Source organism: Zootoca vivipara, chromosome 14 (genome assembly GCF_963506605.1).
Source record: "Zootoca vivipara chromosome 14, rZooViv1.1, whole genome shotgun sequence".
NCBI classification, from domain to species: Eukaryota; Metazoa; Chordata; class Lepidosauria; order Squamata; family Lacertidae; genus Zootoca; species Zootoca vivipara.
Window position 1 is genome coordinate 18,475,127 of NC_083289.1, and position 70,328 is coordinate 18,545,454.

The window sequence follows — 70,328 nt, forward strand, 5'->3', positions numbered from 1 at the left end:
AAAGTTCGCTTCAGTTTATGAACGCTTCAGTTTATGAACAGACTTCCGGAACCAATTGCGTTCATAAACCGAGGTACCACTGTAAATAGGTACCGCTACAGCGGGAAGGTAAATGGAATTTCCGTGCGCTACTCTGGTTCGCCAGAAGCGGCTTAGTCATGCTGGCCACATGACCTGGAAGCTGTCTACGGACAAACGCCGTCTCCCTCGGCCTATAGAGCAAGATGAGCGCGCAACCCCAGAGTCGTCCGCGACTGGACCTAACGGTCAGGGGTACCTTTACCTTTTATTTTTCCCTAGTAGAGGCATATCTCTGGATACACCAGTGTAGGAGCTTCTTCGAGATCCTAAAGTTCCTCAGCTGCCATATCTGGAGCATAGGATTGTACCCTAAACACCATATCCCAATTCTTTCATTCAGCATGCCTATTTGAATAACAGACTTCTTTCCTGCAATTTGTCTAACTAGACAAATCATGAAAGGAATGTTTTCCTAGGTGGATGGTGCTTTTTTCTGGGGAATATTTGCCCGTTTAAAAGCACAAAGTCAGAGATACTTCTTTTCTCACCCTCTGCAAGTGTTTATTGACCACTTACATAGAAAGCTATCCAAAATGATATCATGCGCGTGTAGTAGCTCTTATATTCCATCACCTGCGTGTGCACGGGTAGAACAGTTTGTAAGAACTGTTTGTAAAAGCTTTTGTAGCCTATGGAATGCAGTGCTTGGGGAACCTTTTCTTTTATGCTGAGGGCCCCATTCCCTTGGGGATACATTTTTTTTGCAGGGAGGGCAAATGCAGTAGGTAGGGCCAGAGCCAAAAGTGGGCAGAGTTTACAACATTGCATAGAACTCCCTCCCTCCCTCCCTCCCTCTCTCTCTCTCTCTGTGTGCCACCCCATTCTCCCTGAGTGATTTTGATTTGTGTCCTTGAAATAGGACTCATTATAGCCTTTATTTTCCTAACATGCTGGATTAAGAAGAAAATCAGACAGATAAAAGACTAGCAGATGAACTTGAAGCTCCGTTAATCAAGAGCATGTGGCCATCTTTGATTGAGGAGTGCTGGGTCATGTTGGTTGCAAAAAGCCACCAAGAAAGCCCTTAGCAGCTTTTGAGAGGGTAACTGATCCATTGTGATGCTTCATATGCATGATATTAGGGAGAACTTCAAAAGAAAGACTTCAGAAATAGGCTTTTGAGAGGAAACCTTTAAAAATTGTATTGGAAAGATACCAGCTATGGGAAAGGCTTCCAACAAAAGTACTGGTGGGTAAGTTAAGGATATAGATGATGAAATAGTTGGGATGGGTCAGGTCAACTGAAGCATGGCCATTTGTGAGCAGATGACAGCAGGAAACAGGAAAGATGTTAGGGCTGCTAGTGGAAAGATATGTAGAAGGGTGATAGAAAAACAAATTAAATAGTAAAAAAACAAGTTTAGTCATACATTTAGTCAAAACAAGATAGTATGAAGACTTGACACATTGTGGAAAACACAAGTTGGGCACGAGTCTCTTGTATGCCATATGGTAGCAAAAGGGTGGGAGATTCCTAGAGCAAGAATGGTTGGAGCAAACCTCTAAAATGGCAAGTACAGTATTGGGGCTTTTGGGAGCATTCAGTCACAATTGACCATTTAAGAGGAGTCTTTATTGCATCTGATCACACACCACCTTCTGGTTTGGTAAGACTCCTCCTACCTATTAGTTGACTTCATCAACCAAATAGTCTAGATTTCTGCTGTGCTGGGATGCTATACTGTTTGCTTAATGTGTTGGATTATTTTTTTTAGCATAGGTTGTGTATATTGAAGTAATGTATTCCATATGAGAACTGTATTAATCAAAGTGTGAATAAATAATTGAAAAGGCATTCCATGTCCTTGTCTCTTGTTACCGATACTGCTGGTAACTGACAACTGGATAAACATCCCATTTAAGTTCAGGCAGGCATTTCAACCACAAAAAAATCTAAAAATATATTTTAAAAAACCAGTACCGTAATTGGTAATCAGTAACTTGTTTGGCTAACACTCACTGTGCCATCATATTCTATCCCTGCTCCTCTCTGTATCACCATCTGGCAGACCACAGGCTCTCTATCACGGATATAATGTATTGCTTACATTGCCAATTACTGTACGCCTTTGGCATGGGTGCTGTTTGTTAAGGCCTAAAATTTGGCCATGGCCAAGGCTATTTCATTCTTTTAAGAACTGCAAGATGTTCAGCTGATAGAACTGAAGCTATGTTTCCCATCAAAAAGCTGCAGCGACGATAAAAGGGGCAACTGCTCAACAACTCAAATAGTTAGTAAAACCTGAGATCTATGCAGAAGCAAGGGTCAACATGGTTTTCAAACTGTGTTCCACTTCCAGGAACCCTGAAGTTCCCAGAAAACTAAACAAGGACTTCTCAAGATAATGTTGGTCCTGACAGGGAAGTGAAAAGGCAGCTTACCATCCTCAGCTTACAATTTCCCTGTGATGCACAGTGTTGGGTATGTCCCAGGGTACAAACAGGTGGAACAATAATGGGGCCCAAGAGGTCAGGTCAATGCCCCATGTGAAGGCAGTGTAGACACCTTAGAAGAGGGATGGGAAACCTGTTACAGTTTGAGGGGTACATTTCCTGCAGTGCAGCCTTCTGGGTGGGGGGGGGCACATACCAGTGGCAGGTGTGGCCAGAGGCAAAAGCAGCCAAAGCAATGTGTGGACATTTTACAGTAAGCCAGTTTCTACACTCCCCTTTCTCCTTCCATCTAGGCAAGTAAGAGGCATTAGCTGAGTTCAAGGACATAGTCCAACCAGGAGAAAAACACCCGAGGAGCATGCAAAGCAGGACGGGTGAAAGGTGTGGCTAAGGAGAGGGCCAGATAGACAGACCCCGAGGACCGCATTTGGTCCTGGGCCTGAAGTTGCCCACTCTTGCCTTAGAAACCCCCCCAAAAAATTTTGCAGTGCAAAGAGCTTGCAGCATTTGTTTAGGAGTTTCCTCAGTGGAAAATGGAATAGTCTGTGTATTCTCTCAAGCTTCAAAGCCAGGGGCCTCTCAGATATGCAAGTATGTATTTTTTTCATCCTGAGGGAGAAAATCAGTTTTGTACTGTTCCCACAGGGATGTCTGGAGTCTGGACACCAGGAATTATTTCTGACACGCATGCTGAAGCTTTTATGGGGAAACGGGTGTCACAGTACCGGGAGGCTCCCACTGGGTTAGTAGCAGTTCCACTGTGCGTCTGGGGTGGCCTAGTGCCTTTTTGGGGTGTGGTAGAGTCATTGTTACCCTCATGACCCGTTTGTAGAGATGTGTGTGCTTTGTGGTTGGTTGTGGGGAGAGACGTTGCCATGGTACCTAAGGTTGCCATGGCACCCTACTAGGCTGTGGCAAGGCACCCAACTGGTGAGAGCAGTTGGCATGGCAACCTCGGGGGGGGGATTGGCATCATGCTTCCTCCTCCCCATGCTGCACCGGGAGGTGGGGCAGAAATAGCCCCACAGAGGCTCCTTTATGGGGCGGGTACCGTACACAGCCCCAGCACTGATGGTGGCCACGTCAGTGGAGAACATGGTGGTGCTCATGCCCCCTGCCAGGGTATGGCGGAACAGGCGTTACTAAGTCGCCATGGGGAGAAGAGAGGGGTGCTCCACGTTTGCCGCGAGGAGCCCTCCCTCCTAGGAAGCTGGTTGTCATGGCGCCGTCTTAGGCGAGGATGCGGTTGCCATGGCAGCCAAGCGGGAGGGGCGGAGGCAGCGGGGTACCGAGGCGCCACCCTCCCGACCTCCGTCCGCCAGAGGCCGCTGCGGAACACAGCGAACAGCATCCACCGAAAACAAAACCAGGGCGGTCGACACTCTGTCCTCTGACGCTTGTCGCTCGGTGGTTCCTTGGTAAGTCTCCGCTTTACCGCGGCTACGCTCCTTCCGCTCGCGGTGCGGTAGGCTATGGGGACTCGTTGGTAGTGCTTGACGTCACTCACCCCCTCTCCTCCTCCTCTTTCTTCGGCGGAAACATGGCGGCGGCCTCCGCGGAGTGAGTTGTGGAGGCGGGCTGCTGTTCTTCCCCCGTCAGGGGAGGCCGGGGTGGGAAGCGGCGAGGCGGGACCTCTCCCTGCTCTACCCTTCCGTCGCACCCGCGGAAGCCCGAGTTTGGGGGCGGGAAGGGTTGGCTGGGAAGGGAGAGTTCGCGCTGCTCCCCTCGTCTTTCGCCGTGGCCTCGGGTCCGCACCTGCCCAAAATAGCAAGGAAGTTAAAACGTTCACGGCAAAACGGTCAACTTTAGACCAAGGACTAGTACTCCAACATCTTGTGGAAAAATATACCTCAAGAAAAGGAGGATCCCTCTGTGCAGCTTTCATAAATAAATCTGATGGTTGAAAGTTCCCAGAAGTCACACAGCTACCCGTGAAGGAGGAGGAGGAGGATGCCCACTGTCTCTCTGCAGGCTTGGCTGTCTTCAGCCCGTGTTTCCTTCGAACCAGCATCTGCTGCTTGCCCATGTCTGCTTCACAATATAGAGATGTGCAGAACCGCCCATCCTTAGAGGAGGCTGCGTGTTGCATCTCTGCAGGAGTTGCTGTGCTAGGCTTTGCCTTCCTTTCCTCCTTCCAATCCTTTGGCGGGCCCAGAACAGTGACTTTTTGTAGAAACCAAGGTGGGTTGAGCGTCATTGAGGGTGGCTAATTACCTAGGAAGGTGCCTTAGTCAAACCATTATTTTGCCAAGGCTGCAGACAGATCTTTCCAAAACTATCTTCAGATGTGAGTGTTTGAGTCCTGGACTCTTTGAATTAAAAGTATGTGCACTGCCACGGTGCTATGGGTATTTTCATGAATACTATACACACACACACACACAAACAAACACAAAGTTTAGCTCTACCAAGGCACATTTTTCTGTCAGATCTTTGGGGAACACTAGATAAGAGTATTTTGACTTGGACCCAGGTAACCCGGATTTAAATCCCCATTGAGCCCTGAATCTGGCTGGGTGACCTTGGGTCACTCACTAGCCTCAGCCTAATCCTTTCTCTAGTGGTCAATGCGAAGATAAAGGTGTAAAAGAGGGAGCCCTGAACTCTGAAAAGCATTGGAAATCTATGCTTCTGCAGTTGCTTTGCTGTAATCCCTAACCTCAGCATCTCTTGTATGGCAGCATGAAGATATTTTTTGTTAAGGCTTGCTTCTAGTATAATATGTTACAATGATCGTAATTTGGTTCTGTGCTGCTGTTGTTTCTAGAGTACTTTTTGTTGTATAATACCGGTAGCAGGCATTCATTTTCATGATACATGTCACTCCGGAGAATCTTCATGTTTCATTTCAGCTCATATTTCCTGAGGCACTGTATTAATAGATATAGCTGCCTAGCTGTTCTGTTGGGCCAGATCATCTGTTACTTTACTGCAAGAGTGCATAGAAATATTGAAGTGGGAAGGAGTTTTCTTACCTGCCAATTCCTTCTTGCAAAATTTTAAATGCTTGTAACAAATGTGTTATTACAATTCTGGCTTTCCCACAAAGAATAAGGCAACGCTCAGTTCTCATACATGTTTTGTTAAAACCCAGGTATCCTCTTCAGGCTTTGTATATTGAATACATGTAAACAGCTGCTGGCCAGTGGGTAGGCAGATATTTATTTGGCACTCAATACAAAGAACTGGGCAAAACACTGATGGGGAACTTTGAGATGTACCGTAGCTACAAATCCCATTATCCCAGACCATTGGCTGTGCTTGCTGGAACTGATGGGAGTTGGAGTCCAGCAACATCTCAAGAGCCATATGTTTTCCATCCATGGGACAGAGTGTTGTGCCACCTTTAAGCTAACAGATGTATTGTTGCCTAAGCTTTCATGGGCCAGAGTCCCACCTCACCCCATTTGACATACTAGATTTAGCTATAGTATTTGTTGTTGTTATATGAACCGTGATACATTTATTCTTAAAGAGATGCTGCGTGTGAATCTAACACTGACTTCTATTTCCTTTGATCTCTCTACAATTTCATTCTCACAGCAACCACACCTTTTTTTTCTTGGACAGCATGATATGCCTTTTGACTCTGTCAGATTCTAGCCACCCTGGGACTTTTTCCACTTGAAGATATTATGGATCATGAGGCCCCAACTATCAGGCCTCGACGGATCCAGAACCAGAACGTCATCTACCGTCTAGAACGTCGAAGGATCACCTCTGGCAAGACTGGCACCCACTGGCACCAGGTCCGCATCTTCCACCAAAATGTCTTCCCCAATTTTACTGTTGTCAATGTCGAAAAACCACCCTGCTTCTTACGGAAGTTCTCCCCTGATGGAAGGTACTTCATTGCTTTCTCCTCAGATCAGACTTCACTGGAGATCTATGAGTATCAAGGGTGTCAGGCAGCAGAGGACCTCCTCCAGGGCTACGATGGGGAGATCTTGGCTAATGGCAATGACCAGCGGTCCATCAACATCCGTGGGCGACTCTTTGAACGTTTCTTTGTCCTCCTTCACATTACCAACGTGGCCTCTAATGGCGAGCACTTGAACCGTGAATGTAGCTTGTTCACAGATGATTGTCGCTATGTCATTGTTGGCTCTGCTGCCTATTTGCCTGAGGAGCCCCACCCTCCCTTTTTTGAGGTTTACCGCAACAGTGAATCAGTGACACCCAACCCCAGGTCGCCTTTGGAAGATTACTCTTTGCACATCATAGACCTTCACACAGGCAGGCTTTGCGATACCAGGACGTTCAAATGCGATAAAGTCATCTTGTCCCACAACCAAGGGCTCTATCTATATAAAAATATCCTGGCCATTCTGTCTGTACAGCAGCAAACTATCCATGTATTTCAGGTAACACCTGAGGGCACCTTTATTGATGTACGAACCATAGGCCGCTTTTGCTATGAAGATGACCTCCTCACACTCTCTGCTGTCTATCCAGAGGTTCAGCGGGATTCTCAGACAGGCATGGCGAACCCATACAAAGAGCCGTTCATAAATTCTCTGAAGCACAGGCTGCTGGTCTACTTGTGGCGAAGGGCAGAGCAGGATGGGAGTGCTATAGCTAAAAGGAGGTTCTTCCAGTATTTTGACCAGCTGAGGCAGCTGCGCATGTGGAAGATGCAGCTCTTGGATGAGAACCATCTCTTCATCAAATACACAAGTGAAGACGTGGTCACGTTACGGGTGACAGACCCTTCACAGGTATGGATCTCGCCTTTGTGGGAGCTATTCTGGCAGGATATTGAAACTCTGCTATTGTTCTTAGAAATCCTGTAGACCAGGCTTTCCATCAGAATGCTGTTTTGAGTTTTTGTGTGTGAATAACAAAGAGAGAACTCCTGGATCAGGTTGAGGGTCATTCTATTCCACCATCCTCTTTCCAATAATAGCTGGGCGATGCTTCTGGGAAGCATGCAGGGATGAAGGCGATAGCACTCCCATGTTGCTTATCCCTCCAGCCGCTGTATTTTATACGTATAGTCAAGTTCCTAGTCAGGTTCCTAACCCTTAGAACCAGTCCAGGATATTTGAAATAAAAATGACGTTTCTCCTTCCTTTAGTTACAAGAATTTATATTAAAGTTGTCATTTAACCTGCACTCAATATAATTTGTATTCCTGAAGCCCTGTTCCTATTGCATCTCTTCCCTTTGCTTCAATGGGAGTTTTGTGTGTTTGTGTATATATATTTACCGTTGTGTCCCTCAATGCTCATTGAACAAAGGTTCTAGAAACATATAAACTTGAATCCTATATGGACCAAGTGATACTGTTTGGCCTCTGGAACTAAAGGAAATTGTGTCCTCAAATGTAAATTTCACTAGTCTGTGAAAAGGGGGGAAACCTGCAATCATATATATTATTATTTAGTTAAAATATTTGTACCCTGCTCTTTAGCCAAAAAGGCTGCCTATAAAAATGTGGCTTCTCATTGCAACCACTCAGCTGGGGAGCCTATGTTGTAGCATTCTGATGGTGACTCTTTCACAACTGTCTTATGAAATCTGCAGCAGCTTCCTTTCCAAAATGGAGAAAGAGCCCTATACTATTAAACAGAGTGGGAAACAGCTGAAGAAAGGAGGCATGCATGTTTGTGCTGCTGGGTTAGGCTGTTTTTAGTTCCTTTCCTTTCCTTCATCTTTGTGGTGTTGATTGGTGTAGAAGGGTTAAATTTTTGATGTCTCCTCCCCCTGCTCCATTATTATTATTATTATTATTATTATTATTATTATTATTATTATTATTATTTTAAATCACCCCAGCCAATTGTGAGTCATGCCTCTCCTTTCATTAAGCAAGATTGATGGCCTGTTACTTAGATTCACCTGGAGTTCTTTTTTCCCTTCCTAGGCAAGCCAAGAATGGGTTGAAACAGTGCTTCATAGAAACATACAAAGCTACTACTGTACTTCAGCCAAATTTGACCATTGGCCCATCTAACTCAGTATTATCTACACCAGGCATAGGCAACCTTGGCTCTCCAGATGTTTTGGAACTACAACGCCCATGATCCCTAGCTAACAGGGCCAGTGGTCAGGGATCATGGGAGTTGTGGTTCCAAAACATCTGGAGAGCCAAGGTTGCCTATGCCTGATCTACACTGACTGGCAGAGGCTGGTTTCTAGCAGGAGTCTCTACCAGTTCTACCTGGTGAAGCTAGGGAATGAACCTTGGACCTTCTGTATGCAAAGCACATATGTACTCTGCCACTGAATTACAGTCCTTCCTGGCTACTCCAGTCTTTGCTGCCTGTTGGAATAGTTGCACGAGGGTCCTTTTTTCATTTCCAAGAGCAAATCAAAATGCTGGAGCTTGTGTTTCAAGCCCTACACGACCTGGGATCCAGGTGTCCAGGGATGGGGTCTTTTCCCCCACACCAACCTGCTTGGCACTGATACTGTCTTCAAAACCCTTTCTTTATACCCTCACCCATGCAGAATGAGTGATGAGGGGTACAACATGAAACAGAACTGCAGTAAGTTGCAAAGTGGAAAGATGCCAGTGGAACTAAGAAACTCTTATTAGCTGCAAGTCAAATGGCAGCATTAATGTTCTAATATAGGGCATGATCTGAAGGCACATGGGGCCACCACCTTGTGGAAGCTATGCCGGTCTGGGTTTGTGCAGTGGTGGGTGCATAACCACCTGGGAGCCACATGTATGCCGCCTTGGGTCCCATGATGGAAGGAAGGTGGGGTATAAATGTAAGAAAATAAACACAGAACAGAATTGTGCTATGTGGTTGTTTGCCACTGACACTTAAGACTTTTTATTTAAAAAAAATATATTGGGGTCCCCACCATCCCTGACCATTGGTTAAGCTGGCTAGGCATGATTTGATTGGGAAGCTAGCAACATCTGGGGACCCAAGGTTGAGGAACACTGTCCTGTCAACCTAACATCTGGTAGGCTGGGCCGTGACTGGGCTTTCTCAGGGCCTTGTGGCACCCCACTTGTGCAATTCATTTTCCAGGGAGGCTGGCTTAGCTCCAACGCTGTTCTCTCTTTAATCTCTGGTGGGTTTAAACTCCTGCTAAAATGGTTTTAAAGTGCTGCCTTTAACAGTTGCTCCATTGATTACCATGGTTCTATTATTTTATGATCTGTTGTAAGGGCTTAGAAGTTTAGGTTCATTATTCATCAGTTGGGTTGTGTGACCCACTCAGTTGTGCAATGGGTCACAGCAGATGGACCACAATCCCCCCTTTTTTTTACTGAACTGTTTTTAAGAAACAGGGAGAGGAGAAAGGCAGAGACTGAGAGAGGAAGAAGAAAAGTGGGCATATGGCAGACATTGAAAGTAGGCCTGTATTGCAGGTTAGACTTAAAAATGGGTCATGGGATTGAAACGGTTGAAGAATACTACATTGGTTGATCTTTGTGCTTGGTTGATCAATTTGGGTTGTTATCTTGCAGTCAATCACCTTGCTCTTTAGTCGCTGAATTAGGCTGATGAGTCCATTGATTGACCTTTTCAGATAAATGACTCAGTAGCCCTTTGGTTCAGATGTTTGGTTAGGGTGTCAAGAATGAATGTAAAACAGGGATAGGGAATCTGTGGCTCCCCATGTGTTGCAGGACTCCCATTTACATCAGGCCCAACCAATATGGTCTGTCGTTGCAGATAATAGGAGTTGTAACTTTCGTAGGGAGCTGGGTAGAGTAGACACAAGTTTTCCCATCCCTGGTGTAAGAGTTTCCATGAATGACAACCATACAGTCTGATTTTGTCCACCTTTACTTGGAAGTATGGTAAGTGCTATGTAGCTTGCTTCCTGGTATAGTGTACATAGGCCTTCAAGATGAATGCAAGTTAGTAGTGTGGCACTGGGTCACAAAAGACCCACAGTTATTTGTATACAAATGTTTCTCTTAGAGAGAGGGCCAGTACGGTACAGTGGTCAGGGTTCGGCTGAGACATGGGTTCAAATGCCTCTTTAGCCACAACGCTTCGCGTGGACTTGCCACTTTCTTTTTTCAACCTACAACTCTACTAAGATCAATTAATATCTACTGCTGTGTATAGTACTGGTTGACAGGACTGGCTTTGTGTAGGGATTTTGCAAGATGAGACAAAGTCTAGTATGCAAGCTGTGGGGGGTGGGTGGGTGGAAAGGACTTTAAAAAGTCTGGATATATGTAACCTGGATACCAGATTAAAATTGCTAATGGAAGAGCATGCCGATTAAAGTTAAGATATATGTTGGAAAGGCTATTGGAGAGTGTGAGCTCTGTTATACACAGGACAAGAAGCAACTTATGGGTAGACTCAATGTTGGGATGTAAAGTTCTTTAGAATCAATGGAGTAAGCTGTCTGAAAAAGTTGTGGTGTTCCAGGAAAGAAGGGAGAGGTATTTAATGGGGCTTCTTCTGCACTCTCCAGAATCCTGCCTTGAGGTCACTAAGCTGCATCTGTAAGACACCAGGTAGGACCTAGCACTTCCCTGTAAGATTAGAGTTTTCCCAAGGGGAAATCAATAGGGTTCTTGGGCACATCCAGATACATTTTGTTGAGTAATCAATGTGAAGTGTTGTTCTTAGTTGTTGTGTGGGATCCATTAGAGGTCTTTCACATTTATTGTGATAAAGAATGCTAAGTGAAATTTGGTTGTCCAAATGTTGCAAGGAACCTTTGAGTACAACTCCCATCAGCCATATTAAGCATGGCCAGAGACTTATCAGTGTTTCAGTTCAGCAAAATCTGGAGGGTCAAAGGTTCCCCAAACCTGATCTGTAGGATTGTATCTGAAATGTCACTGGTTCCACTAAAGGTTGAATATGCAGGTCCAGGAAAGCTAGATGCTGCTTTCAGGATTTCACTCCCCACCCCTCACCCCCAAAATCCTCATCTTTGACAGTGATTCGAGTAGCAGAGAAACAGCAAGAGAGAATGTGGAGGGTAGGGCTTAGATTGCCAGTAGCAGACAATTGACCCTGGCGTGGTGGCTATAACAACAAGCTACATTCCTTCTCCCCTCCATGACTTTTCATGGACATGAAACTTTTCCTTTATAAAAAGAAAAAAGGATGCAAGGATTCTGGAGATGCCAAACTCTGTGCAGACTTGAGTAATCGGTCTGCAGACATGCAGAAATAAACATAGACCTGATCTTTTGTCCGTAGCATGTTACCTAGGGAAAGATTTCTTCACAAGTACGGTACCTAGGTGACTGATTGCAAAACCAAAATGCAGCTTTTGGACATTCTTGGATAAGAACGCAAGTAATTCAAAAGAAATAGTTAATGGCGCTCAGTCTTTCATTTCCCCAGCAGCGGGGGACCCTGAAGGGTACACCATTTACAGGCAACAGTGGAGCACAATGCACTTTAAAAGGCTCCTCTCGGCATGTTGGAAATATTAAGACAGGAAAAGAAAATAAGTGTCCCCCCCCAGCCCCTCCCCAAATAAAGCCTACCAACTCTCACCTTTCTGCATATACAGGGGGAAATAATTCATTGCCAGCCACCACCTGGCTTAAAAATCACTTCGCAGCAGGAACTAAAATTAAATCTGCCACTCTGAAAAAACATTTCATGTTTGGCAGAGAAAGGAAACAGAAACATTGATGTGTCCAGTTTGAAATAAACAAAACAAGAATTGGAGGAATTTCACATTGCTTTGTTAATAATTTGACGGTAGTTAATAGCATAGTTAATCTGTCGCCCATTGCGATAGCTGGAAGTTACAGTGAACTTGGCAGGTGAAATGCAGAATCCTCCCATCCAGCCACAAAACAGCGTCTATCTTGGTTGGTTTAATGGCTTGGTGGTACAAGTTGCTCACTTAACATGGCCTTTGTGTCTTCCACCTGGGCTCAGCTGGCTGACGTCAATTCTGCTTCCTCCTGCTCAGCCTTCGTTTTTTGTTGTGTACAACATGGTGACCACCGAGGTGATTGCTGTATTTGAGAACACGTCGGATGAGCTGCTGGAACTCTTCGAGAACTTCTGCGACCTGTTCCGGAATGCCACACTGCACAGCGAGGCGGTCCAGTTCCCCTGCTCGGCCTCGAGCAACAATTTCGCCAGGCAGATCCAACGCCGGTGAGCCCTTTGGACCGCGCATGGTTGCCCAGTCAGTTTGCTCAGCCAGTGAAGTAGAGAGGCTAAAAACTGGCTTCAATTTGAGCTCTCTAGCTCAACTAAATGTATTGCTATAGTGCCATTGGTATACATGGGTATAATAGGAATGATGATGATGACAGCAAGCATTTATGTAGTGCTGGGATAACCAACATGGTGCTCCTCAGATGTTGCTGGACTTCAGCTCTCATTACCCCAACTAATGTGGCCAGTGGTCAGGGATAATTGGAGTTGTAGTCTGTCAGCACATTAGATACCCTCAATGTAGTGCTTTAACATTTTCCAAGTGCTTTACATACATTATCAGTCACCCTTAAACAGCCTTATAGGGTAAGCCAGTAGTTTTGTCCTCATATTGCGGAATGTGAGGCTGGGGATGCTGGGCTACCTAAGGCCAGCTTGTAAGTTCATGGCAGAGGCAAGGGTTTGTTCGTTGTCACTTTTTACTAGACTGAGGTCCCTCAACCAGAACCATAGTGTGTACAACGGGAGTGGAGCCATAGGCAAATGGTGGCTTAGGGTGGAGCTGATTACCTCCTGTACTCCAAGAGGCAAATATTGGGATAACATGCATATGTAACTGAAAACTACTTACTAATTACTTATTAATTGCAGCACAAAAATGCTGTTTCATGTTGCAGTAGCCACCTGACTGGATAACTGTAACATACACTACTTGGGGCTACTCTTGAAGACTGTCTGGAAACTGCAGCTCGTCCAGAATGTGGCTGACTGAGTGGCACAGCCCATTGGGACCACATAGCACTAGTTCCAAAGAGCCTGAACAGGTTGCCTGTGTGTTTCTGAGCTCAGTTCACAGTGTTAACATTGACACAGGACCCCCTGAATGACTTGGGCCACAAATACCTTTTTCTGTACCAACCTTTTCCAGGTTTAAAGGTCAGCGTGACAGGCCCTCTTGTGGTTGCACTGCCACGTGAAGTGGAAGGTGTGGTGGTGTGGGAAATGGCCTTCTCTGTGGTGCATCCCTGCCTCTGGAATGCCCTCCCCACAAAGATGCATCCGATGCCAACTCTACCTGGCTTTGGTACCAGTTTAAGATGAATCTTTTTATTCACGCTTTTGGATGAGTTGTGGCCTGTTGCTGATTATATGTTTCACCTGCTGCCTTGTACATTGTATATGAATTACTTTCAAAAGGTTCGTTTTATGCTTAGAATTGCTTTATGATAATTGCTTAACATGACTGGTGTTGACCTGTTTTGTTATTTTATAGCAACTCTGTAGATTTGAGGGGGGATTAGAATAAAATCACACAGCAGAACTACACAAAGACGAGATCAAAGGGAACCAATTAAGACTCCTGTTTTACAAGTGAGGAACACTGAGGCTGAGACAGAAGCAATTAGCAAAATGCCAGCCATGCCGTACACCAGGCATCCCCAAACTTCGGCCCTCCAGATGTTTTGGACTACAATTCCCATCTTCCCCAACCACTGGTCCTGTTAGCTAGGGATCATGGGAGTTGTAGGCCAAAACATCTGGAGGGCCGCAGTTTGGGGATGCCTGCCGTACACAAAACACACACTATTGTTCAACTATTGGGAGTGAGAAACTCCTGCTGTCCTGCAGATCGCCAGAGGACTAGCAGATCTACTTTCTGCTAGCCTCTGCTCTAACCACTGTATTATTATGGCCCTTTGTCTGGCTTGAGGAAGAACAGGGTATACCAAAGGGATCCTGGAAGAGAGATGTTCTAGCTGGGAGTCTAAATAAGAGGGGTGGGTGGCATGAGAGCCAGCAAGGTCCATGCATAAGGCACAACAAGGCAAATATTGATTATTTGTGAATTGCACACTTGAGTCCAGTGATGAGAGCATAACACTCTCTTCAATCTCCAAGGTAAGAAAACTACTTTAGACTGTGTGCTGGAAAGCATTTTCCAGGCAGCTCAACAAGAACAAGGTCTTCCTTGCCCTCCACCTGCCTGTCCCTCACCTTTATCTAAACAACAGCAGCTGAGGATGGATTTCCCCATCATCCTTCGACCTTGGAGGAGCCATCTGTAGCTTTAAACCTTTCCGCTTTCATGTAGCTCTTAGAGAAAACCTGTATTTATTTGATGGGTTCCTAATCCATCTCTTTCCTCCCACATTTCTAGTTTCTGCCGTATTATGTAGCTTAGGGGCTCTTGAACCTGGGAAGGAGCCAATCTGTATCAGTTAAATTCAAGGCTACCTCCAGAAAGCAAACTATGAGTGCTGTTTAAGGGGAATAAGGCAGGCAGTTCATTATAAAGACTTTTAATTATTGCAAGGCCAAAAGCTTTGACTGTTAGATTAATCAACTAAAGCTTTAGTTGATTAATTGTTGGGAGTCAGTGTTAATTAGTAAAGCTGTGGGTTGAGGACAGGTCTTTGACCTCATGCTCATCAGAGGAGCCTACTAGCAAGGGTTAACTCTTCTTCTAGAGGCAGGATCAAACTTTTAGGCAGGTGCAATAATGATGGCCAGTCAGAAGGGGAGTGAACCTTCCTCAAGTGTCCAACCTTGACTGCCTTCAGCAAGACTACAGACTCCTCTGACTCTTGAATGCTACCATCATAGGTGCAGGGGCCCATTTTTGCTAGCTCTTAGGATTTCTTTAAAAACTGCTTTGGTTTGCATGTGTTACTTTAATGGAATCTGCAAAAGAATATTTTAAAAGAAATCCTTGAAATTGCAGTAGAAGTGCTGGGAATTGTGGCTCAGCAAGGGGTCTTCTCAGCAACTTAAGGCCCATGGGCCGGAAGCGGCCCACGGAGGTCGTTTGACTGGGCCATGAGCAACTTAAGGCCCTGAACCAAGCCGCCCACTCATGTGCTGCGCTAAACCAGCACGGCGCAGGGACTCGCTTCTGCGGTGCTGAAAATCGCGTCTGCACGGACGCAGATGCTGAAAATCGTGGGCGCGTACGCGATCCGGCCCACAGAGGGATCTCTGTGGGACCGATCCGGCCCAGGCAAGATAAACCTTGCCGACCCCTGCTCTAAGCACTCTGAAGAAACTGCAGTCCCCCGGATTCTTTGGGGGAAGCCAGGGCTGTCAAATGGGCATCGTATTTCTTTAAATGTATGGTTTGGATGCGACAGTGCTCAGTACAGCAACTGGCAGCGACTTTCTAACGCCTTGGGCAGAGGTTATTCCCATTGCTGCTTCCTCAGATACTTTTAGCTTGACGTGGCAGGGATGTGCTCCATCAAAACATGGATCCCCTCCCTTCCCTTTGTATCTTTCTATCTCTGCTTCTTCCAAGGCTAAGACTTAGCGTTGTGGGTGGTGGTGATTTTTGTTTTGTGCCTTTCATCTCTATACCGCCAACCTGCCTGTTGCCTTCAGATTCAAGGACACCATTGTGAATGCAAAGTACGGTGGGCACACGGAAGCCGTGCGGCGGCTGCTGGGGCAGCTTCCCATCAGCGCTCAGTCCTACAGTGGCAGCCCCTACCTCGACCTCTCCCTCTTCAGTTACGACGACAAGTGGGTGTCTGTCATGGAGCGCCCCAAGACGTGTGGGGACCACCCTATCAGGTATGTGGCGTGCCCCCGTGATGCTCCATGTTTAGGTCTAGTACACAAGACCTTCGTATATCTGAAGGGGAAGGCTGGCTGCTGGCTTACATGAGGCTTTCACTGTTCTTACATTCGGATGTTGCTTGTTGTGATGCTGCTATGTGTCTTATAGAGAGACCTCTAAGAACCATTGTTACTCACCCATGCCAGCATTGATTCACTCCTCTTTCCCAGACTCCCTTGGGTGGGTGGGTGGGTGGGTGGGAGGGATAATGTTTTTTGGGGCCACGTTACCATGGTGGAAAGTTGCCTGGGGCCACATTCCCAAAGTGAGCAGGGTCAAACCCACACACAAACACTCCCTTAACACACAGAGAATTATGCCCCAACATACCCTCAAAGCTATTTCCCATGGAAACAGAGGCATTCTTAGAAAAGCTACTCGTTTCACCTTCTATTTTTCTTCATAGGTTTTATTTTTAATAATGCTTGAAAAGAAAGAGAGTTTTACAGCACGCTCTGTGCAAAAGGAAAATCAGCAACCACCACTCAGTCATCTCAGCAGAAGCATTTAAATAAGGTCAATGCGCAGCTGAACTGCAAGCTATGCCTTGCAGCTCCTTAAATCTTCAGATTTAAAAAATGCAATTGCATCCCCAAAACTTTATGCATGCAGTTGCAAAATGCATTGGCTACTTTTTGCATATTTGCCAGGAACACAAGTCTACTGAGACATTTTCCACTCAAATGCCTTGCAGAGGACATCAAAGCCCTTTCTGCTCCCTTGGACAGCTGGGCCCCCCAGAGGGCAATATAAAATTTTGGCCAGATGTGACCTGCATACAGGAGTCTCCACCACCACCACACTCTGCGATCTGAAGAGGTGGATGGTGGTTTGAAAGCCATCCAATGAATTTTTATCAAATTAATTTCCTTCCTGCCCACAATATGGTAGGGCCTCCTTTGCTCTCTCTGCAGTTTGGGGGGGAGTGTTTGAACCATCTAACCCTGTTCAGTGTGCCTCCCAGTCATAAGAGCACCATCTTACTTTTCAGCTTGTTTTTCTGCTGCTGTCCTTGATGCTATAGGAAGGCTCCACTGGGCTGTAGGTGGCAACATACTTTTTCTCCCGACAAAATGCAGATATTCTCAATAATGAGCTTCTGTAAACAAAACAGTTAGCCATTTTCACCTGGTGTGCCAGCTGGTGTTGTATAGGGCTAGAGGCAATATGTAGCATTTTGGAGCTCTTGAGTGGTTCTTGTGTCTTCAGGAGTTGCTGACCACACAGAAGAACCTTCAGTTGGAGGGGCGGGGAGGGGACAGAAAAATGCACCCTCAATCTTTGAGAGACTTGCCTAACCAAGCTGGTTTGGTGCCTGAGACAGAATTTACAAATGGGGTGCTCTCAGTAGTAATGATCAGTTGCTACATAATTGGTTGGTATTGCTGCCCTTTCACGGTACCCCAAAATCAGCAGACTTGGCTGATGCCTCTAAATCAGGAGGATTTGCTTGTGGATTTCCCTTAAATTAACACCTGTGAACACATGACAGATCCAGCTAGCCCAGAATAGTCTACACAGACTGACAATGGCTCTCCAGATGTCTCTCGCAGAGGTATTTCCTACCTTTGTAACCTGGAGATGCTGGCGATCAAACTTGAGAAGCCTACTCCTGAGCTGTGGAGTTGCTTTATGCTCACCTAGCCCAGTATAGCCTGTTTTTACTGGCTTCAGCTCTCCCTAGATCCTGGAGGTGCTACTAAAGAAACATTTCGACTATAGAGATTCTAGAGATTAAACCTGGGAGCTTCTGGTCCTCAGGGAGTTAAACAGGCAGGAAGAGTGACTTGCCAAAACTGAAGGGGATATACAAATGAAACACGTTTGCGAAGAGGATGGATTCCACCCTTGCAGCTTTAACTTGAGAATCAAAGATGTGCATTCTACGTCTGGAGCTTCGAAGGGGCGACAAAAATTCCAGACGCAGGACATAGGAAGGGCCCAGCTGCATCACACCAAAGGTCCACCTCACCAGGCATCCTGTTTCCCCTCGGAGGCCAACCAAATGCTTCTTGGGAGCCAGAAAAGTAAGGCCCGAAGGCAACAGCAGTCTTCAGGGGAGCTACTGTCGTGCTCTTGAGTGGATGAGAAACTGATTATAAAAAGAGCCCTGCTGAATTGGGCCAAAGCCCAGTCCAGTTCAGCACCTAGTTCACCCAGTGGCTAACCAGAAGCCCATGGGAAGCCCCCAAGCAGGACCTAAGCATAACAACACTTTTCCTACTTATGATTCCCAGCAGTTCATTGACATTCTGCCTCCCACAGCAGAGGGAGAACAAAGCCATCGTGGCTAGTGGACATTGATAGCCTTGTCCTCCATTGGTTTGTCCAATCTTCTTTTAAGGCCATCCAAGTTGATGGCCATCATTTGTTCTTGTGGGAACAGATTCCTTGGTTTTAACTGCTGTATGTGAAAACAAACAAACAAACCACTTTCTTTCACCTAACCTGCATATGCCAGCATTCACTTTTGTTGGATATCCCCAAGATCTAGTTATGAGAGAGGGAGAAAAAAACTTATCCCTATCTACTTTCAGCTCGCCTGAATTTACTCTTTTTTTCTTTTGCACGCTCTTGATGCTGATGGGCTGTGATGACAACATCGCTGCTGTGCCAGCATCAACCTTTTGCCTTCAGCTGTGGCCACTCGGCGCCCTCACAGTGGCCAGTTAATCAAATTAACAGGCCGGCAGCTTTGGACCCTCTCCCATCATTGCTCCTGAATTCCAGTGACACACTCTCTCCTCCTGCCTGCCTCCCCCCACTTTTCCCCCCACAAAGAGAATTAGAATCATAGAATCGTAGAGTTGGAAGAGACCACAAGGGCCATCCAGTCCAACCCCCTGCCGAGCAGGAAACACCATCAAAGCATTCTTGGCATATGCCTGTCAAGCCTCTGCTTAAAGACCTCCAAAGAAGGAGACTCCACCACACTCCTTGGTAGCAAATTCCACTGCCGAACAGCTCTTACTGTCAGGAAGTTCTTGCTGCTGTTCTTGCTCTTCTGCACTGTAGGATTGCTCCATGCCATGCTTCCACTGTGCCTTTGGTTTCTCCCCCCTGCCCTCCCACAACCGCACACAGTGTTTCTCCTCCTATGCCAGGCTGCAGCTGGCAGAACAACCACTTTTTGCTTCTTCTAACACCTGTGCCAGGTGGTGGGATGACTGGAGAGATTCTGGCCCCTCCCAGAGTGTCCCACTTGAAGTGTTGTTTTTCAGGAGTTCCCTAGCTCAAGGATGAGGCTTTGTGGGGGGGGGCATGGAGGGAACAGGGGCACAAGCAATGGTGTGGCTTCCATGTCTTCAGCCACTGTCACCTTTAGAAAAGCTTGGGAGACGCAAAGGAAAGTTTAATAGGCAACCTACTTGGGAGCATTTCTTTTAAGAAGCAAAACAACTTTCCATTTTCATAACAATTGGCATGGGGGTGGGGTGGGGGAGATGCTCAATATTACTGTTCTTATTGACACGCATCTTGCATTTCAGCATCTCATTTAACCACCGCATGTGAGTCTGTGGAAATGGCCTCTGATTGCAGAGCACTCTTCAAAAATAGATTTAAAAATACGGAGCCCATCTTGGAGATTACAGGGCGTTCTTCTTGAGTATGGTAAATTGCCCTGAATTGGAATGAGAGGAGCAGGCAGCAGACCCATGCTTTACATGGGAGCGAGTGGAAACAACACTAGCTCCACTTCCTTTTCTCTTCTCCCTCCCCCCCCTCTCACCGCCACCCCCAGTTCAGAAGGCTGCTCCTGTGGAGGAGGAAACCCTTTAGAAAGCCAGCTATCAAGATAGTTGCTCTTCCACCCAGTCTGTTTCCTTTAATTGTCAGGCTAGCTGGGGCTTTCAAGAGGAGACACAGAGAGAACGAACAATGGCAATGCAGAGAGAATGTGAGGAATTTAGCTGGTTGCCTTATCCAAAGCTGGAGGGGTGTCTACCTATTGAAAGAGCATCCTTGGTCCCATTCAGTAGCTGAAGTGGTTGGCCCAGGAACCAACATCCTGCGGGGGAAGCACATGGCGTCTGCTTCTATAGGAAGGAGACATGTTGAGCTGAATGAAAGCAGGGAGAGAAGCAACTCATTGCAGTTGCAGCTGCAACTCCCCCAGGGCAGGGTTGGTCTCTGCCTTTTGCTTATATTGTGCATCTGCAATTTTCAAACTTTCTACCTTTGGGGAGCACTTTCTGCACTGATTCATCTGCTGAGGAATAAACCGTAGCGTCTGCCGCAGAAACCCAGCTCTTTCTCTCTTTGGTTTCTTTTACGAATTTCTTCCCGTAAAGTGCCTCGAGCGATTTCACAGTAAAAACAGCAACAATTAAAACAATTCCCCCTGTAAAAACAATTCCATATGTGGCCTGCCGGACGGACACACACATACACACACACACACACAAATCCAATGCAGATACAGATTGGGATAAAGACATCCGCTTCAAAGATTTGTTGAGAATGGAAGGTCTCCACTAGGCAACTGAGATGGTGCCGGCCTACTATGTAGCAGGAGGCAGTTCCAGAGGTTAGGTTCCGCCATACTGAAGACCTAGTTCCTACAAGGTATGGAATGGAACGCCTTATGAGACTATCTCCAGGAGCCTCTCTTCTGTATGTAACAGCAATTGGTTGGGCATATAAGGGCAGAGATGACCTTTTAAGAGCATTATTTTATAGAGCATTCTTGGGCATGTTCTAGGGACAGGCTTCTCCTTCTCCAGGAATCTTGTTTCATCAAACCTCCTTCGAAGGCATCTAATCTCATAGAATCAGAGGAAGCTGCCTTATACAACCAGACAATTTAGCTCAGCATTGCCTACGACACTGACTAGCAGTGGTTCTCCAGGGTTTCAGGCTGGGAATTGAACCTAGGACTCTCTCTGTGCTTTGTCACCCTTCCCATTGTAGTTATCGCCACATCTTCTGGCATAATAATAAGTGGGACCTTCCGCAGCCTGTTTCAGTGTAGAGTGCCATGCCTTTTTCTAGATTACTCTGCTGAATTCCTCTTCCCACTCTCTCTGGTTTTCTGTCCCATCCTGCCTCTCACCCTCACAACCCTAAATCAGACAGCATTCTGTGTCTACTGAGCTTGCTCAGTTCTTATTGAGTCTTTTCAAGGTTCTGCTTGTACGTTTCCCATGGGCATCAGGTTGGCAAGATGGGCCTGTTAATGCTGCTCTCATTTCAAACATGTTTGAATGCCTGGCAACCAAGCAGCAAAGACTGTTACGCTCAGCAGACCAAGGAGCAAAAAGATACAGAACTGCTAGATGTCGGGAGGGGAGCATCAATCTGCGCTTGCCCTGCTGCAGCCCATTTTTATGGTCTCATTCATCATAGGTTTCCACCATTTCATGGGCCGTTCACTAGCTAACCCATAATGGTCTTTAGCCTCCTTACAGTTCATTTTGTGAAAAGCTGGCCTTGACTTCTTCCAAACTACATTTATGAGAACCTTCTCGCAATTCTGTCGTACTGCCCGCTTTTTCTTTTTATCACTAGTCAAAACATCATGGCATCTTTCTTTGCTCGCTCAGTCACAGTAGATTCCCTCTTACTGAGTTTCATGTAGTTAAGACTGGCCTCCAAGCATCATTGTCTTGTCTGTCTGTCTGTCTCCCTTGCAGGTTCTATGCCCGAGATTCCGGGCTTCTAAAGTTTGAAATCCAAGCGGGACTCCTGGGCCGGCCCATCAATCACACCGTCCGACGCCTGGTTGCATTCACCTTCCACCCTTTCGAGCCCTTTGCTATTTCGGTGCAGCGGACTAATGCAGAATACGTTGTAAACTTCCATATGAGACACAGCTGCACATAGCACGTTTTCCCCTTACAGTCGCCATGGGCACTGAGTGTACGCATTTTGTCAGAGGCACACCAAAGCTGGACACTCATGCTCTAGGAAACCAAACAGCTTTAGAGGAGTGATGTGCATCTCATCTAATAGTGTGCGGCTTTGATGCGTTGCCTGAGTGCAGATGAAGTCATCGTAATTTTCCTAATGTTTCTCAGATTTTCAGCCCTTCTGCCATTCTCAATAAGCAAACAGATTATATTGTAAATTACTTCTGCTCCAATAATGCCTTGCATTGTTTTGTTTTTTTAAAAAGATTGGCATTGCTACGTGAGCAAAATACAACAGAGGAACCATTTCCTTTTAACACCAAAGATTTTAGTCTTTCCTTCTCTCCCTCTTCCCGCACTGCAATCTTGTAACAGTGGGATCAGAGTTCATTGCTTCAGAGTAGAGGTGTAAAATTTATGGAAATGTTAAAGGTCTGGAAAAATGTAATGTGTGTGTTGTTTTTCAGGGGGAGGGTGGCATGATTTTTGAGGACATTTGAAATATATGCAATATTTATTTTCTTATCCAACCCAAATGTATTTTTACAGCTTTAACAACATAAAATGCATAATTTATAACTTGGCACACAAAATTATATCACGTGGCGTATTTTTGAAATTGATAGGACAGCCCTATGCATATTTACTCAGAAGTATATGTCCCACTCTTTAGTGATGCCAGGTAAGCAAAGCATAGGACTGCAGACTCGAAAGTATAAAAATGCCTTAGTTTTGTGCAAGCAAAGTTGCAGATACTGTTTTACCCAATTCTAGAGAGAGATGCAAACTGCTGTACTTTATGCACATGTATCTTTTTTGCCACCTGAGAAGTAGGGGGGAGGGAAATAAAAATTGAAAATAGAAACCACAAAATTTGTAGTAAAGTAAACAAAATAAAGGTCGTCTCATGAAGACAGCAGCACCCTCTAGGTGCAGAAATGCTTCTGGATTTGAGTGTTGTCATTTATCACTACAGTATATGTTAGGTTTGGACTGCAACTCCCATCAACCCTGACCATTGCCAATGCCAGCTAGGGGTGCTGAGAGTCTGAAGGCCCATAAATTTCCCATCCCTGCTGTAGATTGTCTTACACATAAATATTTAAAACCTTGCCTTAAAAAGCATTTCATTTTTTTTTTTAAGGAACACATTTCAATGGCGTTTATTTCCAGGGTTCCTCAAAATGTCCAGTTCTTCTGTGAGAAAAAATAAGTTCTCAAGGTAGAAAAAAACCCCTAGAATCATAGAATCATAGAATTGGAAGAGACCACAAGGGCCATCCAGTCCAACCCCCTGCCGAGCAGGAAACACCATCAAAGCATTATTGACATATGCCTGTCAAGCCCTGTCTCTCCTCTTCTCACCCCACTCCAATATTTCCATTCTCCCCCTTCTTCTTCCCAGTCTTCACGTCTCCAGGGTCTTTCTACTCTAGTCAAGAATTTATTTGTTTTTTAGGGGGGAAAATGAGAGAGGAGTTTGCTTTTTATCTTCCTGCTACCCATGTTCTGTTCTCCCTTTGTCATAATGCTGCTTAAATCTGTCCACCCAAAGGGAGTAAACAAGGAATATTCTCTTTGCAAGCCAGTTTGTGGTAACCCCCCCCCCCCCCCCAATCAAATAGTATATACGTAATCTTTTTGGAAATAAAAAATTAAAGGGGAGGGACATGCCTTGCGGCGCTGAGGTGGGATTTAATTTTGCAAATAACTGGAAGCGCAAGAGGTAGGCCTTCCATGTTGTTTCAGCTGCATAGTGGCTGTCTGTGACTATCACAGGCACAAGGCTTTGTTAACTTGCTCTGGTCACTGGAGACCACAGTACAGACATGGCCCGGCCTGATCCATTGGTCAAGACAAAGAGCCATCTTCCCTCCAGCCACATTGAATGATTGGCACATTTTTGGACACCCAAAATTCGCAGCTCCGTAATTTAGGTCTCGGTCCAGCTGTCTGAGGATCAGACTTAGTTGCATCTTGCCAGTTCTCATCAGGAAACAAAGCCTTTAATGGGGTATCTTTGGGGGGGGGCATTCCCAATGGAGGGGAAAGACAGTCTGATGAAACACTATGCATCTCACTCTCTCATTGAGTACCCACTGCTGTGAGTAGGTGCAACACCTGTGCATAGGCCCTTCATAGCATTTGGACCTTGGGAGGCCTGAGTGAATTCTTATGAGATCTAAATGAGCATCACTGAGCAATATCTGACCTAGGAACCTGCCTTATTGGTCCACCTAGCTGAGTATTGTCTACAGTGACAGGCAGTGGTTCTGCTTGGTGTCAGGCAGGGTTCTCTCCCAAGCCGAATTGGATATGCTTTCAATTGAACCTAGGATCTTCTGCATGAAAAGCTGATGCTGTGCCACTGAGCTACGACCCTTATTTGCAATAGGTAACTTTCTGCTGTCTTGGTCCTGGAAGGTCCTTTTGAGCAGGGTCACCTGCCTTGTTCACTGTTCATTCAATCTCGCTCTGTTCACCTCACCCCAAAAGCTGTTTAGCTTTAGAAGATTCTCTTTGCTTCTGTGGAACAAAGTGACTTGCAATCGACATCCTTGGGCCTTAGCTTCCGAAGACAAATAATGAATGCGTCTAGCACCTCTGTTTTCAGAAGCCCACAAGCAGGACCTGAGCACAACAGCACTCAGACAGTATTCAGAGGCATACTGTTTCCAGCAGTGGAGGTAGAACATAGCCATTTTGGCTAGCAACCATTGATAGATTTATCTTACTGAAAAGTGCTGCGAATAAGACCTGGCATAGCTCAGTTGGTAGAGCATGAGACTCTTGATCTCAAGGTCGTGGGTTCAAACCCCACCTTGAGCAAAAGATTCCTGCATTGCAGGGGGTTGGACTAGATGACCCTTGTGGTGCCTTCCAACTCTATGATCCTGTGTTCACAGCTATGAAGTATTGGGATTGTGTGCTAAAGGGAAGTGGGCATCACAGTGCAGCAGGGCAGAGCCTATCACTGTATTATCTGCAACAATGTGTGTGTTCTTCCTCCCCTTTGATGTTTTTTAGGAAACCCAAATGGATAATATTTACACCTGATATTTTTGTTTCTGCTAGGGATAGGGTGTGAAATTGTTACCTGGGTGACGTTAAAAACAAAATAAATTGGAATTCTATTTTTTAAAACGGCTTTGTCTCCTCTTTGTTTTTACGTACCGGTACCTTTTGCAGAGGTTCCAGAACAGACATAGGCAAACTTGGCCCTCCAGATGTTTTGGGACTACAACTCCCATCAACCCTAGCTAACAGGACCAGTGGTGAGGGATGATGGGAATTATAGTCTCAAATCATCTGGAGGGTCGAGTTTGCCTATGCCTGTTCCAGAACCTTTTGCAGAGGTTCCTGGAACTGACCAAAGATCCTTCGTCAGTCTTCATAGCATCAACTCATCATGCCTTAAGACCATTTGAACTCTGATTTCATTGGTCCTAGTCTGAAATTCTTAACCAATACCATGCTGACTCCCAAGTGTTTCCGCAAAGCACATGACTGACATGGGACAGGATTACTGTATGTGTATTCACAAAGTATGTCATTTAATTTCTCTACACTTGTCTGCTGTCATCTTGCAGAGATGAATGTATAAGTGGTACCTTGGTTCCTGAATGGCTTGGCTCCCAAACAGATCGGCTCCTGAACGCTGCAAACCCGGAAGTAACTTTACTTACGGAGAAGTAAAGTTCCGGTTTGCAAACGTTTTTTGGAAGCCGAACGTCCATTTCGCATGTTGGCATTGTTTCCGGGGCCAATCAGAAGCCGTGCCTTGGTTTGCAAACGTGGAAGTCGAATGGACTTCCAGAACGGATTGAGATCGTGAGCCAAGGTACCACCGTATAAACTGAAAAGCATCCTGAAATGGCATGCAAGTGCCTCTCCTGTGGGAGCCCATTCTCCCCTGCCCATTCACACACAGCAGGATGCTGCAGTCAGCCAAGGGATGAGCCTTCACGTGGGAACTAGCTCTTGATGACTAGCAGCTGAAGGCAGACAGTTAGCCCACTGGGAGGAGGCAATGCCAGTGGGGAGGAGCATCATTTGTCAGAGTGGACCCACCAGACAGCACTTTGCAAGGGCTCCAGGGCTGGTCTGACACAAGGTCAAGAGATGGTGCCCCCCCCGCCTCCACAATTGCATGTACTAGCAGTTGACTATTTCTCCAGCGCTGGTGATAAGGCAACAGCTTCCGCCATAGCCATGGGCACCTCTTAGAAGATTCGCGGGGATGATTGCGCAGCTTCCTCCCATTATATAATAGTAGGGCCAGACCTGGATGGTTGCTACTTGGGTGTCTTTATCAAGCATAGTCTTCCATTTATTTGTTTGTTCATTATTATTATTTTTAAAAAAGATCCATTGCGTTGCCTTATCAGGTCACAAAGCACTTGATCCATACAAGGGAATGGGAGAGCCGCTGCCCTTTTGCATGCATAGAGTGGACAAACAACCACTCTTTTCAACTCGAAGCTGCACTGAGAACATTCCATGTCGGGAGCTGATCCGGCAGGGCTGCCTCTCCTGGTTGCCATGGTGACTGTGATCAGCAAGAGCTCCATCCCGGCGTGGCAGTGGGAGGGAGCAGGGCAAACTCTCCCTATCCCCTCTCAAGTGCTCTCCAAGGGCAACAGGTACATATAATCCTGGCGTTGCTGCGTTTTCAAGTCCCCGGCGAGCATCTAAGAGCTACTAAACGGCCAACTCTAAGCTTTGCACCTGTTGTACAGGGAAGACTCAGCACATGGCTTGCTTCTCTGATTAACGCTTTAAATTAAATCTCAGGGAAGGAATTGCTAGAGGTGTTCCAAGCTTGCTGCTTTGGCTCAGTTCCAGTCAGGGAAAACCCTTCCTTTCCTGCCAGACGTTGCCTTCCTTCTCTCGGAAATCTGCTGGAAGAGCAGCCGGAAGGATGACCACCAGCCCCAACTAGCCCATTTTCAGACGTTCAGTTCTACGGAGAGCTGAAGCTTCAAAGCTTTCATTCTCAGCCTTGCGGGCCCATTGCTTGGAGGCCGCAGCATCAAGTGGAAGATTGCATGTGTAAAGGAATTGTGGAAGATCAGAGACCCACAGGCAGGGCCTTCAGTTTCTCTTTGGAGCTTCCACACCAGGCATGTCAAACCTGGGGCCCTCCAGATATTTTGGCCTACAACTCCCATGATCCCTAGCTAGCAGGACCAGTGGTTGGGGAAGATGAGAATTGTAGTCCAAAACATCTGGAGGGCCGCAGGTTTGACATGCCTGTTCCACACCATGCTCCTTTTTCAGTGGAATCGTTCCTCATGTGCAACCACATAGGAAACTTCCTTACACCGAGTCAGATCATTGATTCATTTGGCTTAGTATTGTCTGCATTGCCTGACACTGATTCTGCGGGATTTTAAGCAGGAGTCTTTCTCTAGCCCTACCAGGAGATGCTAAGGATTGAACCGGGGACCTTCTGCATGCAAAGCAGATGCTCCACCACTGAGCTATGGCCCTTCCTTGGGTTTGGCTCCTGGCAAGGATGACCCTACCGTTATGGAGAAGGAACCAGCTGCCTCGGGCAGCAGATGCTGAGGGATGGGGAGAGGACAGAGCCAGGCAGCTTACCCTGTGCCCCCTCTGCCCATTCAGGTGCAGATGTTTCTTTTGAAACAAACAAATAAAAACTCATAACTTAAAGGTGCCTAGCACAGAAATCATACAATTATTTGCCTGTAATCTGCCAGGCTTTATCCCGCTTTGCTGCCTGTTGCTGATGGGAGTTGTCCAAAACATCTGAAGTCACCTGTATTGGGAAAGTTTTAATGTTTGATTTTTAAAAATGTTTCTATATGTGTTGGAAGCCACCCAGAGTGACTGGGACAACCCAGCGAGATGGGTAGGGTATTATTATTATTATTATTATTATTATTATTATTATTATTATTATGGCATCAGGTTAGTGAAAGCTGGTCTATTTCAATTCCAGCTTCTTGCTATAGTAGAGGATGAAGAAAAACAACAACACCTGTTCAATGAAGATGGCCTTGCCTTCTGCCAAGGCATGGCAGACTGTCATATTTCGTACACTTCCACCAGCCTTTCAAAAAGGTACCTACACCCATGGATTTGCTAATGCGCAAACTTCATTAATCCCTTAGCTCATTGCAATGGGAGGCTGTGTACACATTGCAAGTTTAAAATGTTCCCTTCCCCTCTCAGCTCAGATTGAAGCTGCTTTATGGAAAACGCATCCAGATGCAGGATGGGCTACATTCCCATCCGGGGGGATTTTTAAAATTGTAAGCAAATGTCCAGGTTTTTGGTTTGTTTGTTTTTTAAAGTTTGTGTGCATGGGCTGATTGGGTTCAGGCTTGAGCTCTGGCTTTGGTGGTAGCAGCCAGCCGGAGGGGATCACCCCCAAAAAGTTCAATTCTGTCTGGATTTTTACCTTTGGAAATATGGCAACCCTATGTTATAAGAAGAAGAAAAAAACCTGCTCCTATATCCCTTATGGGGTATCCAAGCACCCATATAGAGTCCTTATGTAGGTTCTCTGTCGGTAGGAGAAAATAACAGAGGCCAACCAGAGAATATTGAGAAGCAAAGCAGCTATTAAGCCTGATCTTTATTAAACTGTTGAAGCAGGGTGCTCACTCACCACAAGCAGGCGGAAGGAGGAACCCAGAACAAAGGTGTGCAAGCCCCTATATACTTTTGAAATTGCCCACCCTGTAGCTCAAGGCCACCCCCCCCAAAAAAAATCATACATACATTACAGAAGGAGGTAGTCTACAGCAGAAATCCTGTTTGCCAGGATACCTAATAATGGTCACTGATTGCTTTACCTGGGCACCCTGGCCATTCCTTTTGAGATGCTAAATACTGTATTTTTCCGTGTATAAGACTAGGTTCCCCCCCCCTAAAAAAATAATGTCAAAAGTTAGGGTGTGTCTTAAACATGGATACATCCCCCCCTGCATTTTATTAAATCTGAGTCCCCCAAAATAGGGGGCGTCTAATATATGGGGCGTCTTATAGAGGGGGAAATATGGTACTTAGTTCCTGAATCCATGTCACAGGCTCACCCCATTCATGCACAAATACACCCATAAGTCAGTATTTGTGAGCAAAGAGACAATGGGGTGGCTTTTTCCATTTCCTTCCTCACTGCAGAGAATTATTTGAGGTCACTGGAAGAGTCAAAATGGCTTCAGGATTGCTCTCCTGTACTATTTCAGACATGCAGTTTATATGCTTATGTATTTGCCTTGTAGATTTATGAACATTTTTATATATGTGAGACCTTAGAATTCCTATAACACCTAGAAGCCCCTAACAGCTTGGGACCAGTTTACTTGTGGGGTCACCTTTTTTCCTTTTTTTCTAAAAAAGTTTTTATTTATACTTTTCAAGTTTATACATTTCACTAGTTTTACAATCAATTTAACATTTCAACATTTGACTTCCCCCTTTCTGCAGTTCCTTAAATTTATTTTTTAAAATATCTTCTGCATATCCAAATTCATTTATTTGGCTCATTTATTTATCTAAATATATACTCTTATGAAACTGTAAGGTAAAGGTAAAGGGACCCCTGACCATTAGGTCCAGTCGTGACCGACTCTGGGGTTGCGCGCTCATTTCGCATTATTGGCCGAGGGAGCCGGCGTATAGCTTCCAGGTCATGTGGCCAGCATGACAAAGCCGCTTCTGGCAAACCAGAGCAGCACACGGAAACGCCGTTTACCTTCCCGCTGTAGCGGTTCCTATTTATCTACTTGCATTTTGACGTGCTTTCGAACTGCTAGGTTGGCAGGAGCTGGGACCAAGCAACGGGAGCTCACCCCGTCACATGGATTTGAACCGCCGACCTTCTGATCAGCAAGCCCTAGGCTCAGTGGTTTAATCCACAGTGCCACCTGGGTCCCTATATATATGAAACTGTAGGTTATTACAATAATCCTGCAATTTTTAAAATCTGTTTGTAATTTATCTGTGAATATTCAATAAACCATTTCCATTTTTTAAATAAAAAGTTTGTTATCTTGATTTCTTATTCTTCTGGTAATTTTCACCATTTCTGCATATTCCATAAGTTTTTGTATCCATTCTTCCTTTACTGGGACTTCTGCTTTGTTCCACTTTTGGGCAAGTAGCATTCTTGCTGCTGTAATAGCATACATAAATAAATTTCTAGACAATTTAGGTAGTTCTGTCCCTATAATTCCCAAAAGAAAAGCTTCTGGGTTTTTAAATAAAAGTTATTTTGAACATCCTTTTCAATTCATTGTATATCATTTCCCATTGATATACTTGTGAGATCATGTTGTTGTTTAGTCATTTAGTCGTGTCCGACTCTTCGTGACCCCATGGACCATAGCACGCCAGGCACTCCTGTCTTGCACTGCCTCTCGTAGTTTGGTCAAACTCATGTTCGTAGCTTCGAGAACACTGTCCAACCATCTTGTCCTCTGTCGTCCCCTTCTCTTTCCCAACATCAGGGTCTTTTCCAAGGATTCTTCTCTTCTCATGAGGTGGCCAAAGTATTGGAGCCTCAGCTTCACGATCTGTCCTTCCAGGGAGCACTCAGGGCTGATTTCCTTAAGAATGGATAGGTTTGATCTTCTAGCAGTCCATGGGACTCTCAAGAGTCTCCTCCAGCACCATAATTCAAAAGCATCAATTCTTCGGCGATCAGCCTTCTTTATGGTCCAGCTCTCACTTCCATACATCACTACTGGGAAAACCATAGCTTTAACTATACGGACCTTTGTCGGCAAGGTGATGTCTCTGCTTTTTAAGATGCTGTCTAGGTTTGTCATTGCTTTTCTCCCAAGAAGCAGGCGTCTTTTAATTTCGTGACTGCTGTCACCATCTGCAGTGATCAAGGAGCCCAAGAAAATAAAATCTCTCACTGCCTCCATTTCTTCCCCTTCTATTTGCCAGGAGGTGATGGGACCAGTGGCCATGATCTTCTTACCCCATAACTGTTCACTCAACCTCTCCAGCCTGCAGAACTGTCATTGGCAGAGTTCCCAAGTAATACTTGTTCCACGGTTGTCAGAATCCAATCTTACTTTGACAGCACAAACACTTTGGAACTCCCTGCCTGCTGACACCAGGCAAACACCTTCACTTTACTCTTTGTGGTGCCTGCTTAAAACTTTTTTCTTTTTCTTTAGGCAAGCCTATCCAGACACGTAGAATGTCAACATGTGTTTAAATTTGGTTTTTAGCTAATCGTTGACTTTAGTCATTTTTGAAGGTTTTAAATATTTGTTTTTAAATGTTTTTGGTTTAGAATTTGGAATTTTATTAATTTTGGCCACAGACCAGTTCCAGCTCACATACAATATCAGGGGAAGTCATAAAACAAGATAGGGATACATTTGAATTTGCAATTGACTATAACAGGGGCAATACAGATATAGCAGCAGTTAAAAATGTATGTTAAATTTCCATCACTAAAATATAACCTAAAACTGTCATTTAAGGCCTTGGTCATTATGGTAGCACAGCTTGCACCCTACGTTTTATGGCAGTTGCACAGAAATTGGCCACCCTTAGCGTGATCTCTGGATCCTTGTCCTCTACCAGGTTTTTTAGACATTGACGTTCGGACCCATTTGGAGACTTTTTGTATAGCAGGGATGATAAATGCCGAGCGTATATCCCCGTAGAAACGACAGCGTAACAAGGCATGAGAGAGTGTTTCCACCTCCATCAAGCCGCAGGGGCAGACTCGTTCCGCGTTTAGTTTACCCTCAAATCTGCCCTGCAATAAGGCAGATGGCAGCACTTGAATCTAGCGAGGGTAAACTATTTAATTCTAAATTTGGGGTTTGTTTTTTTTACTGATAATTCCGTTGTTTTATTCTCGTTGTAAACTGCTTTCGAGGTTGCTGCCTTTTACAATCGAGTGCTATTTTAATTTTACGAAATAAATAAATGTGGGTTGTGGCTAACTGGGTATGTAGACTAGCTTCTCAAGCCAGCAGTAGACAACAGAGTAAATGGGAAGGGAAACAGTGTTAGGAAGCTTGAAGTGTGAGGATCAGAGATCAGTCGCTGAGACGAAAGGACACGGAAGAAGAATGCATCTGGATCTTGCCAGTGTAATTTTTGCTCTGCTGACCAGTGATGAATGTCTTTCTGTGTCTCTGGTCATCAGCACTAAACGGGGCTCTCCAAATTATCTCTTTTGCTCTATATGCCTTGGAGGCGATGAACATGGGAGGCAGCTGCATTTTCTGCACAGCGGGGGGGGGGGGGAAGCACATGGAAAAAGCTTCAGCCTTGCTCGGCAGCTCACCTTACAAATTAATCTTCCTTCCCATCTGTCCGGTTCAGACCTGCTTGGGCAGATTTGAGTGCTGACGAGACAATGAATTGATGCGCATCTGCCATAAACCGCACCAAAAGCAAATGAAAGCCTTTGGTTGTTCCGTAAAGAGCGGCAAGAGGGCCGTTTCTGACAATTGCCCTGCGAAAGTCGGTCGCCTTAGGGCAGGAGGAAAATATTGCGATCATCTTTCTTCGCTTCCACTCAAGGATCCACCATGGGACCTTGTGGGAAGACAGGAGAACCAAGCCACTAAATCTCGCAACAGCAAATTCCTGCGCTCTCATTTCAAGGGTTTGCAAATAAGGTGACTTACCTTTTGAGTTACAAAGGTGCTAGGCTTGGAGGCCTCTGAGCATGTGCAGAGCTCTGCACCCAAGACACCTGGGCACAGTTGCCTTTTTTTCTTTCCTTTGTCTTAATCAGCTGCCTCACAGGGTTGTTGCAAAGAAAAATTGTATGAGGAAAGGGATTGTATACAACACCTTCCACAGATGAAATGAAATTATAGCAGGAAGCTGCCTTGAGTCCCTGTCATGGAATAAAGCATGAAATAAAGATGATGATGATAATAATAATAATAATAATAATGATAATGATAATAGAAACACTGAGAATGATCAGGAACATACCAGTGAGTAAATTCTATGGAACCAAGTGGGATTTAAGTTTTTAGTCAAAATGCTTTGGATGGCAATATGTGACCGAGTTTTGACCCAGTTACCTGGGAGTGAGCTCCATTGAATACAGTGGGACTTTCTTCTGAGCAGACAGTGTCAGGCTCCATTTACAATAAAGGAATCAACACTCTCCGTGTTTCCTAAGAAATGTCTGCCTTTGCAGTGAAAGACTTTAAAGTGGATTGGTGACCTTTTCCTTCGAAATTATAGGGCTTCTCAGCATCACCGCTTCCTTCCTTCGGTGCAGGGATTTTATTTTCCATATGAACAGGACTCTATTTTTGCACTTGCACACAAGTCAGAAACCGGGACGGCTTCTGTAATTCCGGACTGTCCCTGGAAAATTGGGACACTTGGAGGGTCTGTCTGTAGTAGGGACTGCCCTCCCCATTTAGTGCTTCCAAGGAACGAAGGAAGCTGCCTGCTTCTTCCATCTGCCTCCTTTACCAAACTCCTCCATCAGGGCAAGGCCTCTTGGAGGCTTTTAGCCGGCTCTATAACAAAAGCACCCTAGCAGCTCCAGAGATGGAAAGAGTACGCCAATTAAAGCAAGGGTGCCTTGCAGAGAGTTGAGAGGGCGGCCAAAGTACAGAAACAACTGAAGGGCCCTTGATCTTCTTTGCCCTGCGAAAAATGTGTTGAAGGAATGTGGAAAGACGAGCCGGGTGAATAATGCCACCTGGGCTTGTGAAAAGCAATCGGAAGCGACTCCCGAAGGTTGAACGTTTGTTGTGATTCGCACCGCACCGCCATTTTGACCGAGGAACGTCAGGACGATGGGTCTCTGCCCCAAAGAGCTTACATTCCCCGCACGGGACACAAGAGGACCAAAATATTATGCATCCTGTGCAGGGTTGAAAGCAACGAGATATGGGAGATGTGCAGTTGGTCCTCTGGAGGTTTTGAATGTGTGTTTTTCTAAGCAGCCACAGGGGCCTTCAAATTCAGAGTAGTGCTAGGGGAGGGGCCCTTAGCCCTGTACCACCCTCCTGAAAATAACGCGGAGATGGGGAACCACAGGCCCAAGAGATGAAAGTGGCCCTTCAGGCCTTTCTATCTGGCCCTCAGGATCCCAAGCCAGCCCCTTCCCTTCTCCCCAGGCCACACCTCTCACAGAGCCTGCATTGCACTCTCTTTAAATATTTTTTGCCCGGCTAGTCTGTGTTCTTGAATCAAAAGGAGATGGCACTCGGCCGCAAGTCAGAGCGGACTGAGGGCCATGAGATGGGGGCACCTCCTGCCTGTCGCGGGAAGATCATGTTCAGCAGACCAACCTGTCCCTGCAGAAACGCAGTCGCTCTGGAGCAGAGCATCTGCTTGGCATGCAGAAGTTTCCCTGCTTCAATCCATTGCGGCATCTCCACATAGGGCTGGCAGCCTAAAACCCTGGAAAGCCACTGGCAGTCAGCAGAGACAGTGCTGAGCTAGATGGAGCCATGGTCTGACTCGGGTATAAGGCTGCTTCCTTTGTTGCATTATGCATATCCCATCGGGCAGGTGTGAAACAGTTCCAGGGAATTTGCTTCCCTCGCCTCCCGGCCACAAAGACATCTCGGCTCCAAATGCCAGATTTGGCAAAATCAGCCAATGGGAGCACCTTCGTTTCATGCAGCCCCCTTACCTTTGAGAATGCCCAAATATTGGGTGCAAAAGGTAAAGGTAAAGGACTCCTGGATGGTTAAGTCTAGTCAAAGGTGGCTATGGGGTTGCGATGCTCACCTTGCTTTCAGGCCGAGGGAGCCGGCGTTTGTCCACAGACACCTTTCCTGATCATGTGGCCAGCCTGACTAAACCGCTTCTGGCACAAACAGGACACAGTGACGGAAACCAGAGCTTCCTGCCACACCTATCTATCTACTTGCACTGGCATGCTTTCGAACTGCAGGAGCTGGGACAGAGCAACGGGAGTTCACCCCATTGCAGGGATTCGAACCGCCAGCCTTCTGATTGGCAAGCCCAAGAGGCTCAGTGGTTTAGACCACAGCACCACCCACATCCCTTTTGCAGTCTATTGGGGAACAAAACATGCTTTTATTTTTTGAAAACAGATTTATATTAAACCCCTTTTTTGAAAATACTCATTAAGGATAAAACAAAAAAGGCGACTATTAACTGGTTTAAAAAAGCTCAGTGACTATACAGACCGATGAACCATTCATTTTTCCTTAGAGAGAAAATAACTCAAAATATCCACAATCCAGAATACATTGGGGGGTAGGCATCAATTACTTTTGTGTAATCAATAAACGCGTCCCTTATTTTCTCAAACGAGTCCTTCATCTTTTGCCTCCTGGTCAGCCCTTAGTGACCTTAGCTTTTGTGTTAATTTCTCTAAAACGTTTTCAAAGTTTTGGGTGTCTCTTGTCAGTATTAACATTCTGAAGCGTTTTCCAGTCCCAAAACATTTGAACCAGATGGAACTCCGATGTGATCCAGGAGGACAAAGCGATCCAAATATTTTCACGTAGAAGCTGCCGTATTTTCCTCCTTGGCCAAACCTGCATAAAGAGCAGCCCTTTCCAAAGAACTCTCCTGAAACTTCAGTTCATTTTTTCCCAATCTGTCCTCATTCCTTCCCAGTGTCGCCCTCTCCCCCACCTGCAGTAGTTAGTGCTGCCAGGTATTTAAAGGCACTAACCTTTAATTAACGCTGTAATTGAAAATTTGAATAGGCACCAGAACCTAACACCTGACACATTTAACTGACAGAAAGGGATGCGGAGATGCTTTTGGCGGGGAGGGGTTCGAAATCTCAAATAAGGGAAGAATGACAACTAGCTTTGATTTTATTTTTAAAAGGAAATTATTGCTGATTGACTTGGCACAATTATTTCCCCCTTTCATATTTCTTCCTTCATTTTATATAATAGGTATTATTTATTTTATACCCCACCCTTCCTCGCAAAACAACCCGTTGAGGCAAATCAAGTTGATTATTGATTATGTGGGATCTTCCCCCTGCTCCACCCCCAACAAGTTGACCAGCCAGTGGGAGTAGTTCAAAGGCGGCTGAGTGGAAAAAGATCAAACAGCAAAAGAACACTTTTGCACTCTACATTTAGGGATGTTGGTGGCAGGCTTAACTCAAGTCCTTCTTCATGGCTTAATGGCAGAGGCGAAGTTCAGACAGCCTGCTAAGCCATAGTTTGCGCTAACCATAGTTTATAACAGGCACCCCCAAACTTGGCCCTCCAGATGTTTTGGGACTACAATTTCCATCATTCTTGACCACTGGTCCTGTTAGCTAGGGGTGATGGGAGTTGTAGTCCCAAAACATCTGGAGGGCAGAGTTTGGGGATGCCTGGTTTAGAATAACCATGGTCTGCACTTCCGAAAGTACAATAGGCAAACCATGGTTTAGAATGAGCTTCCTCGTTGCTTTTGTTTTCGATTCACTTAGTATTTCCAGCTCTACAGTGGCTTTTTGCGGCGAGACATAATGTCTGTCAGGACACTTTTGACAGTTGAAAATGTTGCACCAAACCTTGGTGATCACAAAAAAACTGCAGCTTGCAAAGCCACTTCAAATTAGTACTGAACCAAAAGTTCAACTTAATGTGAGCGAACCCCCAAACAGGGTTAGTTTTCAAAAAAGGAAGGCGGAATTTGACAGCAGCAGCGGGGCTAGGAGGAAAAAAAAAGGGATGTTCTTTAGCTATAGCCAGCTCCAGAGTACAGTATAGGAAAGTTCTCAGGAGCTCACCTTCGTTAGCCATATCGCTGCCATGGAGTCACAAGATACCCCACTCAGTCTGAAAGACAAAGGCAGAGAGGCCGATGTTTACAAACCCCTACTGGAGATTATGCTGAGCTGGAGGATCTGCAAGGAAGCAAACATGTCAAGATGTTACATTTCCCTGGCCTAATGGGCAGCTGGAAAGGTAACAAGGCCGCCTTTGCCCAAGCGAGAGATGCACAAGGACCTGAAGAGCAAAGCAAACACAATAGGGCAGGCAACAGATTGCTCCCAGGCAATAATGGGTCACGCTCCTCACGGCGACAGGCTGGCTTGCCAGGCCGAGCTTTGCGGCTTCCACAAATGTTAACGGTGCGATTTTAAAAGGGGAAAGCTGAAGGGCTGCATCTCGGGGATGTTCACCTGTTAACCTCTGAATAAAGTGTAGTGTTTCGATGCTAGCAGTGAGACTCGGGTTTTCTGTCCACTTGTGGCAGGACACGTTTTGATGTTGTGCAATAGAGGAATCCAATGTGACAGCTGTGCTAGTGGAAACTCATTACAGGAAGTTGTGCAGGCTACTGTGGAACAAAGGCAACCAGCTTGCACATCCTATTCTGCAACAATCTTTCACTGCCAAAACTTGTCATGAACGTCTCCCTTGTTCCCGTATAATGGCAATGGTGCCCACCTGAGGTGTGCTGGAACTGAGTTCCAGCAAGTTCCGGCTGAAAAAAAAAGCTTTGGATAGAACAATAACAACAAAAAGATTTTTAACCTATGTTGTGTGTTAATTGGCTTCCCAATGCCAGCGATTCTGTGTACCATTCTGTGAATTATTTCTGTTACGTGCAAGATTATCACTGTACTCTTCTGCATCTCCGACCTCACTTCTTACAATTGCTGCCTTCTTCCCACAGATGTGTATATGTACCTGAAAATCACACATCTGATCAAATGTAGTCCACAAAAGCTTATGCCATCGTAAACTTCTTTGTCTTTTAAGGAGCCCAAAGACACTTGGGTTGTTTTCAGAAATAGAACTGCGATCAAATTTTGACATGCACCCCTGTAGGCAACTTAGGTTTCATATTGTGGGCGCAGGAGGTCTTGTTGAACCAGCCAAAGGCCTGGTTTTAGAGAAATGTTTTTGCCTGGTGCCTGGAGAGATGTAATGGGAGGCACCACGCGGGCCTTCCTGGGAAGAGCACTCCACAAGCGGGGAGCTACCACAGAAAAGGCCCCGTTCTCGTGTTGCTGTGCTCCAGACCTCTCGCGGAGGAGACACATGAAGAAGGGTCCAGGTTTGTTCATATGGGGCGGGGCTGTCCTTGTGATATTGCGGTCATCACTAGGTGGGCCAACGGGGCTCTTTTTGCATTCTTCCTAACCGGTTCAAATCCAACCCCATCTCTGTAACTGCCTTAAAGCAAAACAAGTTGATTCCAGTCCTTCCCCTCTCTGCAAACACACACACACACAAAAGAGAAGCAAGAAAAGAGGGAGGGAAAAGAGTCGGTTTTTTTTCCAGCAACGCATAACAAGGGCAGTCAGGAGTTAAAATGGCTGCCTGGTTGCCATGGCACCCTTTCTTTTAAAGAAGAGCAGAGTTGATTACAACATTAGGAACCAAAGAAGGAAAAATAATGGCATCAAGGGGAGGGAGTCAGACACAACAACATTCACTTTGGAGCTGGCAGCTGGACCGAAGGGGAGCAATCTACGCCCCATTAGCGCTCATGACAAAACAAAGTATGTTTGCTGGCTGTTCATTAACTATAAGCATGGGCTCTGCTCAGCTTTCTTGCAAGGCTGGCTTTCAGTAATCAGCCAACCTCCCGGCTGCAATGGTCAACATTTGTGGGTCGCAGCTGCGAGGTTATCCGAAACAGATAACAGGGCTGTTTAAACTGGGGAACTGGGGAGGGGGGACTGGGAGCAACCCACCTTCCGAGTTGTGTGGCAGGGTGCAGGGCAAAAAATTGTGGCATGCTCTCACAACCGCCCACTCCACTTCCCTGAGAAGTTCAACAGCCCTATCTCCTTCCGGTCTTCTTTGGACAAGAGACTCTCCTCCACATTAGACATTTAAAGCCCAAGGCTTCACCCCCCCCCTCAAAGAATCCTGGGAAGTGTCGGTTGCTAAAGGTTCTGGGAACCACAGCTCTGAGAATGGGCAAGCTACACTTCCCAGGATTCTTTGAGGGTGAAGCCGTGGGCTTTAAACGTAGGGATATGGCCCTCTGTTCCCTTCACAGAGCAGCAAGTGACAGAGTGGTTTGGCCATAAATCCCTCTTCCTGCGGAATTCCAGAGAGAAAATAGAATAGAATAAAAATGCAACCCCATGTGGCAGCCTGAGAAAGGAGACAATTAGAGGCAGCAACTTTAACCTACAGATTTTATAGGCAAGACTTGTTCGGATGATAAAAACAGCCGCTTGCTTGTTCTCTGACTGGGCTAAGCTCAAGGCCATCTCCATTTTGACATTTGGACGGAGGAATGAGGGGCAGGTAGCGCTGCCCCCTCAAGATGGCTACAGGAGGCGCATCAGAACCAGACTTGCATGAGCCCCAAACGCAGTCTCTCTTCCTCTCTCTTTTCAACCTTCTGCTCCCGATTCACAGCCTTCGTGCCTTTCGAGGCCGGCAGCCGTTGTGTGGGATCGGGGTGTTGTCTGTGATGGAAATCACCTCCAAGCCACCCATGGTAAGTCCTTTGATGGCTGCCTGAAAGAGAGAGAGAGAGAGACGAGTGTTTTTTCCACCCTTTAGCTTCCTGCATGGGAAGACGAGAAGCTGACTCAGGCCCCATCTGCACTATACCTTTAAAAAAAGGAAACACACTGTGGTTTAACTAATTTAGCAATCGTGGCTTCCCCTCAAAATGCTGTTTGCTAAAGGTGCTGAGAGTTGCCAAGAGACCCCCTGCTCCCCTCTCGGAGCTATAATTCTCAAGAGTTCCTTGGGAAGAGGGAATGATGGTTGCACCACCCTGCAGCTCCGTGAGAAGAATAAGGAGTCTTAACAACTCTTAACAAACTACACTTCCCAGGGTTCTTTGGGAGGGAAGTCATGATTGTTTAAAGCGGAATGCCGATTGGGCCTTACATGGAATCAAACCAATTTATTGTCAAAATCAGGCTTTCCAGACCTTCCACCATCCCTGACCACTGACATACTTCCTGGGGATGATAGAAACAGTAGCCCACAACTTGCAAGAAGCTTTGTAGTTAAAAAGGAAAGTCATTTGTAATTGGAATGTTAGTGATAAGTTTTTGTAATAATTTAAGTCAATGACTGAATAATGGTAAAGAGGTAAAGGGACCCCTGACCATTAGGTCCAATCGTGACCGACTCTGAGGTTGCGGCGCTCATCTCGCATTGTTGGCCGAGGGAGCCAGCGTACAGCTTCCAGGTCATGTGGCCAGCATGACAAAGCCGCTTCTGGCGAACCAGAGCAGCACATGGAAACACTGTTTACCTTCCCGCCAGAAGGCACTTTGACGTGCTTTCAAACTGCTAGGTTGGCAGGAGCAGGGACTGAGCAACGGGAGCTCACCCCATTGCGGGGATTCGAACTGCCGACCTTCTGATCGGCAAGCCCAAGGCTCTGTGGTTTAACCCACAGCGCCACCCGCGTCCCTATTCAATGATTGAATAGTGAAGTATAAATATTAGAGATAAATGTTAGAAAATCATAAGAAGGGTTTGATGGAAGCCGAGGCCTTAAAAAGCCAAAGGGATAAGATATGGAAAGTAATGTGATGAAAGTTATCATTTTATTGTTAAAAATCTATTAAAAATTATATGGCAAAAAAGAAAAAAAAAACAGTAGTCCACAACAGACAGAGGGCATGGGTTTGGGGAATCCTGGGTCTACACACTGATGGGCAGTGGTTCTCCCAACCTCACCTGGAGATGAGCCAATGTAGTGTAGCGGTTCGAGTGGCCGACCAGGACCTGGGAGACCAGGGTTCAAATCCCCGCTTGGCCATGAGGCTTGGGTCAGCCACTGCCTCTCAGCCTAGCCTACCCCACAGGGTTGTTGTGGAGAAAAAGATGGGCTATAAATGCAATAGATGAATAAGATGCTGTATACTGAACCCAAGACCTTCCCTGACCGCCCTGGTGCCTTCCTATCCGGTCTGTGGCATCCTCTCCACCCTCTTCCCCGCTACTGCAATTCGGTTTGTGGGGGGATACCCTTCTATTAGAGCCAAGGGAAGGTTTTGCCCCTCTCCATGCTTAATTACAGCTTGGGGGTAGGTGGGGATGTTTTCAGGGGTGGCTACAGTGGGAGAGGGAAGGCTTCTCCTTGTGTGCTGTGAAAATGGCACCCTTTGTATGACAATTAGGCTTTAGCGTGGGGGACGGGACCCTTCCATAGGTTCTCAATAGAAGGATCTATTCTCCACCCCAAGCCTAACTGCTTCAGGGGTAGCGGGAAGTGGAAAAAGATGTATTTATGTATTAGATTTATATACAGCTCTTCATCAAAAGATCTCAGGGCAGTTCACAAGATAAAAACATGAGATCAAAGCACAAATAAGTAGTTAAAAGAGAAACAAGAGAACAATACCCCCCCCCCAAAAAAAACACATTTAAAAGGCTGTAGAATATTAATCAGCCGAAGGCCTAGTTGAAGAGGGACGCTTTTTGCCTGGTGCCTAAAGATTTATAAGGAAGGTGCCTGATGAACACTCCCTGGGGAGAACGAACAGCAGCTAAGGAGAGATGGGGAGGCTCAGTGGCCAGCAAGTTCAGGCAGAAACAAGACTCCAGATTGAGGCTACTTCCTTTGCCACAGGTCAGTTTCTCAATGGAAAAACTTATTGACCCAGCATTTCCCAGAGTCACCTATGCATATAAATGAGCAAAGGCACGTTTTAAGCAAAGTTCCACCCTAGAACTGTGTCTTGGGCCATATACGTTCTTGACAACCCCCACTGGTCCTCACCATCAACTGAAACAATCAGCCAATGTTCCCCCCCCCCCCCCCGCCGCCCATTTTGTTTCTGCTTCTACCTTTTCATTGTTGCATCTCTCCTGCTTTCAAAATTTAAAAGGCTGTGTGTTCCTTGGGGGCAGGATCAGAGACTTGCCTTCTTCTATTTTGCCACCCTGTAATGTGCCATCTTTACCAACAGCACCCAGGGTGGATTTCAACTCCTTAAAATAGAATGGACTTAAGCTTGTAATGTCCATCAATTTCAGTGAGCACAGCAGGACCAATGAAAATCCTCAGTAAGGAAACGCAGGCACTTACCAACCGGCCAGGTCCTAGGCCTTTCACCACAACTCGGATGTGGGACACACCCTTCGCCGACGCTTTCTGGGTAGGGAAAACAAAGACGTTTTGCAAATTTAGCCAGAGAGCCACCCCCACGTTCGGTCTCCATGTTTGCTGCTGTTATTAAACAGCTCTCAAGCACCTGACATTTACTGAGCGCTGCATATATAAAGACTGCCCCTGCCGGCAAGGTCACGCTCTTATAGACATCTCATCAAAGGAAAATGGAACAGGGAGGGAAAAGGAAAGCAAGCTGCCTCCTCCTCTGGTCAGTGGATGGGGCCAGGTTGGTCTGGGTCTTGCTTGGATTGTTTTTAAGCACCTTCACATTGTGCTTGAGCCAAAAATCACCCCTCCCCACCGGAGCAGCTTACTAAATCTATACGAAGACAGTCCCTCAGGCTTACAAGAAGAGCAGGAGCTTTGAATGTCATTGAGATGCCGGAGGATTGACAGGTAGGCAGCCTCCTAGAGACAAACCTTCCTGTTTAGGACCAATAGCTGGAATACTATTATGATAAGTATATTATTATTATCAACATGCCCCTAGAATGCAGTGGCTTGCGAGTAGAGCTCTATCCATAGCAGGAAGGATGAAGAGGGGAAATTGTAAAGTTGGGGGGGGGGGAGCAGACAATTTTAGGATTGTATCTGTCATTTTGATGGTCATTTTTCTTTCTATATATTTATTTACATACTTATGTATGTAAATTTGCATTTATACCCCACCTTTCCTACCAAAATGCTCAAGGTGCACTGCATCGTTCTCCTCCTCCTCCTCCATTTTAACCTCCCAACAGCCTTGCGAGATCGGCAAGGCTGAGAGCAAATCCCACAAGGAGCTTTGTGACTTTGGTGGGGATTCGAACCCTGGTCACCCGGGTCCGGGTCCAATGCTCTAACCACTATGGCACACTGGATTAATGATTTCTTTAGGAAGAATGGGAAGTCAGCAACTGAGAAGGTGCTTGGTGGTGAAGAGGGAGAGAGAGCAGAGTTGCTAGATCTTGACGGCAAGGAAGCTTATCGGAGCTGCATAAAATCGAGAATCGCAACAAATGCGGCTTAGAAAAGCAGCTGCCGTCCGAGAGAAGGTTACAACCCTTGGCGGGGCTTTTCAGCTTAGGAAAAGCGGTGAGTGAGGAGCAACGTGGTAATATGATGGGACGTCGAGAACCAAGTAGATAAGAAGTAGTTCTCCTCCTTCTTTTGTAATGTTAGATTCCGGAGCCATCCAACAAAGAAGGCGGAAGGCAAGCAAATCTTTCTTCACACAGCTAAGCTGTGGAACTCACTGCCACAAGAGGCAGTGATGGCCAACACCTCAGATGGCTTTAGAAGAGGACTAGACAAATTCATGGAGGCTATTGGCAGCTACTAAACCACAATGGCCATGTTGTTCCTCCACTGTCAGAGACCATATTGCCTTCGAGTAAGAGTGGTTGGGTATTGCAGGTAGGGAAAGTGATGCCACCTTCCAAGATCTGCTTGCGAGCTTCCCAGAGGCATCTGCCCGGCCCCTTGGAGGCCAGAATGCTGGATTAGATGATCCCTTGGCCTGTTCTAAGAAACCACAGATAAAGGATTCGTCTTTTTTAAATTTTATTATCATGGTGATGGATTGGAAACTCCAGGAAACGAGCTTTGCAGTTGCAGAGGTACCGGCGGGTCTGATACAAATAAGGCTCTAAGTCAGGCACCCCCAAACTTCGGCCCTCCAGATGTTTTGGACTACACTTCCCATCTTCCCCAACCACTGGTCTTGTTAGCTAGGGATCATGGGAGTTGTAGGCCAAAACATCTGCAGGGCCGCAGTTTGGGGATGCCTGCTCTAAGTGGTAGTGGTTTCCTCTCTATCAGCCATATTGCATTAAAGGGAAAAGGGCATTGTGGGAGGAAGGGAACGGTAGGGAATTGGACTCGATGACCCTTAGGGTCCCTTCCAACTCTACAGTTCTATGATTCTATGAATTAAGATGCAAAAAGAGAGAGAGAGAGAAAGCAGGCTGCAGACGAGAATTATGGTCTTGTAATGGGAGAGAACTTGCTATATTTGCAAAACTGAAATGTTCCGTTCTAGGGCATTTCTTCCTACCGCATTGGCGGCGCTGTTAAATGTCTCCTACTCCCAAACTGGCTACTGGCAACGTTCTAGAGAGAAGATGGGATACCCTCAATATAATATATGGAAAGGTTGCCATCTAGAGGCTATTTTAGTGGTCTTTTCTTCTACTGTATAGCAATAAATATAAACCTTAGAAATAAATGATTAGGGTTATAGTCACATGTTTGTCCTACTCAGAGTAAGCCCACTGAATTGAATGAATGTGGCTGACTCAGGCCCATTAATTTCAATGAGCAGAACCAGTGCTCAGTATAAGCCACCCGTCTCAGAGCACACTGAACCTTTTCCCTTTATCATTCCCGTTTTCCGAGCCCACTTAAAACATATACCAACACCCGGAAAGCTGTTAGCAAGACCCTTGGGACAGCAAGAACTGACAATACACATCTATCATCTCTGCGCAGAAGATCTTCACAAGCACTCTGGACTGAACTAGATATAGGAGAAAACCCATTCCCATCTTGAAAGAATGTGCAAAACTAAATGAGTTAATGAGTCAGTCAAGTGAGGGAACAAGCCCCCAAATAAGAAGAGGGCTCTGTTTCAACGAGAGAGTGATCACTGCAACCCTTTTCTCACTGGCTTTAGTACTGTACTCAGATATTTCCTTTTACACTATGCAGCCACAAGCCTGGGTTTGCCACTGAACGAACGGCTTGTTTTCTATCACTTGTGCAAACATCTTTGTGATCAAGATCTTGCTGAGAATTGAGGGCTCCAATGTCTTATGGGTGGAGAGGGGAAGGTTTCAATAGCAAAATCACAGGTTGACAAGCTAATGGAGGTGCTGTTGTTGTTGTTTTTAAATTACCTGCTGGTTACTGGGTGGGAATATTGTTTTGTTTCTTGGAGGCGTGCTGCCAATGTTTTCTATCACTGTTATGTGGGGGGGGGGCTGCCCCCCTCATACGTTCCTTCAAATATTAACATGTTATATGACCCCTCCTTCCCCTTTTCTACAGTACAATGTACAGTGGTACCTTGGTTTTCAAATGTAATCCGTTCCGGAAGACCGTTTTGAGTTCTGAAATGGTCAAAAACCCAAAACTCAGTAGCCGACAGTGGAAGCTGCGTTTCCTGTTCGACTTCCGAGGTGTGATCGAAAACCAAAGCATTTACTCCCAGGTTTACGGCGTTCGAAAACCGAAACGTTCGTCAACGGAGATGTTTGAAAACCGAGGTACCACTGTATTTACGAATATTTTTTTCAATGTAAGTCACTTGGAGACTCTTTGGGTGACAAGTGACCAGTAAGCCTAACATCTAATAAAAATACTAGTATATATTACAGCTGTTTAAATGTGCAAAGAGTTTTGTGGTCGTCATCTAGGTGCAGGATGCAAGTGAGGCGCTCTGTGCAAATAACATAGAGGCAACACACTGGGATTCGCTTTCTGCGTCAAGAAGATCTGTCCAAGCAGGAAAACTGGCCCTTGCCCTTCCCCATCGGGAAAACCTTTGCCTCCAGGGGTGCTGCGACTTGGATTTCACTCACAGCTGCTACTGCGATCCCCGTGGTCTGTGCCGCAATGGCGGTGGCCTTCCTGGCGTTCTTGAACCCTTCGCTACCGCAGGTTGACAGGGTCAAGGCGACGTTATCATGCGAGGTGATCTGGATGTGAGTGCTGCAAGGAGGGAAGAGAAGAGGGCATGGTTTCCACACTTCTGCCATGTCACTCCTCGCCTGCCTTTTCTCTAGACTAAAAAAACCCAAATGCTGTAACCTCCCAGCGGAAACTGCTCCACCCCCTTCGTCATATACCCGAAGGAGCGTCTCCACCCCCATCGTTCAGCCCAGACACTGAGATCCAGCTCTGAGGGCCTTCTGGTAGTTCCCTCACTGCGAGAAGTGAGAATACAGGGAACCAGACAGAGAAGGGCCTTCTCAGTGGTGGCGCCCACCCTGTAGAACGCCCTCCCATCAGGTGTCAAGGAAATAAACAACTATCTGCTTTTCAGAAGACATCTGAAGGCAGCCCTGTTTAGGGAAGTTTTTAATGTTTGAGGTTCTATTGTGCTTTTCATTATGTTGGGAGCCGCCCAGAGTGGCTGGGGAAACTCAGCCAGATGGGCGAAGTATAAATAATAAAATCATTGAGATACAAATACAATAACATCATGAAACACCCTGATAAAAATTGTGACCCCCCCTTCTCTTCCCCAAAGCGTTATGCTTTTACAGAGAGATAGCTGAAGATTGTAAAGGCATTACCAGTCAGCTTTCACAGCCCGACCGTCATATACTTAACCCTCGAATGTCTGCCAAAGGGAGTCATATTCAATAATTACTCCAGTCTCATACATTTTAAAATTTTAGCTGTAATTCAATATCCTTGTAGATCTTTAATATTACAGATGGCTTCAGCCAATGGTTCTAAACATATAGCAAATAATGGGGGGGGGAGGAGACGGGGGCATCCCTTTTTAGTCCTGCTCATGAGTCTCACAGAATTGTAGGAATTAGTGTGAAACAATGCATAATTTTCTTTATATAGAACCTTAATGGCATGTATAAACCTAGGCCCCACTTGATTTTGTTTTTTGCAAAACGTTGTGTAAAACCATCCGCAGTTAAGTCAGGTTGGCTCTCACCTCAAACATTTCTGAGATGTCTCTATTCAGCCCCATCACTAAAGGGGGACAGATTCTCACCCCCCCCCTTAATCTGCACGCTCGGGGCAAATCCACCACAGATGGAGAAATTTGCCACTTACTTGTTATATGTAGCTTTGATGTGAGCTATTGGGATCTCTTCGAACTTCTTCCCATCCCACCGCAGAGCGCTCCCTTTCCCTGGTGCCGGGGGGTAAAAGCTGAAAAGTGAAATGGGAAGGGAGAATGTGAAGTTTTGATGCAAAGCTTAACATGGTCTGGGCATTCAGAGAAGAACTTCTGGGCGGCCTGGGGAGGTTTAAGAAGTCTTAACAGCAAACAGTACACTTGGCTTACTCTTCCTTCACATTGCTCTTTCTCCTACCTTTAAGTTGCTCAGCTTTAGTAAAATTAAATTGGGACTAAGTAGGCATCTCCCCCACCCTAATTTCATCAGCTCATTCACAGGTGGCTCGGAGGCCCCATCACTCAGTGTTAGAAATTAGCCAGGCGCCAGGTGCGTTTCTGCGACTGGCATGGGTCCAACTGCGACCCTGTGGAGACCTCTGGATGCCAGATTAGTGACTGACATAGCCACCTGGCTGCAGCCTCCAGCTTTCTTAAACAGGCAAGCAGAAGAGCTTATATATTGCATTTATAGCCCATTTTTTCTCCAAGGAGTACATGGTTCACCCCCTCCACAGTTAATCCCTGCAACGACCCTGTGAGCTAGGCTAAGAGGCTGTGACCGGCCCAAAGCTACCCTGTGAGCATCATGACTGCGTGGGGATTTGAACCCTGATCTCCCAGGTCCTAGTCTGACACTCTAACCACTGAATCACACTGGCCTCCCACAGTACTTCTGCTACGGGGCAGCTATATAAATCACGGTTAAAAAAATATATAGGGAAAGCAAAATGTCACTTAGAGAAGGATCTCAAATATTTTCCTTGAAGCTTGAATTTGTTTTATTCTGGGTTGGTTTATTTGATGTTTCAATGTGCTGTAAACTGCTTTGAGATATTTTCCTGTAAGCTGCACCCACAAATTAGCCGCACCTTTAAAATTCAGGGGGGGGGGAGGACAATACCCGAATATGAGCCGGTCCCTTAAAGTTCTGCAGGCACGCACACCCGTTCCGTTTTACCGTCTGTCTGTTTCAGCAGCGATATCGGAAAAGCCAATTTTTGTAAGGTCACCAATTTAAGCTGCACTTTAACTTTTCACGGTCGGAATTTTTTTGGGGGGGAGTGTGCGGCTTATATTCGGGTCAATACGGTATTAAGCGGTATGAAACTGAAATGAATAATAACAACAATAAATTTCATTTTTTAAAAATGCTGCCAGACAATTCATGGCGGCGATTGTAAATTAGGTTTAAGGTGTCATTTGGAGATGAGCTTATATATCTGCCTTTCTAACACCCCACTTAAGCCATTTTCCAGAACAGACATGAGTTAAGCATCTCCCTTATCAATGGCAGCCATTTTCTTTTTCTGTACCTGAAGATGCAAAGCAAGGGCAGGAAATCTAGGGGAGGGACCGTAGCTCAGAAGTCCCCGAGTTCTCCAGGTGGGGCCAGGAACACCCCTGGCCTGAGATCCTGGAAGTCATTGCAGACAATACTGAGCGAAATGGACCAATGGTCTGACTTGGTACAGTGGTGCACCGACTTATGAATTTAATCCGTTCTAAAGGCACCTTCGTAGGTCGAAAAATTCGTAAGTCGAAAAGCGCCATTGGAAACGCGATTTCCCATAGGAATGCATTGGAAACGGAAAAATTTGTAAGTCGAAGCAACCCCATCTAAAAATTCATAAAAAAACTCTTATCTAAAACCGCCACGGTTTCCATTCAGATGTCGAGAAATTCGTAAGCGTGCAGCCATTTGCCCCATTCGTAAGTTGAAAAATTCGGTTGTCGGGTCGTTCGTAAGTCGAGGTACCAGTGTATAAGGATCCTATAGGTACCGTCCCTCCATGTGGTCAGAGGCTTGGCAGCACAGTGACACCTGAAGCCAAATCAGAGTGAGGCCAGTCCTTCTAGGCCTCACTCTGTCTTCACATGGACACAAAAGAAGAGGCACACAGCAGGAGCGAAGTCACTGCCAGGACCACAAGGAGGAGAGGGATGTGTGCAAACTGGGACCTCCTGGGTGCACACTGGCTGTCTCTCCCCCCAAAGTCCAATTGAAACATGTGAGACTTAAGCTTTAAACAAAACCATTTCAAAGCATTCCACACAATTCTAAAGGCAGTTGGCAACCACAGGCAGAAATAGAATAGCCGAGATCAATAAGTGATCTTCTGGAAAGGGACTCCAAAAGCTGTTTTCAAATTTCATACAGTTTCTGTGTGTTCCTCAAGGTGGTCCCTTTGGGTCACAGGATACTGTGCCCTCTGAATGTCACAAAAGTCGTGCCTCATCCCTTTTTTGCAAAACCGCGCGAAACAACGCCTCACCTGAAGTCGCTGTTGTTCGCAGCTTCTGCCTCTTCTTCAGCAGCTGGGCTGGCAGAATCCCCCGTTAGCCCTTGAAGTCTCTGGATGCTTGTCTGCACACCCCGAGACAGGGAAACCCTGCAGTTGCCATAAGGAGAGAGAGAGAAGCCGGAGGTTGCAGGTTAGCATAGCTAGAGCAGTGACTGAAAAAACAACACAGCCTGCTGGTAGTCGCTCGATTTAATGGACACAGGCACTTTGAAAAGGCAAAAGTTGTACCTGCAACAAAAGTGTTGCAGTGCAGAGTGCTCCTTTTCAGGGTGCCCAGCTATGCTTTTCCAGAATGCTCCCCCTTCTAGGTTCCCTTCTGTTCCACCTCCTCTCCCCTAGCCTCTCTCTCTCTCTTTCTTGCTCTCTCTCTTTCCCCTACCCTTGAGTATTCTGTGACTACCAAGCAATCTCCCTCCTTCCACAAGTTATTTTGTACTTCTGAAGCTCACCCAATTTCGCCAAAGCATCCTTCCTGAGTGTGGATGGTACCATTTTGTCTACGCAGGCGCCCACAGTGGGAGAATGGGTTCTGGGTTCAAATCCCGCAATTGCGCTCACTGGGTAGCCTAAGCCCGCCACACTCTCTCGTGGCATGAAGAAAGGAAATACAGTGGCACCTCTACTTACGAATAACTCTACTTACGAATGTTTCTACTTACGAATGGAGCTCAGTCCGCCATCTTGGATGCGGTTTAGATAGGATTTTTTCTACTTACGAATTTTTAGATAGGGTTGCTTCGACTTACGAATTTTTTCTCCCAATGCATTCCTATGGGATTCGACTTAAAAAAAAATTCGACTTACAAATGTGCGTTCGGAACGCATTAAATTCGTAAGTAGAGGTACCACTGTAGATGGATTTTTGTTCCCCCTCCTCCTAGTTGCATAATACTAGAGCCTAGGGACCGCCCAGCGAAGCTGAATGTTGGATGATTCAGGACAGAAAGGCATGAAGTACTTCTGCATGTAGCACTGGACTAAACTATGGGACTCGCTCCCACAAGATGCAGTGAAGCCTCCGAATACCAGTTGCTGCTGGAAATGACAAGTGGGGAGAGCGATGTCACACTCAAGTCCTGCTTCTGAACTTCCTACAGGCATCTGGGTGGCTACTGTGAGAATCGGATTCTGGATTTGATAGCTGTCTTGGTCCAATTGAGCAGGAAAGTACTTGTAAATGATCTACCATGCAGGGCGGTTGTGAAAATAAAACAAGGAGGAACAAGGTTAAGACAAGAAAACTCACGTATGCTGCCCTGAACAATTTGGAGGGTGCTTAAGGTGTTTTTTTTAAAAAAGTGCTGTAAATAAACTAATGGTTTCGACATAGAGAGAAAGAAAAAATATAGATCAAAACCCCACTGTTGATTTTCAAACTGACCTACCTCCCAAGGCTTCCCTCCCCAAAAAGTGGTTTTCAAAATGCCATCGGAATTGTTCGATACACTTGCAAGACATTTACGATTGTCATTCCAGCGCACCAAAAGAGGGAATTAAAAACCAGACAACACTTGAAATACTAGTCAAGAATAATAAAAAGGGCAATCAGTTGGGTATTTTAACACCCACCACCTGAAAACACCTTCTTGATTCAAGGATGTCTAGAAAGAATGGTGGTGGTGGTGGGGAAACCCATGCATTGTCACTTCCATAGGAAGAGGGCCATTTTCACTGCAAGTCTGTATTGCTCGTTCAACAGCAAATGTTATGAAGAGCGTATACAATTAAGAATATCATCCACAAAGGAAGTTCATCTACAGACCTTGTCCAACCACGCAACATTGTGCAACAACTCCTAGCAATTAATTAAATGAGCTCAGCTATAACCTTGCTGAAGAGGGTGGAGGGAGAGGAAGAGATTGCTATCGCTTCAGCAGATCGCAAGCGTTTCCATGTGAACCAACGGCCTTGCTGCAATAGCCACCAACTCCTGCGGCATCAGAAGAGCTGGGAGGATTTTTTAAAAAAACCAACCAACCAAAAAAACAATGCCTGTCACAGCTCTGGGAACTTTTAAATATTTGATTGGGTTTAATAGTATTTTTTAACCTGCTGCTAAGTGCGACGGTGCCCTCACAAAGAATACAGCAGAGTTGAGTGCGTCATAAAAAGTTGCAGAAGAAGAATAGGAGAATCTGCGCCAGAGATGCAAGCGGTGGATGGATATCGGTTAAAGGCAGCCACGAAGAGGAAGGTGTTCAAAAGGCCTCCCGAGTGCCGGAGCTGAAGGGGCAAGTCCATGATTGTTTCAGGACCCTTGCTGAGTAGCGCCCATCTCGTTTGCTCACCATCCTAAAAGGCAGGCACTGAAGAAGGACCCTTGGTAGATCTCAAGTGTATGAGAAGGGTTCTATAGGTCAAGGTGGTCCTTCACAAGACCTGGGCTGTAATACCTTCATTCCCGTTCTACCTACCTACACAACAAAACAGTATTAGTGGTTCTGTCACCTTTTCCCCAACAGATGAGAAATTTGGTAGCATCTGGAAAGGAAAGAGATGTGTCCGAAATACTACTGAACTACAGACAATTCTCAGCTTATGCAAAGGCTGCATTCCAAGGATAGTACGTAAAGCTAACCTTGTGTATAGCTGGAACACATTGGATGCAATGGTGGTGGGGATTGCCAGTTGTCCCCCCCCTTCCAGACGCCTGCCCCCTTTTTGCCCCTTTTATTTTTGCCAAGCACATAGAGCTGAATGTGCAGAAGTTAAATGTGCAGAAGTTGTGAGTTATCAGCCTTCCCTAACTTGGTGCCCTCCAGATGTTTGGGACTACAACTGCTGGCTGGGGCTGATGGGAGTTGTAGTTCAAAACATCCGGAGGGCACCAACTTGGGGGAAGTTGAGGTGTATGAACATATGAATCTGCTGTGTATCCAACACGGTCACCTGGGATAAACTGGTGACAGCAGCCTTCGCATTGACCAGGTTTTAAGAACATAAGAGCCTGCTGGATCAGGCCAATGACCCATCTAGCCCAGTTTCTCAGTGTCTTTAAAATGCTATGTGCTACTGCCAGTAGTTCCAGGCGAACTGGGGCAAAAGGCATTTCCCAAAACCTGCTCCCTAGGATGCTTTTAATGAAGATGTCCGAGACTGAACCTGGGACTTTCTGCAGTGCTCCCCCCCCCCCAGATCTACGGGTCCATCCTTTAACTAAATCACTTTACTCTCTCAGTCAGGCTGATAAAGCCCAAAGGAGGCTCTCGTCCCATGTTCTTGAGATAAACAGATTATTGTACTAAAGCGGGGTGGGTGGGGGTGGTGGCTTCTGAATCGGGGAGCAGCGCCCAAAGTGACTGCGGTGGTGGTACTCAGCTATTTCTGGTGGGCCACAAACCCAGCCCAAAAGTTGCCTTGCAAGATCCCTGCTTATGATGCACACTAGTGACTGGGTGAAGGTCATTGAGCATGGCCAAATAGGGATTTGAACCTGGATCTTAGTCCGACACTTTTCCACTAGCTTGTGCATCCACGATGCTGCAAATTGTTAATAGAATCACTGGGTACAGATGTCACCCAGCATGGAGGAATGGGTGAAAGCTCCACCGGTTGGATTTCTGCCTTCCCTTGCAAATTTTAAAGGCAGAAGAGCTCTGAAGGGAGACAAACAGCAGCCTGCCCCGGTATGGCAGATGCTCCACCTGTTGGATTTCTGCCATACCTACTGATAGGGTTGCCAGACTCAATAGAGGACAGGACTTTTGAGTCTGGAAACCTTAAAGAGAAACCAAGGTTTAATTTCCAAGCAAAGGGTCTGCTGGTTTCTCTTTAAGGTTTCCAGACTCAAAAGAGAGCAGGGCAATTAAAGGCACAGAAGTCCTGTCCTCTATTGAGTCTGGCAACCCTACCTACTGACTTCAAAGGCAGAAGGGCCTTGATGGAAGACAACCCGCCTGGCACCCCCAACAGCAGCCCTCCCAAACTGAAGCTCCAGAACTCCCCCCCCCCCGAGACCAACCCAGCCCTTTCCCTTCCTGGCCTGCGACTTCTTACCCCGAGCCGCCCCCCAAAAGCCCTCGCCGGGCAAGCGCCAACCAAGGAATCATGATCCTTGCCCCCCACCGTCTGGATCCCTCTCGCCGGGCACCGCGAAGCTCACGCAGGGCGGTAGGGGCGGCGCTACAGCGGAAAGCTCTTCTCGCGGTTATAGGCGATGGCAAAATGGCGGCGTCCTCTCTACGTACAGAGCCGCTGTTGCTGTTTACGACTAATCCTAAAATGGCGGCGCACAGACCTGGGGAAAGACGTACGGCGTGGGCAGAGAGACGTACGGCGCCCAGGCCTCGACCGTGGTGCGTTGTCGCCCCCTGTTAGCCAAGCAATGGAAACTAGAGACGGATTTCCACCATGGAGATGGGAATTTCCTAGAGCGACAGGACTTTAACGTAACAAAAAGTCATAAATATATTAATGAAGAGTGAGCATATCATTGTTCGAATACGGGTCCATTTTCGTGGGGAAAATTATTTTAAGTTCTTTTACTTTCTTGTGAGTCGTATTGAGACTTTTTTGTGTGCGTGAAAAAGACACAAATAATAGTAATTTTAAGAACCATTCTAAAAATAAAGCAGGGGTAGCTATTATGGTGAGCGTCAGACTAGGACTTGGGAGGTGAGGGTTCAAATCCTCATTTGCCCATGAAGCTCACTGGGTGACCTTGGGCCAGTCACTGCCAGTTTAAGCTTAACCTACCTCGCAGGGCTGTTGTGAAAATAAGATAAGGAGAGGACAAAACATGTATATCGCGTTGCACTTCTTGGCGGAAAGGCTAAATAACTGTAATTATAAATGTGAAAATGAAATAAATAAAATATGCTTTCTTTGCGCGATTGTGCTGTGGTCGAGAAAAGTGTGCCTTAAGACAGCCCTCCATCGCCGGCAGCGTTTAACTCTTCAGTCCTACCTCTAAGGTCGGGTTGCCGCCGCGGTGCATTGTGGTCCGGAGGTGACAAACATGGCGGCGCCCTTCGCCAGGGTGCTGCTGAGCGGGGCTGCGGCGAACTTGCCGATCCGCGCTTGTTGGAGGGGCCTTTCCGGCGGCTCCGCGGCAGCCGGGCCGAAATGGAGGCTTTTCGGAGCGCTTTGCTTGCAAAGGCCGCCCAGAGTCAGTCAGGAGCTGAGTCCGGAGGAGAAAGAAATGACGGAGCTGCTGCAGCAGGTGAAAGAAGCAGAGGGGCGCATGCGCACGTCTGGTAGCGGGAGCAGGGTGTTGAATTGGAAAGGGGAACCTCAGAGTGGCCTATGTATTATTTTGTTGTTTATAAAAATTAAAAGATTATATATATATATATTACTTTTGTAAACAACAAATTGCCAGCCCAATCTCTCCCCCCCATTCGAAACCATATAAAAGGTATTTTGCTGGATCAGATTGATAAAACTGCAATCCTAATCCCATTTACCTGAGAGTGTAGAACAGGCATCCCCAAACTGCGGCCCTCCAGATGTTTTGGCCTACAACTCCTATGATCCCTAGCTAACAGGACCAGTGGTCAGGGAAGATGGGAATTGTAGTCCAAAACATCTGGAGGGCCGAAGTTTGGGAATGCCTGGTGTAGAATCACAGAACGGTAGAGCTGGAAGGATATTTGGTGCCATCTAGTCCAACCTCCTGCAATGCAGGAATCTCAACGAGTTAGTTGGACTTACTTCTGAGTTGGCATGGCTTGGGTTTCAGCCTAAAGCAGTGATGTGGAACCTGTGATTGTTGGACTCCCATCTCGGATTTCCCTAGCCATTGTGGCCAGTCGTTGGGGGGTGGGGGTGGGGGTGGGGAGCTGGGAGTCCAGTAACATATGGTGGAATCACAGGTCTCCTTTTGCTGCTTTAGGCTGCAATCTGAATCACCTTTGCTCAGAAGTAAGTACAATTAAATTCAGCAGGGGTTTCTCCTATCATCACTGTCCACACTGGCTGATGGAGTTGGAGTTGAATGACATCTTGAGGGTCAAATGAGCACCCTTCCATCTCCTTCCAGTCAGCATCTTCCCAGATTTCTCTGAGGCGTCTACTTGGATGTCTACTTGCACACAGATGAAGACAGCAGTAATCTCCTGGTTTGTCCCCCCCAACCCATAGCTGTCAACTTTCGCATTTGAAAATAAGGGATCAGCAGCCTCACCTGACCTGGGGACACTCTATATCTAACAATCCAGGATAGCAGCAGGAAACGGTGCTGGAATAAGGGAATTCCCGGCAAAAAAAGGGAAGGTTGACAGCTGTGGCTTGGAATAAGGCAAGAAAAGGGAGGGTTGACAGCTATCCCCCAACCCAGTAACTGGTGTTCACAAGCAGTGGTCTGATGTTCTGGATTTAGAAGTCCCATTATCTTTATCTAAATGATAGTATGGAAAATTATTATACCATGTCAAAGGAATTGTGCATTTATTTATTTGGATAATTTATACTATTTTATATATAACTGCCCCATGATCTTCAAATGAAGGGTAATATATAAATTTAATAAATAACAATAAAAAAATAAAAAAGGTTGCACTCCAGTATTGTATATTCTTAAAAAGGCAGCAGCTATCCAGGGTCTTGGGCAGAGTTCCGCCCGGTTTTTTTAATTTTAAAAATCTGTTGTTTTACTATTTGCTGCCTGGGACTTCTTTGGGAGGAAAAGTGGAACAGAAATTTAATCAATTAGGGCTGTAGCTCTATTTAACTCAGAGTAGAGCCATTGAAAACAATGGACAGGATTAAGTTGAGACCATTAGATTCAATGGGTATATTCTGGGTAGTTGGGTATAGGCTTAATTCAGGTGTGGAAAACTCCAGATGCAAGGACTGATGGGAGCTGTAGTTCAACAACAACTGGAGGACCAAACCTTAAATAAGTAAGAGGAAGGGGAGGATAAATGTACAATCAATTATCATGAGATTCAGTGGAGCAAGAAAGATGCTCTGAAAGGCAGGTGCTTGAGCTGAGTCAAATTAAGTCCTCAGTGAGTGAATGCAGACAGTGAAGGGGAGGATGAAGCTGCACAGATGGGGCTCCCAAGGGGCTGGTGATTTCTAGTGTCTGTTCTTGTGATTCCAGCAGCTGGAAGCATCTGCTAGTGTGGGAGAAGGAGGACAGAGCAGATCCTGCCTGCTTCCTGCATGATTGTTTCTGAAAGCCACTCTAGAATTGACTTCATCATGCGGCAGAGCTCAGTTCAGTGAGATATGAATAAGGGCTGGACGTCTGAGCAAGGGGAGGCGAAATAAAGATTTTGGGCGCCGGCAACAGTTCTGAGGCATGTAAGGCTTGTGTTTGGAGGGCCTTTGCCTGATAGCAACAAGGCTAAAAAAAACTTCAGCGTAACAAATAACACATCTAATCTTCATGAGAGGTATTTTTTTTGGGGGGGGTGACCAAGGTTCCCTGGATTCTGTTCAACATGCTACATCAGGCATCCCCAAACTTCGTCCCTCCAGATGTTTTGGACTACAATTCCCATCTTCCCTGACCACTGGTCCTGTTAGCTAGGGATCATGGGAGTTTTAGGCCAAAACATCTGGAGGGGATGCCTGTGCTACATCTTGTGTTACTGGTGTTGTATCTTGCATGCTGAAATAAAAAAATCTCTTTCTTGCACAACTTGGAACATGTGGCCCTCCAGATGTTGCTGGGCGGCTTTCCCCATAATCTCGGACCATTTGCCATACTTGATGAGAGTGAGAGGACCACGGATTCCCCAACCTCGTCTTAAACAATGCAGCACTCAGGAAAGTGATTTGCAGAAGCCTGCTGGCTGGGCTCTGGATCAGACCGTTTTCTATTTATTTTGCTTTGCCAGGTCGAGATGGAGAAAAGCCTCTATTCAGACCACGAACTCCGCCGCTTTGCAGAGGAGGAGCGTCTGCGGAGGCAGAAAGACGATGACGACGCTGGGCAGGAGATTGTGCTGATTCAAGATGTGGAAGACTTGTGGGAACAGAAATTCCGGAAGTTCAATCCTGCCCCACGGATAACAGGTTCATGCTACTTCCACCTACCTCATTGGGATGTTGTTGGGCAGCTGTAGGGGAGACTCCAGTCTGAAGGCTAGACTTGGCCCATCAGCTCTGGGTTGTTACTTTGCTGGAGCAAGACTTGCTTCAGCTGATGGGCAGGGCAGGAGCATATTGCTCCAGTAGCACCAACTGGTATGCATTGAAACTGCTACTAAAACAGAGGTGGGAAGACTGCTGATTTAGCAGCAGTTTCAGTGCAAACCACTGGGTTGCTACAGGAGCAGCAAAGCCGCTTGTGCTGCAGTTTCCGAGTGCCCATTTTTGGGTGCTGGGGAAGTTCTGTGCAACGGACTTCGACAGTGGGTGGGACAGGCCACATATCAATTAGCCAATGGCAGGTGACTGGCAGGTGGGTTGCCTTGCCCATCTGATGGCATGATGACAAGGTAATTGACAGGTTTTTTGTCCCACTCACCTGTCAAAGTGGGCCCATGGGGTGGGGCCAGATAAGGACATAGCCCTCTGGCCCAAAAGGGTCCCTTAGCCCTGTTGTTGAGGATGCTTGGTTCTAACCAGGCTTGGATTAATTCTAATCTGGTGAAAATAAAATACAGGGCAGTGCACTAGAAAGGGGAAGACTTTCATTAACTATATTTTTAGTAAGAGAAACTAGATTGTGTCCACAGGGAGGGTTGCGTTCTTTACAGGAAACAGTAGAGCCCAATGATATCACTTCTGAATGATTAATGAATTAAACAACATTTATATATTGTTTGATTCTAGTTAAACCTCTGCAGGATTTATCAGAAATACCAAAATTTGAAAAAAAAGTTAAACAAAATATTTAAACAATTTTTTTTAAAGCAGGTGCTAAAAAGAGTACAGCAAACACACACCCCTCTCTCAAAGTACTGAGGAAAACTATGGTTTATAAACACATTTAAAGTTTTCTACCCCCCTGTTCAAAAAAGGACCCAGAAATGAGTCTTTGATGCTTAATGCTCCTGTTTTGATTTTCATCCTATCAGCAGAGCAAGGAGTCCTTTAATTTCTCCGCTTTCCTTAAGAAAACAACAGCTTGAGCCCACGTTACTCATTGCTAATAATCAGATGTGGCATAAGAACCAACTTGGTCATGATTTCTCTGCTTGTTCACCTGGAGGCAATTCCTGTTTGCCACAGGCAGCTAGGCAAGTGGCTATTTGCAACCCTCCGTTGAGCATCCAGCTGCCCACTCTTCAATTAGAAGTGGAACGCTCACATTCAAGCTCTCTGTTTGAAACAAACAATGTTAAATTTGGCTAAATCCAGCTTCTCTGCCTTAAATGATTTTGTGAATTGAGTGGGAGAAAGAAGGGCAGTTTATTTTTAGAGGTAGACGTTGCCAAAAGGTCATGCACTTCAGAATCTTTGCATCCCCCCTGCAGGTATTTTTGTCTGAGCCCCACAAACTAAAAGCCAATTTTAATAAGTCTAATAAGATTAGACACCGAACGACTTCAATGACCTTTTTTAAAATAAAAAGAGAGGTGGGGGGAATACGCAATTCTGCTTGTCACCCGAAGGTGCAAAATATGATGTATGCTGCTAAGGTTGCAAGCGGCGTCCAAACTCTTCCTAGCGTGTTGTCTAGGCAACCTGAACCGAGTGTTGCTACTTGACATGGTTTCATGTGGCCTTTTCAGCAAAGACTTCTGGGAATTCCAGTTGGATCTATTCATCACTGGCTGGCTGAATTACTTTGACTCTGGCTTCTTTCTTTGGCAGAGGCCGACAAAAAAAAGGACCGGACATCTTTGAACAGGAAGTTAGACGAGAACCTTCTGCTCCTGGTTAAGCAAAAGCTTGGTGACCAAGACATTTGGCTCTTGCCTCAAACAGAGTGGCAAGAAGGGGAGACTCTGCGAGCCACAGCAGAACGGGCCTTGGCCTCTCTCTCAGGTCAGTGATTCAGGTGTGCGTATCTGAAACATTCCCACATTCTTCCCCTGTTGATCGGTACCTCTGTTTCCCTTTCCTTTCTCTCTATCGTCTCTTGTGTCTTATTTATCACAATTTTTTGGTAGATTGCAATCCTCTTGGGACAGGGAACGTGTTACCAATCTTATCTTTTAAATTACTGCTGGGCCCAGTGGGGGTTTGTGGTGGGAGAGAGAGCAGGAAACGTTATAGAGAAGGGAAGTTTCAGACCAATGTTTCCCAAAGTGAATTACAGTGTTGCCTCGAAAGATGAAAGTAATTCGTTCCGCGAGTCGTTTTGGATTGCGAAAGTTTTGTCCTACAGTTTTCCAATTTAAACAAATCAAAGCAAAAAAAAAAAGCAAAAAAAATCGTCTTGTGAAGCACGGCCATAGAAAAATTTGTCTTGTGAGTCAACAAAAAGATCGCAAAACACTTTCGTCTTGCGAATTTTTCGTTGCACGAGGCATTCGTCTTGTGAGGTACCACTGTATATTGCCCGCTGGGGGGATGGGGGCGGCGGCACTAGAACAATCCAGGGGGGCAGTAGTAGCCTCGGGTGCAATTGAGGGGCGTTGGATAAAAATAAGGGGGCAGTGGAAGCATAAAAAAAGAAGAACATTTTGAAAAGCCGTTTGGAAGTATTTCATCTTTTGTGTAATGATGCTTACTGGTGTAACATAGAGTTAAATGTTACTATGCTTGATTTTAATAAATAATTTTATAATTTCAAGCTTCAAGGTGTCTTTATTTACAACAACATCTCTACTATGTTGTAGGACGTAGGTAGAAATAAAATAATGCACATTTCTCACTGTATCTTTCTGTTCGTTTGCTTAAAGAAAGTAGAAATTTCCAGGGGGGGGGGCGCTGAGAATTTTTTTTTTTTCCTGAAAAGGGGGCAGTAAACCAAATAAGTCTGGGAAACTCTGTTCCAAGCAGTTTGTGCATTTTGTGTGTGAAGCACTTTCAGCATGCTGTACGAATGTTAAATATTATTCAGCATATTTGAAGCAGTCGGCGCCAGGGTGCATATATATTCCAGCCAAAGACAGGCACCTTAAAATGGGGTGCAGGGGCAAAATTCTTCATCACCAGGTATATTCTGCTGTCTCTGTGTCACCTGATCTTACAAATATGTTTCCTCCCTTGTTTCTTTTCCTGCCTGACTCCTGCACCTCCAAGGAACCCACACGGAGGCCAAGTTCCTAGGCAACGCACCATGCGGCTTTTACAAGTACAAGTTCCCCAAGGCGGCCCAGACAGAAGGCGGCACAGGAGCCAAGGTCTTCTTCTTCAAAGCCCTCCTGCAGGGCAGCCACTTGCCCTTGGCCAGTGAGAAAGTGGACTATGTCTGGGTCAGTAAAGGGGAGCTGGCAGACTACCTGAAACCCAAGTACCATTCCCAGGTTGCTCGTTTTCTTGTGGACTTGTGAGTGCTGGAGGTGGTGTATTTATCCCCGTGTCAAGATTACAGGGAACTGCCTTGGGCGAAGAATTTGTTCAGTGTTTGTTTCACGTTTGCAGAGCCATGTTTGGCCCTGGACAAGGATCCCATTTGTGTGCCTATTTTCCTCTTCGCTAAATAAAAGAGTCCAAGAATCAACGAATCTGTCCTATGTTTAAGCTGTGTGCTCTTAAACACTCACACCTCCTGGCAAGGCTAGCACAGCACAATAGACAATAGACAGTACAGAGCTGTCTCATGTAGAAGAATTAGAGAGGCTTCAGGTTAATTGAGAAAACCCTCTTGGGGTAAAACAGCCATTCTCCTTTGGGCATCACAGTCTCAAGTGTGGTACCTGTTGCGTGTACAGACACACACACACACACACACACACACACACACACACTGATTGCTGTCACTTATATGTGAATGGGGTGAAAGCCGCTTCCTTTTTGCACAGTTCTGTATATGGGACAGGCAAACAGAATTGAATTTAATTGGATTTCTCACCTATGCCTGTTTCTGGGCACATTCAAGATCTGTCTGTCTTCCCATCTCTTTTTATAGATGTTCTGGGTTTTACTACTTTTTTAAAAGCACCTGGGAGAGTAGGAGCAGATTGTCAGGGATCCTCCCCCCCCCCCCATCATCCTGACTAGCACTTCGCCCAGCGAGAGGGGCAGCAGCGGGTCAGGTGGGGAGAATGAGGAAGGGAACGGAATGGAGGAGGCACGGCTCAGTGATGTATCAGAGCCCCTGCACCGCTCAAGGTAACAAGTGGGAGAGGGAGCACAGCCGCTTCTGGCACCCGAATTGAGGCACACGCCCCAACGCAAGGTTAGAGGGCGGCGTTTCGGGGTGCCCAAGCTATTATGCTGGCCCCGGAGCAGAAGGGCGCCATTGCCGGATTCTGCGAGGAGGTCATGTTTTCCGCTATCTCTGCACTGTAAATACTATGCACAATAAAGACAGAACGGAGTTGGGCGTATTTACTCGGGAGTAGCCGCAACAATCCCCTGACACAGATGATGGGCTGAAGTTGCCTGGGGGAAGACTTTAGATCTGACTGGTGGTTCCCCAACTCCTTAGTAGCCCATCGTAAGGCAATATTGTGGTACTCAATGGAAATGGCAAAAAATATTTTAAAAAATCATTCTTCCACAATTCAAATATAAACGTTTTAACAAAATTCAAAATTCCATTTCACAGATCCTCTACACTTGGATCGTGGAAGCAAACTCTTAATACATTTGGACTGCAAAATTTATAGGGTTGGAGGAGGTTCAATACACTTGCAACTCCAGCAACAGTTCCAAATTTAGTGCCTTCCATTTTGCCCTCTCTCTGACTTGATTTCCCAAGTATCTGTTGGCTCTAGAAAACAGGGAATTTTAGAGGCCTTTGCAAGGATGACTTCAGTGAGTTCTCTTAACTTGGAAGAGGTGGGGCAGCAAACAGGAACCTGATCTAATTAGGGCAAATGGGGTATTGCCCCCACCAGCCTCGGCTTGCCAGCTCCCACCTGCCTGCCTTATGACATCCAGTCCAGGGGGTGCCCCTGGCTGTCAAGTTCCTTCTCCTCACTCTCAATGTTGCCCTTGCAGAACTCCACAGTGAAAAGGATGGGGACAAATCTAGAAGCATTGGGCTCCATCTGTCATCATTGGCTGTAGCTCTGCCTATTTGTCAGTCTCTCTGCCACCACTGAGGACAAATTGAACGTCCTCTTGCGGTGCCTGAGACTGCTCTGTGCGCAGTGAGTATTTATAAAGTCTCTGTGCATTTTGAACGGGGCTGGCCCAAGGCATCTTGACGCCTGAAGCAAAAGGCAAAATAGTGCTCCCCCTTGCCAAAAACACAATTCCATGGATGGGTTAAAAATGATGGGTTGTATCCAGAGTTAGTACTTCTCAAGAGTAGGGCCTATTAAAATAAATGCACCTAGGGTCACATTTTGACCTTTAAAGCCCTATGCGGCTTGGGACCCTCGTACCTACGGGACCGCCTCTCCTGGTATGCACCGCGGAGGACCTTAAGGTCCACAAACAACAATACTCTGGAGATCCCGAGCCATAAGGTGGCTAGATTGGCCTCTACTAGAGCCAGGGCCTTTTCAGTATTGGCCCCAACTTGGTGGAACACTCTTTCCCAGGAGACCAGGGCCCTGCGGGATTTGTCATCTTTCCGCAGGGCCTGCAAGACAGAGTTGTTCTGCCTGGCCTTTGGGTTGGACTTAGTCTGACCCCTGTGTTTTCCTCCCTCATGGCCTGGATTTATGGACTACTTGAAATGAGGCAGAATTTTAAATTTTAATACTGTATTTTAATTAATTGTTTTTATGTTTTATTGTGGTTTTGTTGGTGTGAGCCGCCCTGAGCCCGGTTTTTGACTGGGGAGGGCAGGGTATAAATAAAAATTTATTATTATTATTATTATTATTATTATTATTATTATTATTATTATTAACACCAGAGGCTTAAAATAGCACCATTCTTCTTTTAACAGTCATGGTCCCCCCACCAAGATTCTTGGGAATTGTAGTTTGCTGTGGGTGCTGAGGGGACCCAGGTGGCACTGTGGGTTAAAGCACAGAGTCTAGAGCTTGCTGATCAGAAGGTCGGCGGTTCGAATCCCTGCAACGGGGTGAGCTCCCGTTGCTCGGTCCCAGCTCCTGCCCACCTAGCAGTTCAAAAGCACATCAAAGTGCAAGTAGATAAATAGGGACCACTCCAGCGGGAAGGATAAACGGCGTTTCCGTGTGCTGCTCTGGTTTGTCAGAAGCAGCTTTGTCATGCTGGCCACATGACCCGGAAGCTGTCTGTGGACAAACGCCGGCTCCCTCGGCCTCTAGAGCGAGATGAGCGCCGCAACCCCAGAGTCGGACACGACTGGACCTGATGGTCAGGGGCCCCTTTACCTTTACCTATGGGTGCTGATAGTTGTTAGGAGGTCCCTGTTCTCACAATATTCCCTGGCAAGAGGGATTGGTTGTTAACTGTAACTGAGGGGACTAGGGGTCTTGTACCGGTAACAACTCTTGACCCTCTTAACAAACTATACCTCCCAGAATTTGGGTGCGGAGGAAGCCATGGCTGCTTAAAGTGGTATGATAGTGCTTTAAATGTAGTGTGAATATGGCCTAAGTCGTCCATAAATTTCAACGTGTCTACTCTGAATAGGACTAACGATGCAACCCATTACTTTTCTTGGTTTTACTCTAAATCTGGTGTTTGTCAATGGACACTGGATTGTCATATACAGTGGTACCTTGGTTCTTGAACTTAATCCATTCTGGAAGTTCGCTTGACTCCTGAAATGTTCAAAAACCAAGGTGCAGCTTCCGATTGGCTGCAGGAGCTTCCCTGCACTCAAGCAGAAGCCGCGTTGGACGTTTGGATTCCGAAAAACATTCAAAAACTGGAACACTTCCAGGTTTTCTGCATTCGGGAGCTGATTTGTTTGTCAACTAAGCCGTTTGAGAACTAAGATTCCACTGTACTGTATTGTTATTCTCTGCAACACACACACACACACATTGTTGTTTAGCCTGTTCAGATAAATTGCCATTTCATTATTTTAGTATTGATTTTTTAAATGACATTTTAGAGTTCCTAAGATGGGAGCATCTTACCTTTTCAACTGGCATCATACTGATGTTGCTCATGACCTGAGACATGGTCACAACCGCGAGTTTAGATGGGTTGAAAAGGAGCTTGAATAAATTTGTGGAGAAGGAGAAGGGCTATCAGCAACTCCTCACCATAATAGCTAAGGAGAACCTTCTTATTCAGAAGGAATAAGTTTCCCAAACTTGGGTCTCTAGCAGTTTTTGGACTACATGTCCCATCATCCCTGACCACTGGTCCTGCTAGGTAGGGATGATGGGAGTTGTAGTCCAAAAACAGCAGGAGGCTCAAGTTTGGGAAACCCTGGAATTGACCATTGCCTACCAACCGTGTGTGTGTGCGTGTGTATGTGTGTGTGTGTGTGCATAGAGTCAACAATAAGGGAGTATTATTGCACTCACTGTCTACTTGTGGGCTTGCTAGAGGCATCTGGTTGGTTATTGTGTGAAGCTGGATTTGGGGCTAGATAGACCTTTGGTTTAGTCCAGCAGGGCTCATTTTACATTCTTTGATTCCCAGCTCTCCCTGTAGCAGAGGTCAGCAAACTATTCGGGCCAGTAGATAACGTTTGGCATTTGGAAGATGTGTGGGTGACACTCACCAAATGGCTTCCGTGGGGTGTGTGGCATAGCATAAAATGGCTGCCACACCTGAGAGAGCAGAAAATTGGCAAGGGACACAAAACGCTGTCAGTGCTCTTTTTCTAGAAAAAAGAAGTGCCAAAACTCACCATGAACGCTTCTCTTGTTCTCTTATTATATAATTTATTGATTTTTTATACCGCCCTATGTGACGGGGTACCAGCACCACCATGGTGCTGGAGGAGACTCTTGAGAGTCCCATGGACTGCTAGAAGATCAAACCTATCCATTCTTAAGGAAATCAGCCCTGAGTGCTCCCTGGAAGGACAGATCGTGAAGCTGAGGCTCCAATACTTTGGCCACATCATGAGAAGAGAAGGATCCTTGGAAAAGACCCTGATGTTGGGAAAGATGGAGGGCACTAGGAGAAGGGGACGACAGAGGACGAGATGGTTGGACAGTGTTCTCGAAGCTACGAACATGAGTTTGACCAAACTGCGGGAGGCAGTGCAAGACAGGAGTGCCTGGCGTGCTATGGTCCATGGGGTCACGAAGAGTTGGACACGACTAAACGACTAAACAACAACAACAACATGTGACGGGGTGAGCTCCCGTTGCTTGGTCCCAGCTCCTGCCAACCTACCTAGCAGTTCGAAAGCACGTCAAAGTGCAAGTAGATAAATAGGTACCGCTGCGGCGGGAAGGTAAACGGTGTTTCCGTGCACTGCTCTGGTTCGCCAGAAGTGGCTTTGTCATGCTGGCCACATGACCTGGAAGCTGTATGCTGGCTCCCTCGGCCAATAATGCGAGATGAGCGCGCAACCCCAGAGTCGGTCACGACTGGACCTAATGGCCAGGGATCCCTTTACCTTTATACCCAGAGGTCTCGGGGTGGTTCACAGAATAAAATCAAAATATAAAACCACAAAATACATAATCAAAGGAAAAACAAAAACCCAATAAACCTCCCCCTCCCCGGGCCCCCAAACCCCACATTTTATTTTTGGTAATAATTTCAATTAGTTTTCAATTACAACAATCCAACATTAGCCTCATTATGACAATACCAAATTATAATACAATGAGTAATACCAATCATTGAGATGCCAAATTATACAATTTAGGTGCTAGAATTGATGGTTTGTTGATTTATTTTATTTCTGCGTTCCAAAATCTTATAAATTCCATTATGCTCCAGTCAAAATAACAATCAATTATATTGCAATAAGGAAAGATTCTGGGGTGAGAGACTACTCAGCATCCCAGCTCGTCGGGGTGCAAGTCCCCCTGCGGGTCTACCGGTATGCGGTCAGTAAAAGGAAATTCCAGCCAAGTAATTTGAACCAAACAGCGGTCAGTAGACCACAATCTCTATTGTTACGCAACAGGCTCCCACACGGAGTAAGAACCCCGAACATAGGTTACACGCTCTTTTAAGACCTTCCCCCCCCTTCCCATAATACCTTTCCAGAAGCATCACTGATACATCAGCCACATGTCATAAAGAGTGAGGGGGATCTTGAGGTTACCCAAGTTCATCAACTTGCTCTGGTTATCAGATTTAGTCCCAGACACCTTAAGTACCTGCCACTCAAAGAACAATAAAACTACAGTGGTACCTCGGTTTACAAACACAATCGGTTCCGGAAGTCCGTACTTAACCTGAAGCGAACTTTCCCATTGAAAGTAATAGAAAGTGGATTGATCTGTTCCAGACGAGTCCGCGGAGTACTCAACCTGAAGCCTACTTAACCCGAGGTATGAGTGTAATTGGTTCCGGAAGTCCGTACTTAACCTGAAGCGTACTTAGCCTGAAGCGAACTTTTCCATTGAAAGTAGTGGAAAGTGGATTAATCCGTTCCAGATGGGTCCGTGGAGTACTTCAACTGAAAATACTCAAACCGAGGCGTACGTAAACCGAGGTATGACTGTATCCAGGCATATCCTTGCCCTCCAGCCTTCCCGAAGATAGGCTTTGGGAACACCTGGCCTCAGCAAACCCACCAGCGGATGTCCATTGTTTCCTTCAAGGGAGGGATGCTGTGTACGTGACTGTATGCCTCAGGGATTATGGAGGTGGGGGAAGCCCTGGATTCCCCTCTTCCAGAGGAGTCATTAGCCATTGGAACCAAGGAAGTGGGTTAAACCGTAGTTTTATAGACTACTTTTCTGAGCTTCTTTGCTGTTGTGTATGTATGGTGCCTGGGTCAATGGTCATTGTCTTGGCCTTAGTTAGAGGCTGTGGTGGGGACTTGGGATTTTGGGGAAGTCGTTTAGCTGCCTCCCCCACCTGTTCCTGGTTTTAACAATCACAACTGCAGTTTTAATGACTTCCACTTGTAGTGACACATTAAATGATTTCTACACCTATAGATGAGGCATCCAAACTCTCTCCTTCTTGTGTGTGGCAAAAAACAATGACGACACATTTTCAAAGGACATAGGATGGCAACAGTGCCCACCTGAGAGGTGGCGGAACTGAGCTGCAAGTTCCATCTGAAAAAAGGCCCTGAACATTGCAGATTTTTGAGGCGACATTTACTGAGGTGCTGGCAGGTTCCAGGTTGGGGGACCCATGTCCTACAGAGTAGGCTTACAATCAATTGCTACTAGTTCAGCTTTGAGCTTTCCCTCTTCCGTTCCCCCTCAGGGTTTTCTTCCTTCAGTCATCTTGTGGCCCTGGCAGGTACCTGACCCATCCCTCTCTCTCTGATGCCAGAACTGCCCGGGAGCTATGGCTGACTGAAACGCTGCTTTCTCCAAGGTGGGATTAGCCTGAGTTTCTGCAGTGGCAATTTTGCGGCTTTTTCTCTCTGTGTGAATTTCTCTCGCATTGAGGAAGGACCCATTCTTTAATTACCTGGAGACTGCGGGGCTCCGAGCTGAAGATTACTGGAGATATTTTGCCAACCCACCTTGGGAACCTGTCTTGCTAGAGGCGTCAAACTTTGAAAGAAAGAAAAGAAAGTCTAGTATTTTTTTTAATCACTCGCCGAGCTGCCTTTAAGTGCGGCACGGCAGCCTTTTATTTTGGAGAAGTTGGGCTGCTGCTACGAAGCTGGAGGCTTGCAATAAATAAAATAGATTTCTGCAGCACACCCTTCCTCTGTTCTGAAACCACCCTGGGAGCCTCGGCAGGGAGTCAGCTCAGCTGCCGAGACCTGGGCAGGCAAGAGTGATGCAGGCTGCAAAGGGGGAAATAAATAAAAGGCGGGTATGAAGCTCAGGCCAAAGAGCCGCAAATTAGTTTCCCAAGGTCTGATAACTAAAGCTCTGCTTGTGGGGGCAGGAAGGTACTGGGGCGAGAGAACCGCATGGCTAATTTTAGTAGTACCCTTTCTCCATGGTCTAATATTGAATCCTGATGGCTGCATCCGTACATTAAAGGACATTATTTCTCCCAAAGAACCATGGGAGCTGTTGTTTACCCTTAGAGAACAATAGTTTCCAGCACCTTTAACAAACTTGGTCCTCCCATCAGTTGTCAAGGAGATGAGTAGTTTAGTACAGTGGTACCTCGGGTTACAGACGCTTCAGGTTACAGACTCTGCTAACCCAGAAATAGTACCTCGGGTTAAGAACTTTGCTTCAAGCTGAGAACAGAAATCATGTGCTGGTGGCACGGCGGCAGCGGGAGGCCCCATTAGCTGAAGTGGCACCTCAGGTTAAGAACAGTTCCAGGTTAAGAACGGACCTCCGGAATGAATTAAGTTCTTAACCTGAGGTACCACTGTATAACATTTAGAAGACATCTTATAAGGAAGCTTTGTAATGTGCAATGTTTTATTATGTTTTTATATACCGCCCACAGTGGCTGGGGCAACCCAGCCAGATAGGCAGGGTATTATTATTATTATTATTATTATTATTATTATTATTATTATTATTAACACATGCACAATACCCCAGTTATCCTGGAAAGGGGTTCCAGTTGAGCCACCTGTCTCCTTGACCTGCTTATCTTCTGCATGCAGGGAATTTGCATTCCCTGAGATGTCTGGAGTGGTACCATAAGGGAGTCTATTGCCATATTCTATATATAACATGTACTTTGAGGCCTGAGTTGGTAAACTTGTGTCAGGGCTAGACTACTTCAGGTGAGAGGGGAGGGGAGGAGGAAGCTCTCGCTTCAAAATACGGTAACAAAATCATTTCCCTGCAGGAGAAAAGGAGCCTCTCAGGGAGAAGAGCAGAACACGTCTCCCTGACATTTTCAGGCAATTCAAAATATATGAGAATATGGACCAAGTGAAGTGATATGCTTCAGAAACAGGTTAATTTCCGCATCTGCTATTTTGGAGACTTAGGTTCCCACTCTTCCCAGAAAACAGACTGCACTTTTGGGAACACTTTAGCTGGGCTTCTGCTGTTCTCCCCTTCTCCCCTTATCTCCTTATTAAAAGTAAATCAAACTCAATCAAGCCCTGTCTGTTTTGTTTTATTTAATGCATGCATTCTGCTGGAACAAAAACGGGGGTGGGGGTGAAGTGGAAGAAAGCTTTTGAGCTGTCTTGGCAGTCATTCCCTCATGTGAAATAAAATAAAATAAAATAAAACATTGCTAGTTTATTTGTGTTGGAAATTCTTCCCTGTGAGAAGCCTGAGGAGTTTTGGATAGCAATGGCTTTGCTCTCCATGTCCAAGAGTTCTGGCTGTTTCTCCCATGAGTTGGCATCCATGGTCTGATTAAGGCGGAGGCCTGTAATGCTGTCAGAAAATAAATCCCACTCACAGCTGCCAGGTGGCACAACTGTTTAAGGCTGCGATTTCCTGAACTTTCCAGTCTCATGGAATCCGCACTAAGTTCTCTGCAGAGGAATCGTGGCTTGTCTGCCGTGGAATTTCTGCACAAGGCAGGGGATTCTGGGAAGCATTCCAGGAGGCACACGGTCCGTGAAAGATGGTGGAACACCTGCATGATGCTGCAGGGGATTCTGGGAAGTGTTCCAGGGGACACACGCAGTTCAGGAAAAGTGATGTGGAACTCCTGCATAAGGTAGGGCAGCTGTGATGGCTTGAGCTGATGGCAGTTTTAGTTCAAGGTATCTGGAGGGCACCAGGGGTCGAATCTACACTTGTCATTTATAACGTTAAAATGCGTTATTAAAATGTGACACCAGAGGGCACTGCAAGAGCAGCAAGCCACCGGCAATGGGAAAATGCTATTAAGCGTTATAGAACTTATATTTAATAATGTTTAGAAGATCAATGTAGATCCAGCCCTGGTTGGTGACCCAAATCAGGATCAGGACCCAAACCAATAATAATAATAATAATAATAATAATAATAATAATAATTTATTATTTATACCCTGCCCATCTGGCTTGGTTTCTCCAGCCACTCTGGGTAGCTCCCAGAATATTAAAAAAACAATAAAACATCAACATTAAAGAATTTCCTAAACCAGGCATCCCCAAACTTCGGCCCTCCAGATGTTTTGGACTACATTTCCCATCTTCCCCAACCACTGATCCTGTTAGCGAGGGATCATGGGAGTTGTAGGCCAAAACAGCTGGAGGGCCGCAGTTTGGGGATGCCTGTCCTAAACAGTGCTGTTTTCAGATGTCTTCTAAAAGTCAGACAGTTGTTTAT

General features: G+C 46.0%; 3 protein-coding genes and 1 non-coding gene across 8 annotated transcripts; 3 read left to right on the forward strand and 1 right to left on the reverse strand.

Moving 5' to 3' along the window:
• Window positions 1-3,942: 3,942 nt before the first annotated feature.
• DET1 (DET1 partner of COP1 E3 ubiquitin ligase) lies at window positions 3,943-22,950 on the forward strand. Of its 5 annotated transcripts, none has more exons than XM_035131569.2 (5): window positions 3,943-4,035; window positions 6,019-7,193; window positions 12,346-12,536; window positions 15,915-16,106; window positions 21,786-22,950. In XM_035131569.2, exons 2-5 carry the CDS (start codon window positions 6,111-6,113, stop codon window positions 21,973-21,975), a joined length of 1,656 nt encoding a protein of 551 aa, XP_034987460.1. In that variant the 5' UTR covers window positions 3,943-4,035; window positions 6,019-6,110; the 3' UTR covers window positions 21,976-22,950. The 5 variants fall into 5 exon arrangements, with proteins under 5 accessions (XP_034987460.1, XP_034987464.1, XP_034987461.1 ...); XM_035131573.2 differs by having other exon boundaries at window positions 4,013-4,035; window positions 6,046-7,193; XM_035131570.2 differs by lacking the exon at window positions 3,943-4,035 and adding an exon at window positions 4,042-4,656.
• Window positions 22,951-24,761: 1,811 nt separating this feature from the next.
• On the forward strand, window positions 24,762-24,830 carry TRNAK-CUU (transfer RNA lysine (anticodon CUU)). Its single transcript has one exon. It is a non-coding gene; the product is annotated as a tRNA-Lys (tRNA).
• A 14,234-nt stretch (window positions 24,831-39,064) lies between these two features.
• MRPS11 (mitochondrial ribosomal protein S11) lies at window positions 39,065-53,316 on the reverse strand. The gene is made up of 6 exons (XM_035131839.2): window positions 53,175-53,316; window positions 49,149-49,265; window positions 46,809-46,907; window positions 45,590-45,719; window positions 41,946-42,011; window positions 39,065-39,406 (listed from the first exon to the last, which is right to left on the reverse strand). Exons 1-6 carry the CDS (start codon window positions 53,225-53,227, stop codon window positions 39,299-39,301), a joined length of 573 nt encoding a protein of 190 aa, XP_034987730.1. The 5' UTR covers window positions 53,228-53,316; the 3' UTR covers window positions 39,065-39,298.
• Window positions 53,317-54,107: 791 nt separating this feature from the next.
• On the forward strand, window positions 54,108-60,687 carry MRPL46 (mitochondrial ribosomal protein L46). Its single transcript, XM_035132312.2, has 4 exons — window positions 54,108-54,339; window positions 56,966-57,143; window positions 58,890-59,063; window positions 60,267-60,687. The coding sequence occupies exons 1-4, from the start codon at window positions 54,136-54,138 to the stop codon at window positions 60,515-60,517; spliced, it is 807 nt and encodes a 268-aa protein (XP_034988203.2). The 5' UTR covers window positions 54,108-54,135; the 3' UTR covers window positions 60,518-60,687.
• Window positions 60,688-70,328: the final 9,641 nt, after the last annotated feature.

Bases quoted from the DNA above. Each gene is read 5' to 3' on its own strand.
- DET1 (XM_035131569.2), top strand. From the start codon at position 6,111: ATGGATCATGAGGCCCCAACTATCAGGCCTCGACGGATCCAGAACCAG. The intron at 7,194-12,345 runs GTATGGATCTCG...CCTCCTGCTCAG, and splicing joins GGGTGACAGACCCTTCACAG to CCTTCGTTTTTTGTTGTGTA. The intron at 16,107-21,785 runs GTATGTGGCGTG...TCTCCCTTGCAG, and splicing joins TGTGGGGACCACCCTATCAG to GTTCTATGCCCGAGATTCCG.
- MRPS11 (XM_035131839.2), bottom strand. From the start codon at position 53,227: ATGATTCCTTGGTTGGCGCTTGCCCGGCGAGGGCTTTTGGGGGGCGGC. The intron at 45,720-46,808 runs GTAAGTGGCAAA...CCCTCCTTGCAG, and splicing joins ATCAAAGCTACATATAACAA to CACTCACATCCAGATCACCT. The intron at 39,407-41,945 runs GTAAGTGCCTGC...TCTCTCTTTCAG, and splicing joins GCCTAGGACCTGGCCGGTTG to GCAGCCATCAAAGGACTTAC.
- MRPL46 (XM_035132312.2), top strand. From the start codon at position 54,136: ATGGCGGCGCCCTTCGCCAGGGTGCTGCTGAGCGGGGCTGCGGCGAAC. The intron at 54,340-56,965 runs GTGAAAGAAGCA...TTGCTTTGCCAG, and splicing joins TGACGGAGCTGCTGCAGCAG to GTCGAGATGGAGAAAAGCCT. The intron at 59,064-60,266 runs GTCAGTGATTCA...TGCACCTCCAAG, and splicing joins GGCCTTGGCCTCTCTCTCAG to GAACCCACACGGAGGCCAAG.